We start from the raw sequence: 72,089 nt of genomic DNA on the forward strand, positions 1-72,089 counted from the left end.
TAGTACTACAGCCATAATTGGTGGTAGAAGGGGAAACTATTCAGCCAACCTGTGGGTTGTCAAGTAATGTCACCTTAATCTGCTAATGTTGTTGGCTATAAATCTAATTAGATATGAGTACACCTTATGCTACCTTTGCTGTTCAATGTGTTATGTTAGAAATTAACCTGAAATGTGTACAAGACTTACTGAGTGCCCTCTAAAGACTTTTGCAGTGGTTACCTATGCACTATGAGAGTTTCAGCAAAAAACATTCTAATCAGTATTTCCATAATAAGCTGCTAGGTGACAAATATACTTGGAAGGTATTAGCACGATAGACCATGTCCCAAATCAAGAAAATATGAATGGCTCAGCAGCTTGACTGTGACTCATAGTGAGACAACAAATCAAACTCCTCTTAGAACAAGAACAAAAAATCGAAAAAATAATTATTGTGTATTTTTCTTACCTACAATGACATCGATAAAGTTGTCTCCATTTTGACAGGTGCTTCCACTGAGAAAGTGACCACATGCCGGTTGCGTAGACACCTGTGCTCTTGTTTGGATATCAGGCCAAATACTGCTGTCTGTTGACTGGTTAGAGGATAACAGGAGGGAAGATGTGCTACTGCTAATATTGACTGGTTCCATTGAAGAGATTAAGCCTGTGGTTATTGCACCAGAAGATCTTCTTTCCGAATCAGTCGTGGCAGACACATCCAAAGTGGACTGAGTAGACACTTCAGAGTCAGAGGGGGCACTTTTTGAAAAAGACACAGTAGCAGTCATTTCCCTTCTAGCACCCGTGGGTGGTATAGTTGATCTTTCAGTTCCTGATGATGGATTAGGTGTGCCTTGTGATATGCTGATGCTGTTTGGTGAAAAAGTAGCGGAGAATTGAGTAGATGAAATAGAGGATGTTTGCAATACAGGCACAGGACTCTCATTGAGCGGTGACACTTGAACATTGGTGGTGAAGGGTGAAAATGTTAAGGCCTTGGTATCTGAAACAGATATGTAAGACTGAGTTGCTGATATCTCAGCAGATGTTTCTTGCATGAGTGTAATTGTGGATGGTGATCGATGTGGTGTCGCAGTACCAGTATAAGGTGTTGCTGTTTGTGTAGTAAACTCTTGTGTGGTGCTGAGGTCTGGATAAGAGATGCTCTCTGTTACCCCTGATTTTTCAGACTTGGGGGACACTGTTGCTTTTGTGGGTAAATGACTGCTTCCAGAAGGGTTGCTCGGAGAAACAGTGAATGAAGACTCAGATGTTAGTCTTGTTTCATGTAAAACAGAGGTTGCTTTAATTGTAGAAGATGTGGACAGTCCTGTTAATGGAACTTCCGTAAAATTAGCTGGTTGACCTTTTGTAAATGTAACATCTGTTGTTGATGAAATGGGCTCTGTTAATCTGCTGATGTCAGCAGATGGAGAGGTCACTTCTGAAAGCGGCACATCAGTTGAATGTCCATCGGGTGTAATAGATGTTTCAAACTCTGATGTTGCAATCCATTGGCAATTTGGAGACTTTGTTTGGCTGAAGGTGAGAGTGTTTACTTGTGAGGCAGATAGGGAAGACCCAAGTGTAGGCTGCTCATCAGAAATTGATTCTCCAGTGCTTAAAGAAGGTGACACTGTAAAGGAAGGTGATATTCTCTCAGTAGAATAGCTCTCAACTGGTGTTGTCACTTGAACAGTAATATTAGTCTCTTGTTCATTAGAAGATGTTGATGCTGTTGTTGATGACAGTTCGGGTACACTTGATTCAATGGATGTAATGCTTTTAGAAACAGTGCTAGTAAAGAGTCCGGATGTGGGTTCATCTGTAACCCTTGTTTCAGATGAGATACCGTCATGTGACATAGAAGCATTTGAACTTGAGATGGGAAGTGTGGATTTTACTATGGATATTGACTCTGTCAAAGTACCTGTTTGAAGTGATGTGGTGGGAAATACTTTAGTGGGGCTCCCAATGTCAGGGGCTTTACTAGCAGGGTATGTCATTATGTTAATGGATGGTTCATTTGGAAGTGACATAGTCATTTGAGTGGAAATGGTGTCTTCTACATTGGTTATGGATGAAGTTAGGCCAGAAAGGGTGTTGACTGAGGTGAGCTCTAACTGGGAGTCTGACATACTTGAAAAGGCATTTCTCGTGAAGGATACTTCTGGTAGGGAAGTTGGTGAAGAGTCAGTTGAAAGAGCAGACTCTGCAATGTGTGATGCTTGGGGAATGCTGGGTGATGGTGCTGTTGTGCTTTCCATTCTGCTGTCTGAAATGGGACGAGTGGCAACATCTAAGATTCCTGAAACTCCAATTCTAGAAGAAATGGGTGATTCAGGGAAAGTTGAGACTAGTGTAGATGCTTTGGGTGGCTCTTTTGGGGTAAGGTTTGTCAGTGAACTACTTTGGGTTGAAGGGATGTTTAACAACAAAGGAGAAGAAAAGGAGTCTGAAAACAGTGTTGTAGACATGGAGGTCAGATCCTCTGTTAAAAGCTCTTCTGGGAGTGATGTAGTAGAATAAGATACTTTGACTGCTTTCTTGGTTGTTGTCGCTGACGTGAGCTCTGACACACTTTTTGTTAATTTGCTTATTTCTTTGGTCAAAGAGGGCTGTGGTGACAAAGCACTTGCCGAATATTCAGGTATTGAAATAAAGGATGTGTCAAATAGTGGTGATAAAGTCTCACTGACAGATGACATATATGGATTGGGTGTTGTTGCAGTGCTCCTTTCTGATGATTCTGTTGCTATTACTGATATTGAAGGTGCTATTGGGGATGTTTTTGTTGCTGTCCCTACTGATGTATCAGGTAATATGTTCTGAACAAAGGTCAGTTCAGCGTTTGATGTAACTTCAGTGGATTTGCTCATTTCTGAAGCAGAGAAACTAAATGCAGATGATTGAAGTGTGCTTGATGTTGTAGTTTCTGTGTCAGAAGCTGTACTTTTAGGATTAAAGCTAGTAGACATGCTTAATGGTGATAGAGGGATAGAATATGTTGAAACTGTTGTGGAATAAGGGGCCTGTTCTGGAGATAAAAACACTTCTTGGGAATTTGCTTGACTTGTGCTAGTTGGAAATATTTCTGCAGATTTTTGTTCGGAAAAGTGTGTTATAATAGAGGGAAGAGGTGTAGATGGCAGATGTTGTGAAACTGACGTAGAGATAGGACTACTAATGATCTCTAAACTGGTAGCAGGACGGTTCATAGAAGAGGTGGTGGCAAATGATGTCGGTTCTGACTCTCTTTCTGTAACTTTGGAGATATTTGTGGTCAAAGTGGTCACATCTGACAAAGGTATTGCTGAATGGTCAATAATGTCATTAGTGGGTGTTTTAAGTGGTAATGTAATGCTCCCACCGAAGGTTGAAACGGCTGAATGACCAAAGGTAGGTGCAGGTACAGAGGCACTACTTTCTGGTGCAGATGCTAAAGGTGGAGTAAATGACTGTTGTACATAAATAGTTTCCAGTGTCACAGGGGATGAGGAGCGAGATGGTGATATTGTCTGTGAAGCAGAGACATTGTTGGGTGTAGCTTGCGTATTAGAATCAAGTTCAGATACAGGTGATGTGTCTTGTCTGGCACTTGAAGATTCAGTGATTCTGGCTCTTGTGACCACTGCGGGTGAGATTTTGCTTTCATAATAATTGCTGAAGGGAACGACTGTTGAAGTATCAGAGCTTTTTGTTTCTGAAGAAATTTGTGCTTCAGTGAAAGCTGAGATTTTAATGACTGTTGCAGATAGCTCTGTATACTGGATTGCTGTAAATGCACTTGTTTTATTTGTGGTAATAGGAAACAATCTGGTTGAATAAACAGATTCTGGGAGATGTGTTGTAGAAGCAGAGGTGCTTTGTGTTGTTGAAGGCTCCTTTGGAACTGATGTAACATAATGTGATGTTATGGCCTCTGAGCTATTGCGTATAGGAGTTTCCGTGGACGGTTTCATTGTTGTAGTGAGCTCTGAATGGCTTTCTATTAGTCTGTTAAATTCTGAGGTTGATGAGGATATTGCTGAGTGGGAAACTGTTGAATGTCCCATCATTGAAGCAGAGGATGTCTTAAATAGTGCTGAAGAAACTGCACTGATTGATGGCACATCTGTCTGGCTAGATGTCAAACTGCTGCTTTCTCCTGAAAACGTTGTTAGTACTGATACTGAAGGTTCACTCAAGGGTGTTTCTGAAGTATGATGGAACGATTCTTTGTGAGAAGATGCTAGTTCAGTTGTTGCTGCAAGTTCAGTGGATGTGCTAATCTCTGGTGAAGAGGTTAAGAACATCTTTGGATTTCTTGATGAGTCAGGGAAACTTGATGCAGTGGTTTCTGTGCCTGGAATAATGCTTTCAGAAGCCACACTGGTAGAAAAGCCTGAAGTGGATGCAATGGATGTTCCTCTTACTGGTGGGACACCTGTAGAAGATCCCGAGTGCATTGAAACTGTTCTGGAAAAGCTGCTTTGCTCTCTGGATGGAATCGCCTTTACTGAACTTGTTTGGTTTGTGATGGCAGGAAACGATTCAGTGGAAAACATTTCTTCATAAATGCTTCTGGTAAGAGCAGTTGGATTAGCAGATGAATGTTGTGACACAAATGTAGTGACTGAAGTACTGAGAATGTGTGTATTACTAACAGGATGTGTTGGAGAAGAAGTTTCAGTCACTGAGGTGGATTCCACCTGCTTTGCTGTATTGCTGGTAATTTCTGGTGAGAGAAAACCTGTTTCTGATAAGGCGGTTGTTGAAAATTCAATCATTGATCGACCTGAAGTTCTAAGTGGTAATGCAGTGCTGTCAATGACCATTGAAACATTTTGATGTGTCAAGGTGGATGCAGATGGTAAGGCACTACTTTCTGCTGCAGATGTGAAAGCCAGGGTTGCAGGTAATTCAGTAGAAATATTTTTGTGTGGTAGCGGGAATGGTAAAGGAGATGCTGACATTGTCTGTGAAGCCGAAGATTCTGTGTGTGTATCAGGTGGAGTAATTGAGCTGAGTTCTGGTAGAAGTGAGGTGACCGATTTGTTCTCTGTAGTTGTTTCAACAGAACTGAATGGAATAGTGGTTAAGGGCATAGTTCTACTTTTAGTAGAACTACTTTCAGAAACCGAAAATACAGATTCAAGTGAACCTCTTGTTTCAAATGAAATAGGTGTCTTAGTAGATGTTAATATTTTAAAAGGTACTTTAGATGATTCTAGTGACTCCATTTCTGTCACTAAATTTATCCGAATAGTGGTGATAGGTGAAGATGTTATTGGAAACATTTCTTCTGAGAGCTGTGTTGTTAACACTGAAGTCTCTAGAACTGTTGATGGTTCTTCAGTGACTGATGTAGTGAGATATGAAGCATTAGCCTCAGAATTGGTTAATGGTTGTGTTTCAGTAGATGTCGCTTTCGTGCTAATTTCTGGTGTCTTAGAAAAAACGCTGGTTGAAAATCCAATTGTGGATTCTGAGAAATTGTTGGTTTCTATGGAAGTAGGCGATTCAGTTGAGAATGTTATTGCTGTTGTGTATGGCTTGGTTGATTGAACTTCTGTCATTGAACCTGTGTGGCTGGTTAGACCAAGTGTAGGGGAAGTCGAATTAATGGGTTCTAAGAGCTGTGTTGTGAAAAAGGAAGTCAGAGGAGCTGTTAAAGGATCTTCTGTGACTGGTATACTCAGAGAAGATGTGGGTCTTGCACTGCTAGCAGTAGGAGTTTTAGTAGATAATCCTTTCATTGAAGAATGCTGTGGGGAGGTTTCTGTTAATCTGATTATTTCTGTTCTTAAAGAGGGAGGTACTGATGGAGAAACCGTAAAGTGTTGTGTCTTTGAAAGAGAATGTGTCTTGAATTGTTCTGTAGCTATCACACTAACTGATGATAGTTCTGGTTGGGCTGATGTAAACATCTTGGTGTCCGTTGCAGATATGGAGGAATTGGTAGAGATTGTTTCTTGAGTAGTTGGAAATGTTGGTAATATATATGTGGATGATAAACTTTGTGTAGTGTAAGAGGGTGTGGCCACTTGAGTGGAGAGGCTAATCTCTCCTGTTGAGAACACTATTCCTGTGTTTGCTGATGAAGCTAACATTCCAGGTGTGGTAGAATGTGTTTTTAAATTCATGGTATCTGAAACAAAACTGGTAGAGAAGACTAATGAGGGTTTCGTTGGTGTTCCTGACTCACGGGAGCTGCTTGTGGGACCTTCTACAGAATATGACAGAACTGTTTTGGAAGCTGTTCTTTGCTCTGTGGACAGAAACTCAGCCATTGAACTACGTTTGTGGATGGTAGATTTAGTGACAGAAATAGAGTCAGAAACTTGTGAAGTAAAATAGGTAGAGGGTGAGGGCTGTGCTTCAAGAACTGTAGGTATACTGTTGCTAATGAGGTCACTTGAGTTAAATAGAGGAACAGGAGTAGTGGCTTCAGTTGCCGGCATTAGTTGTGTCTGTCTTTCTGAAAAGCTTGTTAAAGTAGTCAAGGAAATTGGTTCTGATGTAGGAAGTTTTGACAATTCAGCTACTGTTGAAATGCCAGATGTTATGACTGATGTTCTAGGACTTATGTTGAAGTTTGAAACGTCTGATGAAGTCAGTGTGTTTACAGATGTGAAAGCAGAAGTTACAGGTGGATCTGCCAAAATGGTTTCTGTCATCAGTGTGGGCGACAGTGTTGACTGAGGAGACAACAGTGTCAATAAAGAAGAAGACTGAGTGGGTGTAGCTTGGCTCTCTGAGACAAGCTTGTGTGTAGATGGAAAAAAAATCTCATTTGAACCTGTAGATTCAAAGATACTCGATGATGTGGCTGAAATAGGTAATGTTCTGCTGTCAGACACCAACCTGGTGGAAATGCCAATTGGAGATTCACTAGAATTGCTGGTATCCAAATCTGTGGGTAGTTTAGCTGAGGTTCTTGTAAATGTTGGTGATGCCTCTTCTGAGTGGGCTGCTGTCACTGGACTTGTTTGATTGGTGAGAATGGGCAAATAATGAGTTGAATATATAGGTTGCTGTGTTGTATGGTAGGAGCCTAGTGGATCTGTTGAAGACTCTTCTGTGACAGATGTACTCAAAAATGAAGCTGTGTGTCCTGAGCCAATAACGGAAGGAATTCCAGGGGATATTTCTTTCTTTGAAGAGTGCTCTGGAAACATTTCAGTTACTTCTGTTTTGGAAGAGGGAGCTACTGATAGAGGAATGATAGAATAGTTCATTTTTGACAAAGAAGTAGCCTTGAATTGCCCTGTAGATATCTCATGGACAGATGGCAAGTCTGGTTGGTCATATGTATAAGTGTTACCATCTGATGCATATTTGGATATTTCTGGCACTGAGGATTCAGTTGAGATTGTTCTTTGAGTAGTTCGAAATGTTGGTGATGCATATGGAGATGAAGTGCTTTGAGGAGAGCCAGTGGGCATTGCCACTTCAGAGAATGGGCTAAACGCTGATGGAGAGATCAAAGTTTCTGTTTTTGCTGATGAATCCAATACACTAAATGAAGTGGGCTGTGTTCTTAATGTAATGGTTTCTGAAATTAAACTGGTGGATAAGTAAGATGACGATTTTGTTGATATTTCTGTCTCAGAGTAGGTGCCTATTAGAGCACCGGGATATGATATAACTGTTTTTGAAGATGTGCTTCGCCCTGTGGATGGAAACTCAGCCATATAACTAGTTTTTAGTGTGGTATTGGGAATAAGTTTAGCGGCAGAATTAGGTTCAGAGGCTTGTGATTTTAAATTGGTTAGGGCTTTCGGTGAGGACTCACGTTGAAGAGCTGTAGTTACTCTGTTACTCATGATTTCTGTGATGGAAAGTGGAGGAACTGAACTAGGGACCTCTGTCACTGAGGGTATGTGTGACTGGCTTTCTGAACTGCTGCTAACCATGCTCAGGGAAAATGTTACAGGTGTGAAAACTGTTGGCAATTCAACCACTGTTGAAATTGAGGAAGGTAAGATTGATGTTGTAGGACTTATGGTGAAGTTTGGAACCTCTGATTGAGTCTGTTTGTATGCAGATGTGAAAATTGATGTTGGAGATGGTTCTGCAGTAATTGCTTCTGGTGTTAGTGTGGGTGAGGATGTTGACTGAGGAGATGACGGTGCTAGTAAAGTAGAGGACTGTGTAGGCGTAGGTTTGATTTCTGAGGCAAGTTCAGGTGTAGATGAAACAATGTTCTTAGTTCTACCATTGTATTCAGAGCTACTAGATGGTGTGGTAGAAATCGTTGATATTCTGTTTTCAGACACCAAACTGGTGGAAAGGCCAATTGTGGATTTACTAGAAATGCCGGTTTCCAAATCTGTGGGTAGTTCAGCTGAGGGTCTTGTAAATGTTGGCGATGGCTCTTTTGATGGGACTGCTATCTCTAAATGTGTTTGTGTGGCAAGAGTGGGGAAAGAGGGAGCTGAATCAATGGGTTCTAAGAGCTGTGTTGTATAAAAAGAGCCAAGTGGAGCTGTTGAAGGCTCTTCTGTGACTGATGTACTCAAAAAGGGAGTTGTGAGTCCTGAGCCAGTAATGGAAGGATTTTCAGGAGATATTTTTTTCTTTGAAATGCGCTCTGGTAGACTTTCAGTTAATTGGCTCACTTCTGTTTTGGAAGAGGGAGATACTGATAAAGGAACTGTAGAATGTTTCATCATTGACGAATAAGAGGTCTTGAACAGTCCTGTATATATCTCAGTGACCGATGGCAGGTCTGGTTGGACAGATGTATAAGTGTTACTATCTGTTGTAGATTTGAAATGATCTGGCACTGAGGATTTAGTTGAGATTGCTTCTTCAGTAGTTGAAAATGTTGGTGATGCATATAAAGATGAGGTCCTTTGAAGAGTCCCAGGGGGCATTGTCACATGAGAGAATGGGCTATACACAGATGAAGAGATCACCGTTTCTGCTGATGAATCCAATCTACCAAATGAAGTGGGCTGTGTTCTTAACGTTACGGTTTCTGAAATGAAACTTGTGGATAAGTCTGATGGGGATTTTGTTGATATTTCTGTCTCAGAAGAGCTCTCTATTGGAGTGCCGGGATATGATGTAACTATTTGTGAAGATATGCTTTGACCCGTGGATAGAAGCTCATCCATAGTACTAGTTTTTAGTGTGGTACTGGAATTTGGTTCAGCCGCAGAAATAGGTTCAGAGGCGTGTGATTTAAAATAGGTTAGGGCTGTCGGTGAGGGTTTACTTTGAAGACCTGTAGTTACTTCTTTACTAATGATTTCTGTAATGAGAAGTGTAGGATCTGAACTAGGGACCTCAGTTCCTGAGGGTATGTATGACTGGCTTTCTGAACTGCTGATAACTGTGCTCAAGGAAAGTGTTTCAGGGTTGAAAACTGTTGGCAATTCAACCACTGTTGAAATGGAGGAAGTTAAGGTTGATGTTGTAGGACTTATGGTGAAGTTTGGAACCTCTGATTGAGTCTGTTTGTATGCAGATGTGAAAATAGATGTTGGAGATGGTTCTGCAGTAATTGCTTCTGGTGTTAGTGTGGGTGAGGATGTTGACTGAGGAGATGACCGTGCTAGTAAAGTAGAGGACTGTGTGGGCGTAGGTTTGCTTTCTGAGGCAACTTTAGGTGTAGATGAAACAATGTTCTCAGTTCTACCATTGTATTCAAAGCTACTAGATGGTGTGGCAGAAGTCTTTGATATTCTGCTTTCAGACACCAAACTGGTGGAAAGGCCAATTGTGGATTTACTATAAGTGCTGGTTTCCAAATCTGTGGGTAGTTCAGCTGAGGGTTTTGTAAATGTTGGCGATGGCTCTTTTGATTGGAATGCTGTCACTGAATGTGCTTGTGTGGCAAGAGTGGGGAAAGAGTGAGTTGAATCAATGGGTTCTAAGAGCTGTGATGTATAAAAAGAGCCTAGTGGAGCTGTTGAAGGCTCTTTTGTGACTGATGTACTAAAAAAGGGAGCTGTGAGTCCTGAACCAGTAATGGAAGGAAGTCCAGGAGATATTTCTTTCTTTGAAATGCGCTCTGGAAGACTTTCAGTTAATTGGCTCACTTCTGTTTTGGAAGAGGGAACTACTGATAAAGGAACTGTAGAATGTTTCATCATTAACGAATAAGAGGTCTTGAACAGTCCTGTATATATCTCACTGACCGATGGCAGGTCTGGTTGGACCGATGTATAAGTGTTACTGTCTGTTGCGGATTTGAATGGATCTGACACTGAGGATTTAGTTGAGATTGCTCCTTGAGTAGTTGAAAATGTTGGTGATGAATATGGAGATGATGTGCTTTGAAGAGTCCCAGGGGGCATTGTCACATGAGAAAATGGGCTATACACTGATGAAGAGATCACAGTTTCTGCTGATGAATCCAATCTACCAAATGAAGTGGGATGTGTTCTTAACGTAATGGTTTCTGGAATGAAACTTGTGGATGAGTCCGATGAGGATTTTGTTGATATTTCCGTCTCAGCAGAGGTCCCTATTGAAGTGCTGGGATATGATGTAACTATTTTTGAAAATGTGCTTTGACCCGTGGATTGAAACTCAGCTATAGAACTAGTTTTTAGTGTAGTATAGGGATTTGGTTCAGCCGCAGAAATAAGTTCAGAGGCGTGTGATTTAAAATAGATTAGGGCTGTCGGTGAGGGCTTAGTTTGAAGACCTGTTGTTTCTTCTTTACTAATTATTTCTGTAATGAGAAGTGTAGGACCTGAACTAGGGACCTCAGTTCCTGAGGGTATGTATGACTGGCTTTCTGAACTGCTGCTAACTGTGCTCAAGGAAAGTGTTTCAGGTGTGAAAACTGTTGGCAATTCAACCACTGTTGAAATGGAGGACTTTAAGATTGATGTTGTAGGACTTATGGTGAAGTTTGGAACCTCTGATTGAGTCTGTTTGTATGCAGATGTGAAAATAGATGTTGGAGATGGTTCTGCAGTAATTGCTTCTGGTGTTAGTGTGGGTGAGGATGTTGACTGAGGAGATGACGGTGCTAGTAAAGTAGAGGACTGTGTGGGCGTAGGTTTGCTTTCTGAGGCAAGTTCAGGTGTAGATGAAACAATGTTCTCGGTTCTACCATTGTATTCAGAGCTACTAGATGGTGTGGCAGAAGTCGTTGATATTCTGCTTTCAGACACCAAACTGGTGGAAAGGCCAATTGTGGATTTATTAGAAATGCCGGTTTCCAAATCTGTGGGTAGTTCAGCTGAGGGTCCTGTAAATGTTGGCGATGGCTCTTTTGATTGGACTGCTGTCACTGAATGTGTTTGTGTGGCGAAAGTGGGGAAAGAGTGGGTTACATCAATGGGATCTAAGAGCTGTGTTGTGTGAAAAGAGCCTAGTGAAGCTGTTAAAGGCTCTTCTGTGACTGATGTACTCAAAAAGGGAGCTGTGAGTCCTGAGCCAGTAATGGAAGGAATTTCAGGAGATATTTCTTTCTTTGAAGAGCGCTCTGGTAGACTTTCAGTTAATTGGCTCACTTCTGTTTTAGAAGAGGGAGCTACTGATAAGGGCACTGTAGAATGTTTAATCCCTGACGAATAAGAGGTCTCTAACAGTCCTGTATGTATCTCACTGACCGATGGCAGGTCTGGTTGGACAGATGTATAAGTATTACTATCTGTTGCAGATTTCCAATGATCTGGTACTGAGGATTTACTTGAGATTGCTTCCTCAGTAGTTGAAAATGTTGGTGATGAATATGGAGATGATGTGCTTTGAAGAGTCCCAGGGGGCATTGTTACATGAGAGACTGGGCTATACGCTGATAAAGAGATCACAGTTTCTGCTGATGAATCCAAAATACCAAATGAAGTGGGCTGTGTTCTTAACATAATAGTTTCTGAAAGGAAACTTGTGGATAAGTCTGATGGGGATTTTGTTGATATTTCTGTCTCAAAAGAGCTCTCTATTGGAGTGCCGGGATATGATGTAACTATTTGTGAAGATATGCTTTGACCCGTGGATAGAAACTCATCCATAGAACTAGTTTTTAGTGTAGTATAGGGATTTGGTTCAGCCGCAGAAATAAGTTCAGAGGCGTGTGATTTAAAATAGGTTAGGGCTGTCGGTGAGGGCTTACTTTGAAGACCTGTAGTTACTTCTTTACTAATTTTTTCTGTAATGAGAAGTGTAGGACCTGAATTAGGGACCTCAGTTCCTGATGGTATGTATGACTGGCTTTCTGAACTGCTGCTAACTGTGCTCAAGGAAAGTGTTTCAGGTGTGAAAACTGTTGACAATTCAACCACTGTTGAAATGGAGGACTTTAAGATTGATGTTGTAGGACTTATGGTGAAGTTAGGAACTTCTGATTGAGTCTGTTTGTATGCAGATGTGAAAATAGATGTTGGAGATGGTTCTGCAGTAATTGCTTCTGGTGTTAGTGTGGGTGAGGATGTTGACTGAGGAGATGACGGTGCTAGTAAAGTAGAGGACTGTGTGGGCGTAGGTTTGCTTTCTGAGGCAAGTTCAGGTGTAGATGAAACAATGTTCTCAGTTCTACCATTGTATTCAGAGCTACTAGATGGTGTGGTAGAAGTCGTTGATATTCTGCTTTCAGACACCAAACTGGTGGAAAGGCCAATTGTGGATTTACTAGAAATGCCGGTTTCCAAATCTGTGGGTAGTTCAGCTGAGGGTCTTGTAAATGTTGGCAATGGCTCTTTTGATTGGACTGCTGGCACTGAATGTGTTTGTGTGGCGAAAGTGGGGAAAGAGTGGGTTGCATCAATGGGATCTAAGAGCTGTGTTGTGTGAAAAGAGCCTAGTGAAGCTGTTAAAGGCTCTTCTGTGACTGATGTACTCAAAAAGGGAGCTGTGAGTCCTGAGCCAGTAATGGAAGGAATTTCAGGAGATATTTCTTTCTTTGAAGAGCGCTCTGGTAGAATTTCAGTTAATTGGCTCACTTCTGTTTTAGAAGAGGGAGCTACTGATAAAGGGACTGTAGAATGTTTCATCCCTGACGAATAAGAGGTCTCTAACAGTCCTGTATGTATCTCACTGACCGATGGCAGGTCTGGTTGGACAGATGTAAAAGTATTACTATCTGTTGCAGATTTCAAATGATCTGGTACTGAGGATTTACTTGAGATTTCTTCCTCAGTAGTTGAAAATGTTGGTGATGAATATGGAGATGATGTGCTTTGAAGAGTCCCAGGGGGCATTGTTACATGAGAGACTGGGCTATACGCTGATAAAGAGATCACAGTTTCTGCTGATGAATCCAAAATACCAAATGAAGTGGGCTGTGTTCTTAACGTAATAGTTTCTGAAAGGAAACTTGTGGATAAGTCTGATGGGGATTTTGTTGATATTTCTGTCTCAGACGAGCTCTCTATTGGAGTGCCAGGATATGATGTAACTATTTGTGAAGATATGCTTTGACCCGTGGATAGAAATGGATCCATAGAACTTGTTTTTAGTGTAGTATAGGGATTTGGTTCAGCCGCAGAAATAGGTTCAGAGGCGTGTGATTTAAAATAGGTTAGGGCTGTCGGTGAGGGTTTACTTTGAAGACCTGTAGTTACTTCTTTACTAATTCTTTCTGTAATGAGAAGTGTAGGACCTGAACTAGGGACCTCAGTTCCTGAGGGTATGTATGACTGGCTTTCGGAACTGCTGCTAACTGTGCTCAAGGAAAGTGTTTCAGGTGTGAAAACTGTTGGCAATTCAACCACTGTTGAAATGGAGGACTTTAAGATTGATGTTGTAGGACTTATGGTGAAGTTTGGAACCTCTGATTGAGTCTGTTTGTATGCAGATGTGAAAATAGATGTTGGAGATGGTTCTGCAGTAATTGCTTCTGGTGTTAGTGTGGGTGAGGATGATGACTGAGGAGATGACTGTGCTAGTAAAGTAGAGGACTGTGTGGGCGTAGGTTTGCTTTCTGAGGCAAGTTCAGGTGTAGATGAAACAATGTTCTCAGTTCTACCATTGTATTCAGAGCTACTAGATGGTGTGGTAGAAGTCGTTGATATTTTGCTTTCAGACACCAAACTGGTGGAAAGGCCAATTGTGGATTTACTAGAAATGCCGGTTTCCAAATCTGTGGGTAGTTCAGCTGAGGGTCTTGTAAATGTTGGCGATGGCTCTTTTGATTGGACTGCTGTCACTGAATGTGTTTGTGTGGCGAAAGTGGGGAAAGAGTGGGTTGCATCAATGGGATCTAAGAGCTGTGTTGTGTGAAAAGAGCCTAGTGAAGCTGTTAAAGGCTCTTCTGTGACTGATGTACTCAAAAAGGGAGCTGTGAGTCCTGAGCCAGTAATGGAAGGAATTTCAGGAGATATTTCTTTCTTTGAAGAGCGCTCTGGTAGACTTTCAGTTAATTGGCTCACTTCTGTTTTAGAAGAGGGAGCTACTGATAAAGGGACTGTAGAATGTTTCATCCCTGACGAATAAGAGGTCTCTAACAGTCCTGTATATATCTCACTGACCGATGGCAGGTCTGGTTGGACAGATGTATAAGTGTTACTATCTGTTGCAGATTTCAAATGATCTGGTACTGAGGATTTACTTGAGATTGCTTCCTCAGTAGTTGAAAATGTTGGTAATGAATATGGAGATGATTTGCTTTGAAGAGTCCCATGGGGCATTGTTACATGAGAGACTGGGCTATACGCTGATGAAGAGATCACAGTTTCTGCTGATGAATCCAAAGTACCAAATGAAGTGGGCTGTGTTCTTAATGTAATGGTTTCTGAAAGGAAACTTGTGGATAAGTCTGATGGGGATTTTGTTGATATTTCTGTCTCAGAAGAGCTCTCTATTGGAGTGCCGGGATATGATGTAACTATTTGTGAAGATATGCTTTGACCCGGAGATAGAAACTCATCCATAGAACTTGTTTTTAGTGTGGTATTGGGAATTGGTTCAGTGGCAGAAATAAGTTCAGAGTCTGGTGATTTAAAATCGGTTAGGGCGGTCGGTGTGGGCTTACTTTGAAGACCTGTAGCTACTTCTTTACGAGTGATTTCTGTAATGAGAAGTGTACGAACTGAACTTGGGACCTCAGTGCCTGAGGGTATGTTTGTCTGGCTTTGTGAACTGCTGCTAACCGTGCTGAGGGAAAATATTTCAGGTGTGAAAACTGTTGGCAATTCAACCACTGTTGAAATGGAAGAAGTTAAGATTGATGTTGTAGGACTTATGGTGAAGTTTGGAACCTCTGATAAAGTCTGTTTGTATGCAGTTGTAAACATAGAGTTTGGTAATGGTTCTGCAGTAATTGTTTCTGGGGTTAGTTTTGGTGAAGATGTTGACTGAGGAGATGACGGTGCTAGTAAAGCTGAGGACTGTGTGGGCGTTGGTTTGCTTTCTGAGGCAAGTTCAGGTGTAGATGAAACAATGTTCTCAGTTGTACCAGTGAATTCAGAGCTACTAGGTGGTGTGGCAAAAGTTATTGATATTCTGCTTTCAGACACTAAACTGGTGGAAATGCCAATTGTGGATTTACTATAAGTGCTGGTTTCCAAATCTTTGGGTAGTTCGGCTGAGGGTCTTATAAATGTTGGCGATGGCTCTTTTGATTGGACTGCTTTCACTGAATGTGTTTGCATGGCAAAAGTGGGGAAAGAGTGGGTTGAATCAATGGGTTCTATTAGCTGTGTTGTGTAAAAAGAGTCTAGTGGAGCGGTTGAAGGCTCTTCTGTGACTGATGTACTAAAAGACAAACCTGTGAGTCCTGAGACAGTAACTTGAGGAATTTCAGTACTTATTTCTTTCTTTGAAGGGCGCTCGGGCAGACTTTCAGTTAACTGGCTCATTTCTGTTTTAGAAGAGGGAGCTACCGATAGAGGAACTGTAGAGTGTTCTATCACCAAGGAAGATGTCATGAACTGTCCCATTGAGATGTCACTAACCAATGACTGGCCTGTTTTACCAGATGTCGAAGCGTTGCTATCTACTGCAGATTTTGTTGGTTTTGACACTGAATATTCATTTGCGATTGTTCCTTGCATAGTCTGAAATATTGGTGATTGATACTGTCGTGAGGTGCTCTGTGTCGCATCAGTGGGTATTGTCACTCGCGAGATAGGGCTTAACTCTGATATTGCAAACACTGTTTCGGTACTTGCTGATGAATCTAATGTACCAGATGCACTAAACTGTGTTCTCAAAGTCATGCTCTCTGAATTTAAACTTGTGGGGAAATCTGATATGAAATTAGTTGCTTTTCCTTCCTTAGCGAAGGTGTCTGTTGGAGATGCAGAATACCACGGGGCTCTTTGGGAAGATGTTTTTTGCTCCGAAGAATCAGACCTAGAACTAGTTTTGTGTGTGGTAATGGGAAATAACTCTGTGGCTGAAATAGCTTCAGAGACCTGAGAAGTAAAATAGATCAACGTTGGAGAGGAGGGTTCTATTTGAGAAGTTGTAGTTATCTGTTGACTAATGATTTCTATTGCGGTAAATGGAGTAAATGAAGTAAAGGCTTCAGTTGAAGGAATAAAATATGGCTGACCTTCTGGATTGCTGCTAATTGTGGCTAAGGAAGACAATTCTGGTGTAGGAGCTGATGACTCTTTAGGTGCAGTTGAAATAGAAGTTTCTTTAATCATAGGTTTAGAGGTTTGACTAAAGACCGAAGCATTTGAATGGGTCTGTGTGTATGCAGATGTGAAGAAAGGAGTAATAGATAGCTCACTAGAACTATCACTTTGTGTCTGTGAGGCAGTGGATTCCTCAGGTGTAACTTGAGTGGAAATAATATCGACCAATGTTATGCCTTCTTGAGCAGATGTGTGACTGCTGATTTCTGAGGCAGTAGTGGAATATTCAATTAAGATATTCCCTTGGGTAGCTGTAGCATGTGATGATGTATGGGAAGTTGTTATTGTCTTCTGTTTGGCAGTAGGTGATGCTACTTTAGAGGATGTGATGTGCTCTAGCATAGAGGCATGATCTGTTTCTGTGAATGATGTGGAGTTTATGATGCCCGATTCAGTGGTTTCTGTGTCTAAATATTTACTTTCAGATAGAAAGCTGGTAGATACGCCTAAAATTGATTCAGTTGCCATTGCTGTCTTGGAGGAAGCACCTGATGGAAATACAGAAAATGTTGAGAGTGTTTCGTCAGTTGAAGTTTGCTCAGTAGATTGAGATGTTTTAGTAGAATGTATATAGCTAGCTGTGGCAGGAAGTGATTTAGTGGAAGAAATACTTTTATTGATATCTGTTGCAGAGAATGTTATGGTGCTGGCTGCTGTCTCCCTTGAAGGAGATGCAACTACTGGTGTACTAGTGATTTCTAAACTGGTAGTGCTAAGATTTTGACTAGAAGCTCCAGTCAGAGAGGTTAACTCTGACTTTTTCTCTGAAAAGCTGATGATTTTTGTTGTTGATGAAAACAATTCTGGTGTACTACCAGAAGCTGCTATGGTCTGTGAGCGGGAGCTTCTAAGAGGAATTGTGTCAGTAGATATTACTCTTGTTGAAGAGGTCTCTGGCTGCCTCATTGATTTGGTCATTTCTGTACTGGACGAGGAAAGTTCTGATAGATTTGTTGGCTCTTCAGTAAATGAAATGGAGGAAGATGTGAACTGTTGTCTAGTATTCTCCTTGACTGATAGTAACTCTGGTTGTAGAGATGTCAAAGTGCTGCTTTCTGATGATGGCGTTGAGGGTACCGGCAATATAGATGTAATGGATATTGTGTCTTGAGTGGGTGTAAATGAGGATGCATCAAGGGATTTTTCACTTCGAGCAGTGGTCACTTTAGTAGAGGTACTCACTTTAGTGGCTGTGCTGAACTCTGGTGAAGAGGAAAATACATTTTGTGGCATGCTAGATGCAGTACTTTCAGTGCTTGAAATTCTAGTTTCAGACGCAAAGCTGGTGATAAACCCTGACTTGGATTCAGGTGAAGGTCCAGTATATGAAGAAAGCGTTTTGGAGAATGTGTCTTTACCCATGGATGTGAGCTCAGAATGTCTTTGACTTGGAGTGATGGTATGTAATTGACTGGGAAAAAATGTTTCCGATACTTCCACAGTAAAAGTACTCAGGGCTGTGGTCATGAGCTCTCTTGAAAGAGATGTAGTGATGGTAGTGTCAATGGTTTCGGAGGTGGTAAAAGGAAGCACAGATGTAGAGGCTTCATTTACTGAAGTTAAGTCTGACTGCTTATCTGTGAGGCTGTTGCTTTTGGTCAAGGAAAATACTTGTGGAGTAGGAACTGTTAAAAATTCAGCTGTCGAAAGAGATGTTAAAGTGGAAGATGCAGAACTCATATTGAAAGATGAAACGCCTGGATGAGTCATTGTGTATGCAGAAGTCACGAGGCTGCCTTCAGAAACTTTAAAAACTGGAGTTACAGATGACTCACTAAATAGAGTTTCATTGGTCTGTGTGAATGAGGAGGATGTCTGAGGTGGAGATGTTGCCAGTGAAGCAGTGGATTCAGGGGGTGTACTTTCGGCACTGGAAGCAGCTGTAGATAAAGTATCTTTCATAGAGTTGGACTGTGAATGGCTGCCGGCTGAGCTGAGAATTTCTGTGGTTGAAGAAGACTCTTCTGGCATTGGATATGTTGACAGGTCAGTTGCTGAAATGGCAGATGTAAATCTGGCTGCAAAAACATCACTGACCATTGGTTTTTCGTCATAGGTAAATGCAGATGGATGTCTGCTTCCTAATTTGGATGTAGAAGGTACAGGCTGAGTAGTTCCAGATGAGATTGTTTCTTTTAGAATTGTAAACATGGATGTTTGTTCTGTAATCGTTTTTGATAGTTCTGTTATTGTTAATTCGGTTACATCTGTCACTCGTGTTGCTTGTATTGTAGTGGAATCATTAATTTCACAATTTGCGCCACTGTATCCCTGGTAACATCTGTAAAAAAATATTATTTTAGAACTTTCATTAAAGTGAAATGTTAACTGTATTGAGAAGTTTCAATATCTATCTATCTATCTATCTATCTATCTATCTATCTATCTATCTATCTATCTATCTATCTATCTATCTATCTATCTATCTATCTATCTATCTATCTATCTATCTATCTATCTATCCATCTATCTATCTATCCGTCTCTGTCTGCCTGTCTATCTATCTACCTATTTATCCATCCATCTGTACATATTTCTATATATACATATATTTTTAAATATATACACACCCACCACATGCACACGCGCACACACACACACACACACACACACACACACACACACAGACACACACACACATCTTAATTTGGATTTATATTCAAATCCATAAAAGAGACACAGATTGTATACTAAAAGTGGCATATATCATCCACAGATATAAAATAAACCATATGAAATGTATTAAGTATTTAAAATGTTACAGTCAGTATTCAAGGACTGGTCAAGAAATAGTGCAAATTGCATATTCCAATTTTTTAAAATAATTCCAAAGGGTTATTTATATACATTTACAGTCAGATTTTCCTATTAAAAACTGACAAAAACATTTTAGCACTATTTAAATACAGCAATAATAAAATATAAATTGGCCATGCCGCTTCCTGAGAATTGACTTATCTATATAGCCTTTTTCAGTTGTCTTCGTAGAGTAAACTGTCTCAATGAGATAGTGATTTTTGCCTGTAAAGAGCCATTTTAATATATACAAGGTTTGTACAACATGTCTGCATATTACAGAGATTTAATAAAATGTGAGGGCCTCCTGATGGTAAATAACACCTTGTGATAGGAAAAGGGGCCGTAGAATAGAAGATCTAATAATATCACAGTACAATTTACAAAATAACATAAAATGAGTCGTTGACTGTATTGCCTTTACGTCACATGGGCATCTCGGTAAGTTCCGGGTCAACAGATCTGTTTTTGGAAAGACCACTAAATGGTGAATCAATTCTAGGCGTAATCTAGTCAACAAAAATCTGTCATAGGTTTTTCTCTCGCCTACCAGGTAGCCTTGTATCCCCTGATCGTGTTGGCCCATACAGTACCTATTTATTGTGGGTTTGATTTTTGAGTTCTCTACACATATTCCTTTTACCCACTGGGATTGATTTGATTTCCTTTTTACTGAATTGCAAGATACCATGAGGTTCTGAAGGGTTTACGTTTTCCCCTAGTTAGTGCAATAGGGTATTTATGTACTGAAGCCAAGGTATTTTAAAAAACGGTCCATGCCCAAGCAATCCTTAATGATCTCCCTGGTGAACTTAGTACCTTGCTTTCACCAGATACCATGCCAATTCATTTATGTATTACAATGCATAAAGTCCTCTAGATACTCAATGTCCAGTTCTTTATGTGCTGCAAAAGCAGAAATCGAACTTGGCACTTAAAAAAAGTCTGCGAAGAAAAATGTTTTCTTGGACCTGCAACTGTGAGCTATTTTCCTTGCCCCATATCGGAGAACTGTAAAAAGCTACTGAGAGGCATTTGCTTCTGTACAATTTATATATATTGTAAATGGTAGGCGTCTCAGTGGACAATCCATAATGTTACTAGAGTGCAGTTATGCCTTGCAGACGACCAAAGTATGCACAAACAGTAGCTCTCGCCCCACAGTACAATTTTTAACTGCCATAAAGGCGAAGGTTTTCCTGACCATACCATCGGACTACCCAATGTTTGGAAAACAGACTCCAAAGTACGATTATGTTTGTCTTTAATGTTTGTACTAGTCTAATATTTATGTCACTTTACACTGGTGGAGTTTAATTGTTTGAAAAAGGTAGTTTCTTGCCAAAATGCATCACAAAATCCACATTTACTTGGTATCTTTGAGTGAGGGCGACTTTCATTTTTGAAAGACACGTGAACTATTTGACGAGAGGGTCCCCTCCTGCCCGACACCAACACAGAAATGGTAGAGCTCTCCCGCCGTACACGGACATGTTAATATATACACATATGCCCTGCAAAGCACTGTGTTGTCATAAATGATGTCATCTCACTCATCATCAGTGATGTTATCAGTTTGATCAGTGTGATATCATCATTGATGTTATCAATGATGACACTGATGTGAAGTCATAAATAGTGCATGGCAAGTGCGCAAGTTATAGTTACTTCAGTTAACTATAACCTGTGAATTGCACTGTTTTTTTGTAACATTTAAACTGTTACTTTTAAACTGACATTTTCACCGAACTATAACCACTTTAACCTTTGTTTTTTTTCAGTAAGTTGCTACGGGTGTTTAAAAAAATGTAAAGTAAGATATTATTACCATACCTAACTATAACGTCACATCAATCTTTTGAGTGAATTTCCAGAGTTTTTTAAATCTAAAGTAATATTTTAATACCATATGTAACTATGCCAACCCCTTGTCATGCAGGGCTGGGGATTGGAAACAGGACCAACCTCCTGCAGGTGGTCAGCCTTCGCCATGTACAGGTGCAGCATAGAGCTGGGCAAGGGCCTGCGCCAGGGGCAGCTGCTTCCCAAGAGCATTGGTGCCACATCTCCCCACTTGTGATTGATGTTAGTATAAAAGACGACAATTTTGCCATGCGTGAAAATGTTCTTAATTTCTGCTCCTTGTGAGTTCCTGAAAGGACTTTCCGTTTCAGTGTTTCTCTCCAAGTAACACTGCACATGCGCTGAGCGCACATAACTGCCAACCACCCATCGTCTATTGTGGAGTTACAAATAGGAGGTATGCGCAGGTTCCTTTTCCCCTCCTCTGATACTCCCTTTTCTCTCACACCACAGGATGGGGGTCAATTTGTGACCACTGTAATGCTGACTTAAAACGAGGGCTAGTACTTTCTAAATATCCTCTTCCCCTGCACGTGGTTTTCAGCTCGTGCCTCCAAACTACGTCATAACATTCTAGCCTGCAGTGCAGTGGAAGAGTTAACGACTGTAAGGTGAGATGTGTTTGTTTGTGTGCATTTGTGAGGCATGGCTAGGTAGGAACAGCAAGGAAATAATTATTTTTTCTATTTTATTGCATTGCGTGCGAAAAGATTCACAATGCTACTGACAAGGTTCTACATGTGCCAGGCAAGCTTGCTTACTTGCTGGCCATACTGTGTGTGTTATATTTTAGGTGATATTGCCCATGCCAAGCGTTCTGTGTGTGCTTGAGGGACGATGGGCCAGGTGTACAAAGGTTTTTTGCGTGCGCAAATGGGTTTTACACCCGTTTGCGTCTACAAAACACCTGTGGCCAATGTACTAATCCGATTTTGTGAGTCGCAAAGTAATTTGAGACTCGCAAAATAGGATTAGCGACTCTCAATTAGGAAGGGGCGTTTCCAAGGACGTTCCTTTCTGATAGCGACTCCTTAAGCTATGTAAAAATGTTTTGTGACAGCAATTGTGGTCGAAAAAACCCCGCAGTTTACAACCCTTCTCAGAAGGGTGGCAAAGCACCCAGGGGACTCCTTCCCATTTGTGAATGCATGCGCAAATATTTTTTAAGGGCAGGCAGTGGTCCCAGGGACCATTGCCTGCCCTTAAAAAATAAAACTGAACAATTTAATTTTTAGTTTTTTAAACGGGCTGCATTTAAAGAATAAGAAAAACTGCTTTATTTAAAAGCAGTCCCAGACACAGCGGTCTGCTGACCCCAGCAGGCCACCATCCCTGGGAGTGCCAGCCATTCCCAATGGGGTCGCAAATTGCGACAGCCTCATTAATATGCATGAGGCATGCAATTTGCGACCCCATTTGGAATTGCAAACAGTGTCTCAGACACTGTTGCGCAACATAATTAGTGAGTCGCAAATGCAACGCACTTTGTGACTCGCTAATTGTGGGTCTTACATTTGGCCCCTAGTTCTGTGTAACTAAGGGCCAAATTTATGACCCTAAATTGCATGCGCAAACGGGTTTGAGACCTGTTTGCGCGTGCAAAATAGCCCAGGGCCATGTACAATTCCTAAATAGCGAGTCGCAATTCGGACGGGAGGAGGGTTATCTCTTATGCCCTACAGTAACTATCACTCATTCCCTCGCCATGCACTCCTAAATATCCAGATATTACATCACTGTCCGTGACATATTTATGGGTGCTTTTATTGCACAAACTCACAAAATCCAGTGCTTTTAAAACCAACATTTCGCCGGGGACCATCCAATTTAGAAAATGTTTCATGGTTCGCTGGTGCCCTGTCAAATATGGACTTCAATTTCATAAAAATAGCCCCCAAACCACCCTTCTGATTCCCGACTAGCCAATCATGGTAATGGCAGTCTTGCACCCAGCGATAGGAACCCTAGGATAGGAAGACATTAAAAGAATATGGGTGCAGCATTTTTTCATACAAATTAGGTGTCATCTCTGTTACCAAAAGACAGGTACCATAAACCAGCATTCACTTGCAAATACTTGCAGTTGAGTTCTAGATTTCCAAAATGCATTGGACCCAGTTTGTTGCCTCTAGGCACCCAGAAACCATAGAAAGCCCACAGGTGTCTGGTAACCCCAGGCTCAGGACATCCAAGGAAACAGAGCTGGTGGTCAAGGCTTTGGCAGAGATAAGTTCCTGTGTGGGGAAACTGGAGGGAATGGCCATGTTTTGGAAAATAAGGTTTAAAAATCTGACAAGCGTCATGTTCAGAGTGTTCTGCTGCCAGCCATTCAGGGCAAGGGAGATCTGGCTTACACCTATAGATTCCTTAGTTTGTATTGAATTAGAAAACATATAGTTTGTTATGCTTTCCATGTAGTCCTGAGTGTGATATGTGTAATCAAATGAACAGTGCACCATAAAAAAGGGATTCTTCCACAATTTCGTTATCTTTCCTAACATTAATTGATTTTGCAGACTACATTCCCTAGGAAAACCCACTCATTTGGTATTGTCGGACTCCACACATACAGGGCAACACTTTATTTGTATGCATTTTGGGATTTATGTTTGTAAATTTAAGAACTGCAACAAAACATAGATAAAGTGTTTTTAAAATGAAAATGTTCCATATTTTTGATTACACCTATTCAGGTTGCAATTAGATATTGATGCAGAGTTTGAACCAAAACATAGAACTGAATATGCCCCAAAAAACATTTAGTTTGTAAGGGTGCACAAAGAAACAAAGAATTACATGTGCTTGAACTACATAATGCTATTTTTTTTTAAAAGGCTCCAGCACAGAGTTGTGCAAACACTTCAACAGTGAAAGGAAGAAAGCAATTTACTCCTGCCAGATGGCAAAATGTCGCAAAAGATGGTGAAACCCATCAATTTTCAATATCTATAGCAAACTCATCTGTAGGTATTGGGAATCAAAAAGGGGAAAGCTTCCCCAGCAGCATTCATTTAAATATCAATAGACAGGGTCACAATAAGTTGTGGTCAGACGTGAACTAGTCTACTGGGGCATTGGAGGGGTTCCCAACAATCTTCTTCCTCTGAACTACTGGCATACCTGGGTTGCAGTTAGTCACATGCTAACACTTGACTAAATGTTTCAGGTTTACTAGGCTTTCTGCTGTAGTGTCCATTGCCTCATGTCCTCATAGGCCAACTAAAGATCCAGACCGATCACCAGGGGGCGCATTTATCAGACTTTCATGCAGCGCAACACAGCAAACCACCATGCTGCACTGCGCTGTGTGAAAAGGAAAGGGCAGGAATGCGCCGTATTTAACATTATACGGCACATTCATGTCCTTTCCTTGTGCTGGTGCACAATGTGTTGCCCAGCGCCAACGACCGCCCCTCGCACTGCGGTGCAAGGGTGTCTGCATTGTAAGCAGGATTGTTTTTGTGCAGGAAGGGACACCTTCCCGCAAAATTCAATCCTCTGAGGCATTTTCCTCCTTCAGCACACCTAGAAAGAGGAATAAACATGGAGAAATAACTATATTTCTCCTTGTTACGCCTCACTTGGGGAGGCTGAGCATTTTGACGCATTACCAGGTCTACCACTAATGGTAAATCTGGGAATGGCCAAAATCCACGGATGGATGCATGGGAACTTCTCCCTGGGGCAGAGCAATGCGATGCAGTAATTTGTGCTGCATAGTGTTACTCTAGATTTATCAAGTCATGCAGTGCCAGGCAAGGTGGCCTTGCATGGCTTGGTAAATCAGACTTAGTTGTTGCATTGCCCTTGTGCCCCCTTGCGTGGCGCAAAGGCAGCGCAACGGCGGCGCAACACAATGATAAATATGGCCCTAGATTTCCATACATAAAGCTGAATTACAGGTTATTAATTGCCTCCGTTTACCACCTAGGTTCCACCAATTGGCATGCGGTTGAACTACATGCTATACAAACTTCATATTCATATTCATATTCTCCCATTCTATGACATCATGTAATGTGGCAAATGCAGGCGGCGCACACACAAGCTGTTTTTCTTACTTGCAGACTGGTCCTGAGATGATGTTGTAGCATGTACCGTGCTGGTTACAGAAAGCATCATTGTCTGCACAGAACCCAACACAGGTACAGTTTTCTTTGTTGCACGTCACAGTGTAGTTTGCAAACTCCAAGCTGCAGGTTATGTACTCTTTCATCTGGCTAACCTCTGCAAAGTACAAGTGAGACACAGTTAATTTAGATGAAGATTGAGCATTGTAAAACGTATCCACAAATATTCTTTTTATTAAAGTTATGTGCAGCTTTCCTTCAAGCCAATGCTAACCATGTGCAAAATTACAAAAATGCACAAAAATGCATTAGGGCATGTGTGCGCTTTACATGTGCACGTTTATTTTTTGTGGGGTGCTTGAGGGGGATCCTTAGGTCCCCTGTCACTTTTGGCTTTGTATTAGCTAATTTGCTATTACCAATTAGGCAATCGCAAATTAGCTAAATCAAATCCATTCGCACCTATGGGCCTATAGGCCCATAGGAACGAATGGAGAAGTATTGACTAATAGCGCTATTTGATAATATTAAGGAATTGCTAAATCTCTGGCAATTCCTTACATACATAGCATTTTGAGATTACCAAATAGCGATTCGGTAATCTCAAAATGCTTTTCTGATACATCTGACCCATAAAAACTTGACCAATTGTAACTTCACCAGTAAAAATCTCTGGTTGTCACACACCGAACGTAATCCTTTATTACATCTGACTGTTAATCACAAACAAACGAGTAAGACATTTGAAACTAACATTTCAGTTCAGTACATTCTTTTACAGTGTCTTTGCATCCACTTGTCGACTTCGAATCATGTTCAACTCAGGAACAAAATTGTGGACCTAAAAACAGCAGAAAATTGGGTAAATATCTCTCTCAATTGGGCAAGACATCCTGGCTGGTGTCTAACTGTTGTCGACCTAGGAAATATATGCTGCACGTAGTAAGTGGCTGGGTGGTGGTAAGAACCACTGCCCTAATCCCTCACTACAGTTCAAGGCAGGTTTTCTGACTCACAAAATCTTAATACTTCCCACAGGTGCAGGAGACCGATGGTACCGATCTCCAACCAGGACACCGCCAGATACATCCAGAAGCATTCGCTAACATGTGTACACTCATACGTGTAACAGAAGAGAACTAGAAATAAAAGGTAGCTGACATGTTTGGATCTTCGGGCATGACCTACATATGTTAGCATATTAATGTAACAATTCTCTTACCAACCCCTTGTCCCACCGTCTGTGACAGCTGCTACTCACAGCTTGTAATAATTGCGTTCCGAGAAGCTTGATTGGCTGTCCAAGTCCCAATAGTCTAATGAATGTGCTCACAGCCATTGGTGCTATGTAAATGGACTCCCAATTTGGGGGCAGATTTACAAGTTCTGGCGTATCTCTGAAAATCAGCAGGGATGCGCCAGAAAACTTGCGCCACGCAAAACTACCCGTGCGCCACCACGGATGCGCCGCATTTACAATGCGGCCTAGTCAACAACAGAGGTTCTGTCGGGTATAACCACACAATTACTTTGCTTTTACAATTGAATTAAGAAAAAGATGAATGTATCAATCAACAAGAGAATAATCAAAAGAAAAAGAAAATTGTATTTAAGAAGAACACATCAAAAACGCGGTCTTTCCACATTGACGAAAGGTGGCTGAGCGGCAGGATTTAATACTGCTTTGACGCGGTTACCGTGATGTGTTCCGGGTTTCAAACAACATCCCTTCTAAATTGAGTTTGACGGTTGCTCCACATTCGGCTGAGCGTAATAGCCAGCACTCGATATTTACTTTCAAGAATTCCATTGGATGAGTGATTCTGCTCCACATCGTGCCAATACAAGGCCTTCCTATACTAATTGTTAGGTTGCCATTGTGTATTTTTAGTCCTGATGAAGACCCGCATGACGATTTAAGATCGCATATATAGGGTTGAAACGTCGACAGCACCTAGGCCCAGTTCAAGACCTTGTTTTATAAAGAACTTGAGTAATTTCTGGAAACAGTGTCATTGGTTTTTTTCATACTGGCCTGTTTTACTGTGTATATATTTTTTCTACTCACTTTGTATATATTACGCACCAATTGTGTCACTTATGTCACTATGTCACTTATTCACAAATTCACTCTAATGTTCACAACTTGGCTGCCTTTTTTTGCTAAAAAGAATTATATGGGTGATAATATAAATGATGCAATTTATATATAAAGAATACCTACCTTGCCACCCAGCAAATCTGATTCTATCGTGGGTTGTGCATTGTCATTGTTTATCTCTTCATGTGTTCTTCTTAAATACAATTTTCTTTTTCCCGACAGAACCATTGTACTTTATATAATTTATACCCAGGTTCTGAGGGACACAGGGTCACCTCATTGTTTATGAAAACTAGTCAACAACAGGGCAACCAAATATACCTCAAGGAACTGGGTATGAACAATATCATCTACACATATGTACCTCAAGGATTTATTCATATACTTATTCAATTTTTACACAAGTCATAGATATGAGCAAAGAAATACATCACAGCAGGGACATATTCATAAACGCTGTATTTATAGCATGAATTTGAATCACATCAACTATCTAGCAACACTGTCACTACTAAAGCTAATTCTCACTTCACTTAGTAGTGTAACACCCCTTTGTATACATAACCATCTCTTAGTTCACGGATATTTCTCAATCAAAAACTTATCATAGTTTTGACCAATGTATACATGACATGTCACAGAATCTGACAAATATATACAAAACGGGTGTATGAAAGTCGACGTTTCGGTCTTTAATTGGCCATATAGATCCATAAAACCATCCTCAGGACACAGCGTTGCTTAGTTCCCAATATTTCTTTCTAAATATCAAATCGTGTTTCAATCCTGTCTACTTGAACAGGTCTCCGTATCAACACCAACACTTCGTGGAATCACTATGTTGCTTGGAATATCAGTCTCCCAACCAACGGCTCCGGTCACGTTTACAGTCCGTTTACAATGCGGCCTGCCGTGACGCACGGATAGGCAGATGCGCGTCGTATCTGCCAGCGTAAGGTTAGCGCAGTGCTAGAGTCATGTCGCGGGCACAACGCAACTCCAGCACTGTTCCAACCCGTCCTATCTCCAACATGCTGCGTCTCGTCTTACGCCTGCTTCAAGCAGGTGCAAGGTTTTGACTCAGCGGCGTTGGAAAAGTGACTGTGTGACATCTTGTAGATGTCACTCAGGCACTTTTCCGAGGCTTTCCTGCGACAGACCGCCCACACTGCGACGGTATGCTCACATTATACCTGACGCAGGGATAATGTGGCGTAGGGGTTTACGGCGTGACGCATCTCCCTAGATATGTCACGTTGTAAATCCGTTGCAGCATGGCGCTTGCTTTACGCCGCCGCTGCGTCACAGAAGTGACTCAGCTGCGGCGCAAATGCGTCGCAAGTGCCACGTAAATCTGCCCCTTGGTCTGCCTATTCCGTGGCAATGCGTCTTCTCAACCTATGACCTTATGTTTACAACACTTACTTGTTATGGGTGAATCCGAGTCCACTGAGGCTACCTCCACTGTGCCGTTGAATAGCCCGGTGAGGTTGCGCAAGGTCTCTGTGCTGTTAAAGATCCCTTCCACATTCAGCTCCAGGTTCGTATTTAGGTCATCAATGCCTGATTGATTATTCGTGTACTTGTACATCGCAGAAGTGTTCACAAGTATGCTGCCAGAGCTGTTGAAACATATTGAGTTGTAAATGATGATGCAAAGTGCAACCAATAATCTACTTTATAAATTACCAGTATTTTCCCCTTTTCAAAAACAAATCACACTTTATAAATTACTGTTATTTTCTGCTGTTAAGTGTGAAGCGATGTTCTGTAGTTGACACTGAAATGATAAATTCATCAAAAACAACTGCTGTTGCTGTGTGCACCTGCGCACAGGGGAAGAAAAAATGCCATGTTTTACAACACCACAAGTCTGCACCTGCACTGCAAAGAGCACACAGAGCACCTGCTGCTGATTCATATTTCTGCGTCAGTATCCTGGTGAGCTTGCCTGGAGAGCTGAGGGCCTGTTTTTGTCTTCAGGAAATGTATTAAATTATCCCAATATTTCTGAGTAAGTGCTTTATTTTCAGATAGTACTGCCCAGACACAGTGAGGACGGGTTGCCGCTTTCCGTTCCATAAGTACATGGGGCCTCATGTATGAGGTTTTGATGTAAGGCAGCGCCGCAAGGAATCTTGCAGCGCTGCCTTGCGTCAAAACAAAAGGGCAGGAATGCGCCGTATCTATAAGATACGGTCCATTCCTGCCCTTTTCCCCTGGCGCACAATGGGCTCAAAGCGTTGCGGGCTGATTGATTTTGTGCAGGAAGGTAATCAATCAATTTAGGCGATTTCCTCTTTCTATGCGTGCTGCAGGAAAAAACGAGTAGAAATGAAAACCTTTCTCCTCAGTGCGCCTGGGGTGGTGTTAGATTGTGACACATTCCCAAGTTTACGATTTCTGGTAAATCTGGGAATGCTTCAGATTCAGTGGGTGTTGCGTGGGAAAACCCAGAGAAACACCCATGGAACGCCCCTTTCACGCAGTGTTCTGCATGAAAGAGGCACATATTTACTAGGTCTTGAAAAGCCACGTAAAGTGTCTTTACTTGGCCTTGTAAATATGCCGGGGCACATTGCGCCACCGGAACATAAAAAAAGTGACGTTCTAGCGGCGCAAAAGTGTTCATAAATCTGGCCCGTAAGGAGGGCTAAGCTGACCTATTGTGTGCAATAAATTCAGGGACATATACCAGTTTCGAAATATACTAAGGCAGGGAGGTGTCAGTTTAACTCTCGCAAATTCTTCCGCCTGGTGCTCAATTACTGACTGTAAATGCACAACCATCCTATATTACCCTGGGCATCAGGGAAACGAAACCACAATTTCATACATTCCTTGCATTAGAGGTGATGACATCAGTGAGCACACAACAATAAGGTTTATTGAACCCTGTTATTGAATAGAGACCAGGAAATAGATTTTCGAAGGGTACATCTGAATTCAATACAAGTTTAAGCGCATTCCTAAGTAAATTAAGCAGTCATTCCCTCCTCATTTTCTTCCTCGTCCCATTCCCTACATCGTGAGCTTTTCCTCATGTATCCCCTTCCTGGGCAGTCTCCCAAGATGTTTTCTCTTTTTACTAAATCAGTCCAAAGCCCTTCCCATAAAACTCTCCCTTACTTAAAGCATTTTCAGTTTTCTTACTTGTGTAGCCCGTTCTAGTCTCCGGACATTAAGGAGTTTTCTATGGCACTCTTTCTCTTATTTTTGTTTTATTAATCTATGTTATGTTACTTGGTGTTTTATTGATCTATGGTATGTTATTTGGTTTTATAGAGCGCAGGTATACCTGAGGGTGTCTTGGAACTGCCTTGTTAAATAACCATTTAAGATGAAGTTTGTTTCCCAGTCAGTCTAAAAATTAAAAGAGTTATTGATTAAAAAAGCATGTTTTCCTAAACTGCAGGCGAATATTTAGTTCTTTCAATTCAAGAGGAAGGGAATTCCACAACTTAGCTGTGCCAGCCACGAAGCTCTTGTGTCCCCAATTACATGTATTAGCTTTGGGAACTACATTTTTTGAGGCCATGAGCATAGGGGTCTACCAAGTGGAGTTGCACCAAGGAAAGTTTTGAATGAGGTAATCTGGTCCCATATTGTGCAGCACCTTGAAGGCAATACACAAGGCTTTAAAGGCAATTCTCTATTTTATTGGTAACCTGTGTAGTCAGGGGCGGCTCTTCTCCTATGGCGGAGAAGCGTCCCCCCACTGCTTTCTCACAGTGCGAGAAGCAGAAACATAAAATGGTAATAACTTTTAGTTATTACCATTTTATGTTAGTGTTGCGGGTGGGCGGGGCTGCTGTGCTCTTTGAACAGCGCAGGGGAGGAGTGGTGTGCCCACTCCTGAGTGCACAATGACTGTTTGGTCGCCCTCTCGGACCGTCCAAACCAGACATGCGCACTCTGCCCTTCTCCATGCTGGCTGCAATGCAGCCTGCATGAAGAACATGCCCACCCACTAAGCCCTTGGCTGGGCGCCATCCTGACCAATCACAACACTGTAAAAGACAAATGAGGCAATTTGATTAAACTGGCTGTTAAAATGCAGTTGATTATCAAAGATTATACTTAAATTCCACAATTTGTCAGCTGGCTTTGGCAAGGCACCCATATAATGGGGCCACGAGCTACAGGACCAAAAGGATGTGATGTTTCCAAAAAGAAGAATCTCAGTTTTTCCTAAGTTAAGTTTCAAACAATTATTATTCATCAAATCTCCAATGCTTTTCATGCACTTATGGAAGTTGGTAGCTGCGTGATCCGGGTTGCCTGAAACCGAGACAACAAGTTGGGTGTCATCAGCATAGGATATAACTGAGAACCCAAAAGATTTTATAGGTTTGGTCAGTGGTGTAATATATACGTTAAAAAGAGTGGGGCTTAAAGAAGCACCCTGTGGAACACCACATGGAAGAGGGAAGGAATGAAATACAAAATCATCAATTGCTACATATTGCTCTCGTTCAGACAAAAAAAGGATGATGTGTTTTTACTGTCGATTCAATGCAGAGCTCGCTTCCTTCGGCTACTTTTGAAGTGTCGGGCTGTCTATGGGGACGGTGGCTTCAGAGTCGGGTGCATGCGAGAGAGGCCATATGGCTGTGCGGGCCAGTTTCGCTCTCTGTTCTGACGGGAGATGCCTTCTGGTTTGGCGGCATGAAACTGAGCCCTACTCTGTTAGCGCCTTCAGCGTCCATTTGCCTTTCCCTGGCATGCGCAAATAATGCAGTGCTGTTAATTTGGAAGTTGGTCTTCTCCCTAGGTAGACAAGGGGGGGGGGCCTTGGCTTTAATAGAGAGCATTTCAGGGAGTAGCAGCCCGTGGTATCAGCATTTGTGGTAGACTCTCTTTTCAAAAGAAACCTCATGTGGGGACATCAACCCAATTTGAAGGTAACCTATAATGTCTTTTTCCAGTTTTTTGGTTTACTTACCAAACTCTTCAGCATGCTGTTCTGCCAGGTCTGCATAAGAGATATGGCGGGGAGAGGGGTTTGACAACGATGATGTCCTCTTATCTCTTTGGCAAGGTGACTCTTCTATTTGACTGTTGTGATAAGGATAATACATATCAGTTTATTTTTTATTTGTGTTATATCTGGGTTATGTTTTCTTGATGTATAGTCACACGTCGTTGAATGTGGTGTTTTTTCCTAGGCATTCCTTAGTATCCTATAGTGAGGACCTTTCTCCTTTTATAGTGGGTTCTTCTTTCGGTAGGCCCATTGTGTGTTGGGCTGCTGAACGGTCAAAATGTGTAAACATTTGCAGGAACAGAAGCACCCGTCTCCTACTCGTTCTTCTAAGACAGACATCCTGCATGGTGTCAGGGGGCACAGATCTCGCTCTTCTCCATTGGCAAATTGGAAATACCAGGAAATGATGAAGTCGCTCCAAGAGGTATATGAACGTCCTAGGGGTATAGTGATATCCCCCAATAGTTCTCCACCTTCTGCGGATTTTTACATTTTCTGGGTGTCTTGCCCCTCGTCGTTCTTTTCTTGGGCTTCTCCAGATTATGATGAAGAGGATCTTGGATTTCCTGATAATTCTTCTGCTTCAAGAGGAAAATATATTCATGAGGAAGAAATGAAACCCATCATTGCTTAATTGTCTTCTAATCTGCAACTTCCGACAGATTCAGAGCAGCCTTCCACCAGTGGTGATTGGTTTTGTCTGTTTCAAAGACGTACAGTTCCTAAACTCCCTGCTATCCAGAGTTTATTTAGAAGGCAATGGAGAGACACTGATAGGGTTACTGGTCATAGATTTCTAGGCAGACTGTATCCTTTGGTTTGGGGTAATATTAAGCTTCCCCAGAGTGTTTCTGTTGATCCCCTGTTGAGCAACTTTGTGGGTCATAATGCTCTTTTCAATGAGGATGTGGTCGTCTCTGATGCTGTCGACAAGAAAGCAGAGGAATCTGTGAAAAGAGCATACGCTGGCCTGAGTCTTACTATGAGGTCGTAAGTTTATTCTGTGCACACTTCCCGATCATTGGTCAAGTAGTTTCAGTCTCTATCCTCTGCTATTCAAGCAAGGGGGGGAGAGATTGTTCTCAATTACTAGCAGGTATGGAAGTCCAAACAAAGTTTTTCTTGGATATTGTTTTTGATAGCCTCAAAGCTTCTGCAATTGCTTCAGTTGTGTTGTGGCTGCAAGACATGATTTACATTTGAGAGTTTGGAAAGTGTATTCTTCTCAAAAAATTTGTCTTCTGAGGGAATAAGTTATTTGGGGTGGAATTAAAGGAAGTTCTGCAAACATCCTTCAAAAACCAGAGGAATACGTAGCCCTTCAGGTTCGACAGAGAGACTGACAAGAAAGAGAAGGGCTTTGGCAAATTCGGGGGTAAAAGGCCTAATTTTAATAACAGGTGGAGATTTCAGCCTGAATCTCAGAATTCCAATTCCTCTCGTCAACCTTCTAGTTCCAAGGGCAATCCCTCTGAGCATTCCTGAATTATGCAAGGTATCCGGTTGGGGGTCGCCTTTTCTTTTTTCAGGCCTATTGGGCATCCAGAGTGACTGAAAAATTAGTCCTGCAGGTAATCTCAGAGGGATACAGCATAACCCTTTCTCCTGGTCCTCACCTTTCTTGATTCCTTCCTACTCATCTCCAGGGGAACAGCACAAAGAGGCAAGTCTTGCTGGCCAGTGTGCTTTCCCTATTCAGGAAAAAGGCAATGATTCATGTCCTGATGAGCCAATGGGCTCTGGGTTGGTATTCTCGAGTTTTCCTGGTACAGAAGCCATAAGGGGAATACAGTACGATAAAGGTACTGAACACATTCATCTCTATGGCTCATTTCAAAATGTGTTGCATTCAACAAATCATCCCACTTATTTCTCAGGGGGTTTTGTGACCAAAACTGATTTATATGTCCGTGTAGCTCCTGCAAGTCAACAGTTTCTCAGATTCTATGTGGGGAATGACCATGGGCAGTTTGTGTCCGTCCCTTTGGGATAAAGACGGCTTCAAGAGTTTTCACAAAAGTTCTTGCTCCACTGATGGCTTTCATTTACAACAGGGGGATTAGGATTTATCCTTGCCTAGATGATCTACTGATTGAGTCCCATTCGTATGCCATAACAATGCAACATACGAAGGAAGTTTGCAGAGAACTGGGGAACTTTGGGTTTCTGGTCAACAGGAGCATGTCAGTTATGGTACCTTCACAAGCTATGGAGTACATTGGATACAGATGTGAGGAAGGTCTTTCTTCCAACTGCACGGAAGATGAAGTTACCCACTCATCTGAATCTCTACCTGAGGCGGCAGTCATCTCCGGTGGGGGAATGGCTTTGAGTTCAGGGAAACATGGGGCCATATTTATGGCCAAGTCACGCAGAGCAATGCAGCAAGTCACCTTGCTGCGCTGCACAGCATGACAGTGAAAGGGTAAAAATGCACCGTATTTATGTCAATATGGCACAATCCTACCTTTTCCTCATTACTGGCGCCCTTTTGGCTGCCTAGCGCCAAAACAAACACCCTTGCACCATGGCACTAGGGTGCTTGCATTACAGATAGGATTGGTATTGTGCAGGAAGGGTCACTTCCCTACATGAAAATAATCCTCTGAGGCTTTTTGCTCTTTGTATGGGTGCTGCATAATGCAGCACCCATACAAAGATGAAAAAAAGAGGAGAAATAAACATATATCTCTTTGTTATGCCTCACCTGGGGAGGTGTAGGTTTTTGGTGCATCCCTTGGTCTACCACTTCTGGTAAATTTGGGAATGTATCAAAATCCATAGATGTTGCATGGGAACACCCAAGCAATGCCCATGGCAAGGCCTCCCTGGCACTGAGTAAGGCATAACAGCGATTTGCGCTGTGCTGCATTACTCTAGATTTGTGAAGCCACTCAGAGCCATACATGATGGCCTTGCATGGCTTCATAAATCTCATTTTTAATTTGCGTCGCTCTTGCACTACTTTGCGTTGTGCAATAGCAACGGAAAGGGACATGTAAATATGCCCCATGATAACTATTGTGTTGTTTCTGTATCTTAGTCTTGAGCTATTTTCCTCGATAAAGAAGTTTGTGTTGATTTTTTTCTTTTAGTGTTCATGATGGAACAGTGTTCATAATCCTGTAAGCCCGCGTTCACCTGGGTCAGATAGTCCTTCACATCCTCCAACATTGATCCCCAGCTTCAGAGGACTACGAGATGCTCATTTCGGTAACCTCAGTGGTCAGAGGTCATCTGACACTTAGTGGATGGATTCAGCTGCTCCCGTTCATCGAACGCCCTTTGCTCTCTCAGACACCCTGATGTGAACTACGGATGCCAGCAGACAACGGTTGGGAGCAGCTCTACGGGGCTTAACTGCTCAGGAATTTTGGTCTGCCAGGGAGTCCAATCATTGAACTGGAGAAAGTTGGTGGCGGTGCAAAGATCTCTTTGAGTCTTTCTTCCATAGTTGAAAGGTTCAGCCTTGGCAATCAGGAAGGACAATCTAATTTCAAAAGCTTATATAAACTGTCCATCTGGAATGGGATGTCATACCCTGAACCAGTTAGCCTTACAGATAATGTCTTAGGCATAGGTAAACCTGCCTTCTGTAGGAGCAGTGCACATCCAGGGGTGTCAGAACATACATGTGAACAGACTGAGCCATATATTTCCCAGGTTACAGTCCTTGGGGTGAAAGGCAACAGAAATGTCATCATGCCTCCTTTGTCTGAATCAATGAGAAACAGACAGGCGTCCATCAACCACTTGAAAAAGCATTATGTGAGGTTCCTCTACAGCAGACACTAAGGAAGATTCAGAGTAGAACCTCTAAGCCTCTCCCTACTCTGAATGAAATACCTTCTAATGAAAACAGTAACATTACTAGCTTGAGGTTCCAGCCAAGGATATTTGTGCATACTACGTCTCCTATTCTATGCAGTGCATTAAGTTCCACAGTCAAATCTGATTTGCCATCAGTACAGTTTCTAAAGTTTTTACACAATTCCATGGTTTATTATAAACTACCAGATGACGCAACATGACTTGAGATGTTGCCTATTCGAGAGCCAACTAATTAAGAAAATAACTCTGAACTTTGTACAGAGGACTTTTCATCATGCTCTACAGTCACTTCACGCACAAGATTGCTTCATGCTTATCATTGGTTTCGTAATAGAAACTTGATTTCACCTTCGTCCTATAACTAGATTGCTTTGGGAACTTTTCTTTTCAATATTTACCTAGTAGCTATGATCGTTGTTCTACTGCTAATGAATGGACACTTCATCCCCTTAAGAACAATTGCACTACCTGTGTATTTGGGGAACCAAACTGTGGCAAATTCGAGACCTTATTTCAAGCATGCATAATACCTAAAGAAATTATTTTTCTCAACAAAACTATCCAGCAGACTACCTGTCTGGGATTTTGTACTGTGAAAGACCTAACGAAACCTTAAATACCAAAAGTCAATTCAACCTTGTTCAATAATTTGCATATGCAAATGAGTCTGTCAGACTCAGATAGGAATGAAATGATCCAAAACGGAACTTATAACTCTATTCAGTTCCCTACCTTACGGCCATATGATTCAGACACCTGCATGCTTTGTTTTCTTTCCAACACTCCTGGACCGAAAGCTAATCGTCCAGATCCACATTATAACACGCAAACACCTGTAAGAGTCACTACAGATAGTGTACGTAAACTATGCCAACCATGATTAGAACATTCCAGTCTCTCAGCTGCGAAGGAACATTCTTCTTCAATTAAAGAATGCATGGATTTTTCTGATTTTCTCCTATGGCCACATACCACTAGAAACGAGAGATTCATGGCAACAGGTATATATGCCATCTATAATGAGCTAAACACACACTCAGAAACAGAAGCCATAGAAAGAATAAGGCAAATAGATCAGGAAAACTTTCAAACAGTTAGTTATTGACAATGGCATGCTCTAAGAGAGTGTGCTCATTAAATCACATTCTGTCGTCAGCCTTGGACCTCCTCAAAGGAGATTTAGGTCTGTAAGAACAAGGATAGGCTCAATTAAAGGCTATAATATAATTAAATTGGGCAATGCAAACACTTAGATCAGATTTTGTGCCTTGGCAACTTCTAAATGAAGCAGACATTTTTCCACTTTACAATTTATCATTAACACATAAAACAATGGCGAAAAAAGATTCCATGCATAAACTTTTGAGTATAGAACAAATGGAGTAAGCCCCAGTCTCATTTAGTGAAACATCACCTGTTAGAACTGGGGGTCTCTAGTTAGCTGAGGCAGTTGCCTTAGTCCAAATAGGGATCCTTGCTTCTGGTCGGGGGAAAGGAGGGACACCCTCTTTGATAACCCCTGCTGCCTGGCTAGTTTGGCACGAGCAGCCAGGCTTATCTTCAAGGCAATGTGTAAAGTATTTGCAACCACATTCCCAGTGACACAGTGATAACACCACAAATGGACATCTCACTGATGTGTGAAAATAGCGGTATCTTTATCAAGAAGAAAAATACGGTAAGACCAAAGGATAACAATCGAACATATGCGTAGTTGTAATATTACACTTTGCCGGTTATTAGGTCAACAAACACTTATAGGTTCTTGCGGTATTAATGAGCAATAAACGATGTTCAAATGCAGTCCTAATGCAATGCTATGGAGTTCGTAATGCAGTTCGTAATGCAAGAATAATGCAATCCTCAATGAAAGTAATCAGGCAGTTCTTAATGCAAGAATAATGCAATCCTCAATGCACGTACTCCGGCAGTTTGTCATACAAATATAACACACTCCTTAATGCAAGTAATAAGGCAGTTCGTAATATAAGAATAATTCAATCCTCAATGCACATAATCAGGCAGTTTGTAATGCAGGAATAATACAATCCCTAATGCAAGTTATACGGCAGTTCGTAATGCAGGAATAATACAATCCCTAATGCAAGTAATAAGGCAGTTCGGAATGCAGGAATAACACAATCCTCAATTCACAAAAAGATAAATAGTGAGTTCAGGCACACTAAACTTCACCTCTCCATCATGAGCCTATGGGAAGTTAGGCTGGAAACATATTACACAGTCTTCCCCATTCTGTCCTATATGCAAGATGGCCTTGCAACAGTGAAAAACGAAATGGAGAGTATTTCACTGTCAGGATATGGTACTCACCTCAGTACATGTCCTACCTTTCACAGACACTGCACACTGCCCAGGGGGTACCTTGGGTCTACCATAGGGGTGTCTGATGTGCAGGGAAAGGGAAGGGTGAGGCCTGGCAAGTGGGTGCACTTGTCAGGACAACATGGCAGTTAGCAAACTGAGCGAAGGCACTGCAGTGGCAGGCCTGAGTTCTCTTTTGAGGGCTACTTATGTGGGTGGCACAATTAGTGCTGCTGGCCCACTAATAGCGTTTGCATTACCAGCCCTGGCACACATAGTGTACTTTACTAGGGACTTTACTAGCAAGGCAAACATACCAATTATGGACAACCAATTACCATAACACTTTATACAGGGAGCACTTGCACTTTGACACTGATCAGCAGTGTCAAAGTGCCCAAAACATCTAAGTTGGCAACATTATGTCAGAAAAAGGTCTAGGGGGAAGGTAAAAAGTTTAGGGAACTTTAGCCAAAAATGACCAAGTCCAACTCCACCTGTCACCTGGTTAATACACGGCATCATTTTTCTACCAATTACAACGTTTGTTTTCATGACTGCCAAAAATATAAATCTGTAGGCTGGTTTGAAACCATGCACAATTCACAATTGTTCCATTCATGGAAGTTTCCTTTTTCTTGCATGTGCTTAAATGAAAATGAAGTTGCCCCTGTAAATATCAGTACAACTGATTGTATAATTCCCATTTATCACTCCCTTCTGCGTGACACCTATCGGTTCATGGAAAGTGAATGCTTTGATGCCAGGGTTAAGTCGTGTTTTATCGGTAATTCCCATTTTATTGATCTCCATATGCAATAAACGCTGAAATCATGGTTTGTATTTATTTTTAACAAATGTTAATTGCTGAGGGTTGAAATCTGGTATTTGATTATGGACTCAATAACAATACAGTGCTGTGGAAGAATCTTGTACACACCACCGCAACATGTCATCAGATATGTTCCTTAGCCTAGTATTGATATGGCAAACGTGTTTTGACGACTTTAATAAATTATTGTCAGTTTTGCTACCAGGAGCGGCCTGTGCAGGTAAGAGCGGTGGGGCTGTGGGACTGGGTGCGGAGGGATTTCGACAGACGACGATGAGGGAAAATTAATTATTTATTGAATTTCTTCTTGTGGTCATCTGTCGCAATCCCCCCACGATCAGGCCCCTCCACTCTTACTTGCGCAGGCCTCTCCTGTTTGCTACAAAAAGAAGTCCCTCTGACGTCTGCGGCTGAACTATATAACCTTCAGACAGCCAGAACTGCTTCAGACATTCACAAAGAGTGGGGCTTAAAGAAGCACCCTGTGGAACACCACATGGAAGAGGGAAGGAATGAAATACAAAATCATCAATTGCTACATATTGCTCTCGTTCAGACAAAAAGGATGATGTGTTTTTACTGTCGATTCAATGTAGAGCTCGCTTCCTTCGGCTACTTTTGAAGTCTCGGGCTGTCTACGGGGCGGTGGCTTCTGAGTCGGCTGCATGCGAGAGAGGCCATATGGCTGTGCGGGCCAGTTTCGCTCTTTGTTCTGACGGGAGATGCCTTCTGGTTTGGCGGCATGAAACTGAGCCCTACTCTGTTAGCGCCTTTAGCATCCATTTGCCTTTCCCTGGCATGCGCAAATAATGCAGTGCTGTTAATTTGGAAGTTGGTCTTCTCCCTAGGTAGACAAGGGGGAGCGGCCTTGGCTTTAAAATAGAGCATTTCAGGGAGTAGCAGCCCGTGGTATCAGCATTTGTGGTAGACTCTCTTTTCAAAAGAAACCTCATGTGGGGACATCAACCCAATTTGAAGGTAACCTATGATGTCTTTTTCCAGTTTTTTGCTTTACTTACCAAACTCTTCAGCGTGCTGTTCTGCCAGGTCTGCATAAGAGATATGGCGGGGAGAGGGGTTTGACAACGATGATGTCCTCTTATCTCTTTGGCAAGGTGTCTCTTCTATTTGACTGTTGTGATAAGGATAATACATATCAGTTTATTTCATTTGTGTTATATCTGGGTTATGTTTTCTTGATGTATAGTCACACGTCGTTGAATGTGGTGTTTTTTCCTAGGCATTCCTTAGTATCCTATAGTGAGGACCTTTCTCCTTTTATAGTGGGTTCTTCTTTCGGTAGGCCCATTGTGTGTTGGGCTGCTGAACGGTCAAAATGTGTAAACCTTTGCAGAAAAAGAAGCACCCGTCTCCTACTCGTTCTTCTAAGACAGACATCCTGCATGGTGTCAGGGGGCACAGATCTCGCTCTTCTCCATTGGCAAATTGGAAATAACAGGAAATGATGAAGTCGCTCCAAGAGGTATATGAGCGTCCTAGGGGTATAGTGATATCCCCCAATAGTTCTTCACCTTCTGCGGATTTATACATTTTCTGAGTGTCTTGCCCTTCGTCGTTCTTTTCTTGGGCTTCTCCAGATTATGATGAAGAGGATCTTGGATTTCCTGATAATTCTTCTGCTTCAAGAGGAAAATATATTCATAAGGAAGAAATGAAACCCATCATTGCTTAATTGTCTTCTAATCTGCAACTTCCGACAGATTCAGAGCAGCCTTCCACCAGTGGTGATTGGTTTTGTCTGTTTCAAAGACGTACAGTTCCTAAACTCCCTGCTATCCAGAGTTTATTTAGAAAGGCAATGGAGAGAAACTGATAGGGTTACTCTTCATAGATTTCTAGGCAGACTGTATCCTTTGGTTTGGGGTAATATTAAGCTTCCCCAGAGTGTTTCTGTTGATCCCCTGTTGAGCAACTTTGTGGGTCATAATGCTCTTTTAAATGAGGATGTGGTCGTCTCTGATGCTGTCGACAAGAAAGCAGAGGAATCTGTGAAAAGAGCATACGCTGGCCTGAGTCTTACTATGAGGTCGTAAGTTTATTCTGTGCACACTTCCCGATCATTGGTCAAGTAGTTTCAGTCTCTATCCTCTGCTATTCAAGCAAGGGGGGAGAGATTGTTCTCAATTACTAGCAGGTATGGAAGTCCAAACAAAGTTTTTCTTGGATATTGTTTTTGATAGCCTCAAAGCTTCTGCAATTGCTTCAGTTGTGTTGTGGCTGCAAGACATGATTTACATTTGAGAGTTTGGAAAGTGTATTCTTCTCAAAAGATTTGTCTTCTGAGGGAATAAGTTATTTGGGGTGGAATTAAAGGAAGTTCTGTAAACATCCTTCAAAAACCAGAGGAATACGTAGCCCTTCAAGTTCGACAGAGAGACTGACAAGAAAGAGAAGGGCTTTGGCAAATTCGGGGGTAAAAGGCCAATTTTAATAACAGTTGGAGATTTCAGCCTGAATCTCAGAATTCCAATTCCTCTCGTCAACCTTCTAGTTCCAAGGGCAATCCCTCTGAGCATTCCTGAATTATGCAAGGTATCCGGTTGGGGGTCGCCTTTTCTTTTTTCAGGCATATTGGGCATCCAGAGTGACTGAAAAATTAGTCCTGCAGGTAATCTCAGAGGGATACAGCATAACCCTTTCTCCTGGTCCTCACCTTTCTTGATTCATTCTTACTCATCTCCAGGGGAACAGCACAAAGAGGCAAGTCTTGCTGGCCAGTGTGCTTTCCCTATTCAGGAAAAAGGCAATGATTCATGTCCTGATGAGCCAATGGGCTCTGGGTTGGTATTCTCGAGTTTTCCTGGTACAGAAGCCATAAGGGGAATACAGTATGATAAAGGTACTGAACACATTCATCTCTATGGCTCATTTCAAAATGTGTTGCATTCAACAAATCATTCCACTTATTTCTCAGGGGATTTTGTGACCAAAACTGATTTATATGTCCGTGTAGCTCCTGCAAGTCAACAGTTTCTCAGATTCTATGTGGGGAATGACCATGGGCAGTTTATGTCCGTCCCTTTGGGATAAAGACGGCTTCAAGAGTTTTCACAAAAGTTCTTGCTCCACTGATGGCTTTCATTTACAACAGGGGGATAAGGATTTATCCTTGCCTAGATGATCTACTGATTGAGTTCCATTCGTATGCCATAACAATGCAACATACGAAGGAAGTTTGCAGAGAACTGGGGAACTTTGGGTTTCTGGTCAACAGGAGCAAGTCAGTTATGGTACCTTCACAAGCTATGGAGTACATTGGAAACAGATGTGAGGAAGGTCTTTCTTCCAACTGCACGGAAGATGAAGTTACCCACTCATCTGAATCTCCACCTGAGGCGGCAGTCATCTCCGGTGGGGGAATGGCTTTGAGTTCAGGGAAACATGGGGCCATATTTATGGCCAAGTCACGCAGAGCAATGCAGCAAGTCACCTTGCTGCGCTGCACAGCATGACAGTGAAAGGGTAAGAATGCACCGTATTTATGTCAATATGGCACAATCCTACCTGTTCCTCATTACTGGCGCCCTTTTGGCTGCCTAGCGCCAAAATAAACACCCTTGCACCATGGCACTAGGGTGCTTGCATTACAGATAGGATTGGTATTGTGCAGGAATGGTCACTTCCCTACATGAAAATAATCCTCTGAGGCTTTTTGCTCTTTTTATGGGTGCTGCATAATGCAGCACCCATTCAAAGAGGAAAAAATGAGGAGAAATAAACATATATCTCTTTGTTATGCCTCACCTAGGGAGGTGTAGGTTTTTGGTGCATCCCTTGGTCTACCACTTCTGGTAAATTTGGGAATGTATCAAAATCCATGGATGTTGCATGGGAACACCCACGCAATGCCCATGGTAAGGCCTCCCTGGCACTGAGTAAGGCATAACAGCGATTTGCGCTGTGCTGCATTACTCTAGATTTGTGAAGCCACTCAGAGCCATACATGATGGCCTTGCATGGCTTCATAAATCTCATTTTTAATTTCCGTCGCTCTTGCACTACTTTGCGTTGTGCAATAGCAACGAAAAGGGACATGTAAATATGCCCCATGATAACTATTGTGTTGTTTCTGTATCTTAGTCTTGAGCTATTTTCCTCGATAAAGAAGTTTGTGTTGATTTTTTTCTTTTAGTGTTCATGATGGAACAGTGTTCATAATCCTGTAAACCCGCGTTCACCTGGGTCAGATAATCCTACACATCCTCCAACATTGATCCCCAGCTTCAGAGGACTACGAGATGCTCATTTCGGTAACCTCAGTGGTCAGAGGTCATCTGACACTTAGTGGATGGATTCAGCTGCTCTCGTTCAGGGAACGCCCTTTGCTCTCTCAGACACCCTGATGTGAACTACGGATGCCAGCAGACAACGGTGGGGAGCAGCTCTACGGGGCTTAACTGCTCAGGAATTTTGGTCTGCCAGGGAGTCCAATCATTGAACTGGAGAAAGTTGGTGGCGGTGCAAAGATCTCTTTGAGTCTTTCTTCCATAGTTGAAAGGTTCAGCCTTGGCAATCAGGAAGGACAATCTAATTTCAAAAGCTTATATAAACTGTCCATCTGGAATGGGATGTCATACCCTGAACCAGTTAGCCTTACAGATAATGTCTTAGGCATAGGTAAACCTGCCTTCTGTAGGAGCAGTGCACATCCAGGGGTGTCAGAACATACATGTGAATAGACTGAGCCATATATTTCCCAGGTTACAGTCCTTGGGGTGAAAGGCAACAGAAATGTCATCATGCCTCCTTTGTCTGAATCAATGAGAAACAGACAGGTGTCCATCAACCACTTGAAAAAGCATTATGTGAGGTTCCTCTACAGCAGACACTAAGGAAGATTCAGAGTAGAACCTCTAAGCCTCTCCCTACTCTGAATGAAATACCTTCTAATGAAAACAGTAACATTACTAGCTTGAGGTTCCAGCCAAGGATATTTGTGCATACTACGTCTCCCATTCTATGCAGTGCATTAAGTTCCACAGTCAAATCTGATTTGCCATCAGTACAGTTTCTAAAGTTTTTACACAATTCCATGGTTTATTATAAACTACCAGATGACGCAACATGACTTGAGATGTTGCCTATTCGAGAGCCAACTAATTAAGAAAATAACTCTGAACTTTGTACAGAGGACTTTTCATCATGCTCTACAGTCACTTCACGCACAAGATTGCTTCATGCTTATCATTGGTTTCGTAATAGAAACTTGATTCCACCTTCGTCCTATAACTAGATTGCTTTGGGAACTTTTCTTTTCAATATTTACCTAGCAGCTATGATCGTTGTTCTACTGCTAATGAATGGACACTTCATCCCCTTAAGAACAATTGCACTACCTGTGTATTTTGGGAACCAAACTGTGGCAAATTCGAGACCTTATTTCAAGCATGCATAATACCTAAAGAAATTATTTTTCTCAACAAAACTATCCAGCAGACTACCTGTCTGGGATTTTGTACTGTGAAAGACCTAACGAAACCTTAAATACCAAAAGTCAATTTAACCTTGTTCAATAATTTGCATATGCAAATGAATCTGTCAGACTCAGATAGGAATGAAATGATCCAAAACGGAACTTATAACTCTATTCAGTTCCCTACCTTACGGCCATATGATTCAGACACCTGCATGCTTTGTTTTCTTTCCAACACTCCTGGACCGAAAGCTAATCGTCCAGATCCACATTATAACACGCAAACACCTGTAAGAGTCACTACAGATAGTGTACGTAAACTATGCCAACCATGATTAGAACATTCCAGTCTCTCAGCTGCGAAGGAACATTCTTCTTCAATTAAAGAATGCATGGATTTTTCTGATTTTCTCCTATGGCCACATACCACTAGAAACGAGAGATTCATGGCAACAGGTATATATGCCATCTATAATGAGCTAAACACACACTCAGAAACAGAAGCCATAGAAAGAATAAGGCAAATAGATCAGGAAAACTTTCAAACAGTTAGTTATTGACAATGGCATGCTCTAAGAGAGTGTGCTCATTAAATCACATTCTGTCGTCAGCCTTGGACCTCCTCAAAAGAGATTTAGGTCTGTAAGAACAAGGATAGGCTCAATTAAAGGCTATAATATAATTAAATTGGGCAATGCAAACACAGATCAGATTTTGTGCCTTGGCAACTTCTAAATGAAGCAGACATTTTTTCACTTTACAATGTATCATTAACACATAAAACAATGGCGAAAAAAGATTCCATGCATAAACTTTTGAGTATAGAACAAATGGAGTAAGCCCCAGTCTCATTTAGTGAAACACCACCTGTTAGAACTGGGGGTCTCTAGTTGGCTGAGGCAGTTGCCTTAGTCCAAATAGGGACCCTTGCTTCTGGTCGGGGGAAAGGAGGGACACCCTCTTTGATAATCCCTGCTGCCTGGCTAGTTTGGCACGAGCAGCCAGGCTTATCTTCAAGGCAATGTGTAAAGTATTTGCAACCACATTCCCAGTGACACAGTGATAACACCACAAATGGACATCTCACTGATGTGTGAAAATAGCGTTATCTTTATCAAGAAGAAAAATACGGTAAGACCAAAGGATAACAATCGAACATATGCGTAGTTGTAATATTACACTTTGCCGGTTATTAGGCCAACAAACACTTATAGGTTCTTGCGGTATTAATGAGCAATTAACGATGTTCAAATGCAGTCCTAATGCAATGCTATGGAGTTCGTAATGCAGTTCGTAATGCAAGAATAATGCAATCCTCAATGAAAGTAATCAGGCAGTTCTTAATGCTCGAATAATGCAATCCTCAATGCACGTACTCTGGCAGTTTGTCATACAAATATAACGCACTCCTTAATGCAAGTAATAAGGCAGTTCGTAATACAAGAATAATTCAATCCTCAATGCACATAATCAGGCAGTTTGTAATGCAGGAATAATACAATCCCTAATGCAAGTTATACGGCAGTTCATAATGCAGGAATAATACAATCCCTAATGCAAGTAATAAGGCAGTTCGGAATGCAGGAATAACACAATCCTCAATTCACAAAAAGATGAATAGTGAGTTCAGGCACACTAAACTTCACCTCTCCATCTTAAGCCTATGGGAAGTTAGGCTGGAAACATATTACACAGCCTTCCCCTTTCTGTCCTATAGGCAAGATGGCCTTGCAACAGTGAAAAACGAAATGGAGAGTATTTCACTGTCAGGATATGGTACACACCTCAGTACATGTCCTACCTTTCACAGACACTGCACACTGCCCAGGGGGTACCTTGGGTCTACCATAGGGGTGTCTGATGTGCAGGGAAAGGGAAGGGTGAGGCCTGGCAAGTGGGTGCACTTGTCAGGACAACATGGCAGTTAGCAAACTGAGCGCAGGCACTGCAGTGGCAGGCCTGAGTTCTCTTTTGAGGGCTACTTATGTGGGTGGCACAATTAGTACTGCTGGCCCACTAATAGCGTTTGCATTACCAGCCCTGGCACACATAGTGCACTTTACTAGGGACTTTACTAGCAAGGCAAACATACCAATTATGGACAACCAATTACCATAACACTTTATACAGGGAGCACTTGCACTTTGACACTGATCAGCAGTGTCAAAGTGCCCGAAACATCTAAGTTGGCAACATTATGTCAGAAAAAGGTCTAGGGGGAAGGTAAAAAGTTTAGGGAACTGTAGCCAAAAATGACCAAGTCCAACTCCACCTGTCACCTGGTTAATACACGGCATCATTTTTCTACCAATTACAACGTTTGTTTTCATGACTGCCAAAAATATAAATCTGTAGGCTGGTTTGAAACCATGCACAATTCACAATTGTTCCATTCATGGAAGTTTCCTTTTTCTTGCATGTGCTTAAATGAAAATGAAGTTGCCCCTGTAAATATCAGTACAACTGATTGTATAATTCCCATTTATCACTCCCTTCTGCGTGACACCTATCGGTTCATGGAAAGTGAATGCTTTGATGCCAGGGTTAAGTCGTGTTTTATCGGTAATTCCCATTTTATTGATCTCCATATGCAATAAACGCTGAAATCATGGTTTGTATTTATTTTTAACAAATGTTAATTGCTGAGGGTTGAAATCTGGTATTTGATTATGGACTCAATAACAATACAGTGCTGTGGAAGAATCTTGTACCCACCACCGCAACATGTAATCAGATATGTTCCTTAGCCTAGTATTGATATGGCAAACGTGTTTTGACGACTTTAATAAATTATTGTCAGTTTTGCTACCAGGAGCGGCCTGTGCAGGTAAGAGCGGTGGGGCTGTGGAACTGGGTGGGGAGGGATTTCGACAGATGACGATGAGGGAAAATTAATTATTTATTGAATTTCCTCTTGTGGTCATCAGTCGCAATCCCCCCACCATCAGGCCCCTCCACTCTTACTTGCACAGGCCTCTCCTGTTTGCTACAAAAAGAAGTCCCTTTGACGTCTGTGGCTGAACTATATAACCTTCAGACAGCCAGAACTGCTTCAGACATTCAGAGGCTGCTACACATGCAATACCTGACACACTTTGCTGATATTGCGCAAATGATATTCTACTAATCTTTGACAACTAGTTTTGTGCATCTTTTTAAAACCATTGGATATGGCTTGGTGGCTGGATTTAAAGAAGTATTGAGACTGATACCATAGTTTTTTCACTCTTTATTCTCCAATCTTTTCGGAGGATTCTAGACTAGGCAACTGGTAACCTGATGTGGTGTTGTCATCTTTCTCACGTTCTGATTAGGCAATCAACATTATGGAGTACACGTATACAGCTGAACACGAATGCAGAATAACTCTAGCATGTCATCTGAGACATGCTTTGCTTTCCGAACTCAGCAAAAACTGGATGCTGTCCTTTCGCAAAATGGACAATGCCCGAGTGAATTCTGTATTCTGGTGGATAAACTGTCCAACGAAAATCATTTTGGACCTACATCTGGCACTGGCCTCAGCGTCTTATCTTCATATGAACTCGATGCTGCAACCACTACAAGAGCATCAGAGATAATGCCAAGCAATGCATCTGTCCCTTCTACAGGATTATGGCTATGATAGGTCAATTTCACCAGTGGCACTTTTAAACGCAGCACTTGATGAGTGACTTGATTCACTGTTAATGTTTGAGTCTCCAAAAGAAAAACTTCCAACATTCCTGAGTGCCTCAGATGAGTAATCAACTGCTGGTCCATTAAACGTGCGGGCTAATGACAACAAGTGTGCATTGTCTGGTTTCTTCAATGACCACACGTATGCTGCATGTGTACCCAATAACGTTGATATGCCTTCTGACAAAGATTAAGATCAAATATGTGAAATGGCCAGAGACATGTATCTGATTTTTGTATACCACAAAGACTGCCATGAAACACAGAGACTTTTTTTAATGACCAATTTAATTTTTTTTTAGCTACAATATTTTCAATTGGTCAATTTCATATCATAACTGGTATGTTTAATTGCCAACATGCATCTCTCTTTAGGTGAATACTTTCGTTTATATGCTTTTATAGGGTGTGTTTATATATATGCATGCATTTGCGAAGTTTTATGAATTGCTTGAAACATGCAAGGCTTATGGAAAATATTCATGCTTCACTCATTGCATTATTCTTCGCTGTGTTATATAATCCTGTATATATTATATAAGTTCCTTTTTATTTGTGATATAACGCAGTGTTTGCATAAGGTTTTGGATATAGAATTTATTTCTTAATATATTGAGAGCATGGATTTTCCTTTACACTAGATAATTCCCTACACGTTAAAAAGCCCCTATGACATCACAATTCAGATGTACAAGCCAGGGTTGGCATAAAATCCATAAGGCCTGGCTTCATCTTCGGTAGTTACAAAATTCTCATGCGTTGGCTGACAACAGACAACGTCCCTCTGGGCGCGCCGTTAAAGCTTCACTGAAAGCGAATTAAAAGTTTGTAATAGAACGTTGAAGCAAACAAACGTTGATGCTTAGTTCAAAAATGTATTGACAACACTCTATGGGTAATCCATATGATTGTATACTGGAGACTTTCCCATGGAATAATGTTGCTGTATGAGCTTTGTCTCAAATGTTAAACATGATCCCAATGCATTTCGGGCCCATCTGGCCCTTCATCAGGGGGATCTAGATGACAAGAAAAAACATGTACATATAACTAAATGTTACAATGAGGGGTTTTACCATTTAACAAAAGACAAAAGGACACTGCCTGAAGAGTGAGATTCAGTGAAAAGCCCATGGTGTAGCGGTGCTTTAGACAGATAACCACCATGAACTGGTTCGTATAGAAATGTCACAAATTCATCATGTTGGTAAACAGCATGAAACGCAGTCAAAAATACAGAGAGCTGCTGACAACCCATTGAAAAGAACGAGAGTGTGTTAATCGAATGTTGATGCCAAATTGGTGAAACGCTGGGATCATTAAAAAGAAAAGTTCGTTGAAAAAACTTCGCCCTTAAGCGTGCTCCGTGACTTATTTGTTAAAGAAAAAGTGCCTACAGTGCCAAACTCTATAAAAGACACCCGTGTGATGTTTGAAATGTGGCTATGCTTAACCATTAACGGTGAGGCAAAAACCGGTGAGAGCCGAAAAGGGCACGTTGCGGAAAAAAAGAAGAAAAAAGAAAAAAGTGCTCCTGTTCAAACCATTCGAAAGGAACGTGTAAGTGGAAAAACGCCGGTTTTAATCGTGCTAACAAAGCAGCGCTTCATACCTGTTGAATGCAACGGTGTCAAACAACGATCCTGTGTCGGGTTTGTTGGTGCTCCAAAGGGCGTGCTCTTAAAGAGGATATCCGTGAAAACCAGAAGTGATGAGGAGATGTTAGACCGCGAGTGTGTGTTTCGGTGATTGCCAAATGCAGGTGCCATATTGCGAGTGGTGTAAGGTAAAAAAAGGAATGAGTAAAATTGACCAGGTTAATGAAACATGCTCCGTGTTTGAATAAAAGTGAATTATTCAGATAAAAAACAACAAAGAAAAGAAAAAAGAAAAAAACTGCGTTATGGTTATGCATGGATGATGAATGCATTTGTCAACTGCACATTGACTGGTGGTGTCGTTGTTCATAGATAGCAAGCAAATTCCAAGCGGTCATTGAGACCCTTTGGTTTCAAAGATTCCAATTTGTAAATCCAATGATTTTCACGTTGTAACAGGAACGTGTTATTGTCTCTGCCTACCCTTTTCACCACAGTCTCTAATATCATGAATTTCAGTTGTGCAATGTTGTGCTGTTTCTCAAGGAAGTGCATTGCTATAGTTGATTTAGAGTTGCTGGTACGTATGTTGCTCTTGTGTTCGTGTATGCGTGTCTTGATCTTCCTTTCGGTTTTTCCCACATATACGAGGCCACATGGGCATTTCAATAAGTAGATCACGTTGGTGGTGTCACAGGTGGCATTTACTTGTAATTTAATCGGGGTGCCCCTCATGGGATGTGCAATTTTGTTGCCCTTAATGAGGTTGTTACAGTTGCTGCAATTTAAACAGGGGATTGTCCCCCGAAATTCAGTGATGGGTGATTCAATGTTAGGTCGAATCAACTCTTGTATGTTTTTACTCCTGGTGTGTGCAAACATCGGTGAATTGCTGAAGATGCCATTGAAGTCTGTTTCAAGGGCCAGGACTGGCCAGTGTCTTTTGATGGATTGTTTAAATCTGTGACTCATGGTGGAGAAACGGGAGACCACCACCGTGCGATGTTGTTCTCTTCGTGTAGTTGGTTGTAGTAGCGTTTCACGTGATGTACTAGCCACTTTGGTGATTGCATTCTGTAAAATCTCATGAGGATAGCCACGGGTGGTGAATCGTCGTGCCATTGCCTGTGTTTGTATTTGTAGTTCTGAATGATCTGACACAATTCTTTTCACCCTGAGCAGTTGTGAGAATGGCAAGTGATTTTTCAATGATGGTGGATGGAAGCTTGTGTAGTGTAGAAGATTGTTGCGATCAGTTGGTTTCCTGAACATGGATGTGGTGAGTTGTTTATCTCGTATTGTCAACAGGACATCCAGGCATGTGATGGATGTGTCATGAAAGTTAAACGTGAATTGAATACGGTCGTTGATCAAGTTCAAATTGTCCAAAGCTGACTTGAGAGAATTTGACGTGCCAAACCATAATACAAAAATGTCATCTATATAACGTAAAAAAAGACGTGCATGTTTCTGCCAGGTGTCCAAACTTAAAATGAATTTTCTTTCAAATGCGTGCATGAAAAGATTCGCATAGGTCGGTGCGGCACAATTGCCCATCGAAGTGCCAGTTAGCTGCAAATAATAGTTGTCATTCCATCTAAAGTAACTCTGATAAAGTGTGAAGGTAAGAAGTTCCATCAGGAATATTTGAAAATCGTGATCCAATTCAGAATGAAGTAGTGTTTCTTCGATGGCTTCAATCCCCAGATCATGGGGAATCGAGGTGTAAAGCGACTTAACGTCAATGGTGCATAGCCAAACCTCTTCATCTTTAGGTAATGTGATCTGATTGATCTTGATCAAAAAGTCAGTGGTGTCCTTGACATACGTGTTCATTTGTAATACAAATTCCTGAAGATGGATGTCTAGGAGTTTGCCGATGGTTTCATGTATGCTACCCTTCGTGGAAACTATTTGGCGCATAGGAGGATTCTTGAGGTCCTTATGAATCTTGGGTAGCATGTGTAGGGTGGGTGTTCTGGGGTGCAAAGAGATCAAAAATGTCTTAGTCTTCTCATCTATGGTACCATTCTCCACGGCCTTGTTCACTATCCCTTGTAACAGGTTTTGGAATGTGGCAGTGGGATCCTGTGGCAGAATCATGTAAGTGTCTCTGTCGTTCACGTGTAGGTCTACTTGAGCCTGGTAAAAAGCCGTGTCCATTATGACTAGGGCGCAGCCCTTATCAGCTTTTTGACAAGTGATGTCACGATTGCCAGCCAGTTTATCTAATGTTGCTCGCGCCTTGTTAGTTAAGTTTTGAAGTTTGGATCGTTTCTTAAAATTGAAAGATTGTATGTCATTCTTCACCAGATTCTCGAAGGAGTCTAATGTTTTGTGGGAGATGGGTGCCTGATAGGTGCTCTTGGTACGAAGGTGTTTTAACAGATGGGTTTCGTTCTTGTTGGAAGATTGTACCACGTTCTCGAAGAAGTGTCGTAACCGAAGGTTGCGCATGAGCTTGAATAGACAAATGTCCAAATCCAATCTGTTCGTATGATAGGTAGGTACGAAAGAAGTTCCCTTTTGTAATGTGCGAGTTTCCATCTCTGTGATTTGGTACTTGGAAATGTTAATGACCAGTTGCTCAGAATTTGGGGTCTCTTCCCTTTGTTCCGTTGACCTATCAATCGTTCAGTCTTCGGGCTGGGTATGGTTGATGGGACGTCTTTTGCCCCTCCTGAGTCTTGTTGATGTTTTTGGCCTACCTCTAAAAAAGGTACATTGGTATCAGATTGGATCGGAATGGTACTCTCTGGTTGTATGGTTGTTGTAGGTTGAATGGTCGGTCGCCTTTCACCTTCTGAGGATGAGGTGTCTGTCTCAGTATTGGGGTTAAAAGGCCTGTTTTGACGTCGTCTTGCATAGACCTCCGCCCAAGAGTATACCTCCCCCATCTTGTAATCCATCGTGTCTCGTTTGTATTTGCGGATTTTCCTTTCACTGATTTCTTCAGTGTATCTATTGAGTTGTGTGTTGAGATCCTCCAAGATTTTTCCCCAGTCATCCGATGCGATCAAATCCTGAAGTTCTGTTCTGGTCTGTACAATATCCTTGTTGAGCTCTTCCAGGACTCTAGACAATTCTTCAATGATAAGTAAAATGAGGTCTAAGGAACATTTGTTCAGTATGGCATACCAGCGTTCCACAAATTTCGGGCTGTTTCTGCATAGGAGGGGTTTCAATGGTACTCGGAGGCCTCTTGGAATTCGCTGGGCTCGATGATATCTAATCAGGGTGCTAGCGTGAAGCCTTTGGTTGATCTCACGTTTGCTAAGATATAGAAGTTGACGTAAACTATTCTCTTTGTTTCTTTTGTTAATCAATGGCGTACTCTCCTCATTGATGAGTGCGTAAATCTTGGAGGCGTCGTCATCTGCGAATGCAAATGTGTCAGCCCGTAGGTCTGTCATACGTGCTATATCATCGTAAGCCATGTTGCTCAAGTTAAAGGGGTTGTGCTACAAACCAGTGGGTTAGAAAGAAGTTAATGTCCAAAAAGAATTTGGATCGTGCACAAACCTCAGGGTAATGAAGTTGAATATGTTGTCGGGTGCCACAGAGGTATCGCTCTCATAACCCAAGGAGTGTATGTAGTTACAAAATTCTCACGCGTCTGCTGACAACAGACAACGTCCCTCTGGGCACGCCGTTAAAGCTTCGCTGAAAGCGAATTAAAAGTTTGTAATAGAACGTTGAAGCAAACGAAGGTTGATGCTTAGTTCAAAAATGTATTGACAAAACTCTATGGGTAATCCATATGATTGTATACTGGAGACTTTCCCATGGAATAATGTTGCTGTATGAGCTTCGTCTCAAATGTTAAACATGAACTGGGTTGTCAGCAGTTCTCTGTATTTTTGACTGCGTTTCATGCTGTTTACCAACATGATGAATTTGTGAAATTTCTATACGAACCAGTTCATGGTGGTTATCTGTCTAAAGCACCGCTACACCATGGGCTTTTCACTGAATCTCACTCTTCAGGCAGTGTCCTTTTGTCTTTTGTTAAATGGTAAAACCCCTCATTGTAACATTTAGTTATATGTACATGTTTTTTCTTGTCATCTGGATTCCCCTGTTGAAGGGCCAGAAGGGCCCGAAATGCATTGGGATCATGTTTAACATTTGAGACGAAGCTCATACAGCAACATTATTCCATGGGAAAGTCTCCAGTATACAATCATATGGATTACCCATAGAGTTTTGTCAATACATTTTTGAACTAAGCATCAACCTTCGTTTGCTTCAACGTTCTATTACAAACTTTTAATTCGCTTTCAGCGAAGCTTTAACGGCGCGCCCAGAGGGACGTTGGCTGTTGTCAGCCAACGCATGAGAATTTTGTAACTACATACACTCCTTGGGTTATGAGAGTGATACCTCTGTGGCACCCGACAACATATTCAACTTCATTACCCTGAGGTTTATGCACGATCCAAATTCTTTTTGGACATTAACTACTTTCTAACCCACTGGTTCGTAGCACAGACCCTTTAACTTGAGCAACATGGCTTACGATGATATAGCACGTATGACAGACCTACGGGCTGACACATTTGCATTCGCAGATGACGACGCCTCCAAGATTTACGCACTCATCAATGAGGAGAGTACGCCATTGATTAACAAAAGAAACAAAGAGAATAGTTTACGTCAACTTCTATATCTTAGCAAACGTGAGATCAACCAAAGGCTCCACGCTAGCACCCTGATTAGATATCATCGAGCCCAGCGAATTCCAAGAGGCCTCCGAGTACCATTGAAACCCCTCCTATGCAGAAACAGCCCGAAATTTGTGGAACGCTGGTATGCCATACTGAACAAATGTTCCTTAGACCTCATTTTACTTATCATTGAAGAATTGTCTAGAGTCCTGGAAGAGCTCAACAAGGATATTGTACAGACCAGAACAGAACTTCAGGATTTGATCGCATCGGATGACTGGGGAAAAATCTTGGAGGATCTCAACACACAACTCAATAGATACACTGAAGAAATCAGTGAAAGGAAAATCCACAAATACAAACGAGACACGATGGATTACAAGATGGGGGAGGTATACTCTTGGGCGGAGGTCTATGCAAGACGACATCAAAACAGGCCTTTTAACCCCAATACTGAGACAGACACCTCATCCTCAGAAGGTGAAAGGCGACCGACCATTCAACCTACAACAACCATACAACCAGAGAGTACCATTCCGATCCAATCTGATACCAATGTACCTTTTTTAGAGGTAGGCCAAAAAGATCAACAAGACTCAGGAGGGGCAAAAGACGTCCCATCAATCATACCCAGCCCGAAGACTCAACCATCGATAGGTCGACGGAACAAAGGGAAGAGACCCTAAATTCTGAGCAACTGGTCATTAACATTTCCAAGTACCAAATCACAGAGATGGAAACTTGCACATTACAAAAGGGAACTTCTTTCGTACCTACCTATCATACGAACAGATTGGAAATGGACATTTGTCTATTCAAGCTCATGCGCAACCTTCGGTTACGACACTTCTTCGAGAACGTGGTACAATCTTCCAACAAGAACGAAACCCATCTGTTAAAACACATTCGTACCAAGAGCACCTATCAGGCACCCATCTCCCACAAAACATTAGACTCCTTCGAGAATCTGGTGAAGAATGACATACAATCTTTCAATTTTGAGAAACGATCCAAACTTCAAAACTTAACTAACAAGGAGCGAGCAACATTAGATAAACTGGCTGGCAATCGTGACATCACTTGTCAAAAAGATGACAAGGGCGGCGCCCTAGTCATAATGGACACGGCTTTTTACCAGGCTCAAGTAGACCTACACGTGAACGACAGAGACACTTATATGATTCTGCCACAGGATCCCACTGCCACATTCCAAAATCTGTTACAAGGGATAGTGAACAAGGCCGTGGAGAATGGTACCATAGATGAGAAGACTAAGAAATTTTTGATCTCCTTGCACCCCAGAACACCCACCCTACACATGCTACCCAAGATTCATAAGGACCTCAAGAATCCTCCTTTGCGCCCAATAGTCTCCATGAAGGGCAGCATACATGAAACCATCGGCAAATTCCTAGACATCTATCTTCAGGAATTTGTATTACAAATGAACACGTATGTCAAGGACACCACTGACTTTTTGATCAAGATCAATCAGATCACATTACCTAAAGATGAAGAGGTTTGGCTATGCACCATTGACGTTAAGTCGCTTTACACCTCGATTCCACATGATCTGGGGATTGAAGCCATGGAAGAAACACTACTTCATTCTGAATTGGATCACGATTTTCAAATATTCCTGATGGAACTTCTTACCTTCACACTGTATCAGAGTTACTTTAGATGGAATGACAACTATTATTTGCAGCTAACTGGCACTTCGATGGGCAATTGTGCCGCACCGACCTACGCAAATCTTTTCATGCACGCATTGGAAAGCAAATTCATTTTAAGTTTGGACACCTGGCAGAAACATACACGTCTTTTTTTACGTTATGTAGATGAAATTTTTGTATTATGGTTTAGCAAGTCAAATTCTCTCAAGTCAGCTTTGGACAATTTGAACTTGATCAACGACCGTATTCAATTCACGTTTAACTTTCATGACACATCCATCACATGCCTGGATGTCCTGTTGACAATACGAGATAAACAACTCACCACATCCATGTTCAGGAAACCAACTGATCGCAACAATCTTCTACACTACACAAGCTTCCATCCACCATCATTGAAAAATCACTTGCCATTCTCACAACTGCTCAGGGTGAAAAGAATTGTGTCAGATCATTCAGAACTACAAGTACAAACACAGGCAATGGCACGACGATTCACCACCCGTGGCTATCCTCATGAGATTTTACAGAATGCAATCACCAAAGTGGCTAGTACATCACGTGAAACGCTACTACAACCAACTACACGAAGATAACAACATCGCACGGTGGTGGTCTCCCGTTTCTCCACCATGAGTCACAGATTTAAACAATCCATCAAAAGACACTGGCCAGTCCTGGCCCTTGAAACAGACTTCAATGGCATCTTCAGCAATTCACCGATGTTTGCACACACCAGGAGTAAAAACATACAAGAGTTGATTCGACCTAACATTGAATCACCCATCACTGAATTTTCGGGGGACAATCCCCTGTTTAAATTGCAGCAACTGTAACAACATCATTAAGGGCAACAAAATTGCACATCCCATGAGGGGCACCCTGATTAAATTACAAGTAAATGCCACCTGTGACACCACCAACGTGATCTACTTATTGAAATGCCCATGTGGCCTCGTATATGTGGGAAAAACCGAAAGGAAGATCAAGACACGCATACACGAACACAAGAGCAACATACGTACCAGCAACTCTAAATCAACTATAGCAATGCACTTCCTTGAGAATCAGCACAACATTGCACAACTGAAATTCATGATATTAGAGACTGTGGTGAAAAGGGAAGGCAGAGACAATAACACGTTCCTGTTACAACGTGAAAATCATTGGATTTACAAATTGGAATCTTTGAAACCAAAGGGTCTCAATGACCGCTTGGAATTTGCTTGCTATCTATGAACAACGACACCACCAGTCAATTTGCAATTGACAAATGCATTCATCATCCATGCATAACCATAACGCAGTTTTTTTCTTTTTTCTTTTCTTTGTTGTTTTTTATCTGAATAATTCACTTTTATTCAAACACGGAGCATGTTTCATTAACCTGGTCATTTTTACTCATTCCTTTTTTTACCTTACACCACTGGCAATATGGCGCCTGCATTTGGCAATCACCGAAACACACACTTGCGGTCTAATATCTCCTAATCACTTCCGGTTTTCACGGATATCCTCTTTAAGAGCACGCCCTTTGGAGCACCAACAAATCCGACACAGGATCGTTGTTTGACACCGTTGCATTCAACAGGTATGAAGCGCTGCTTTGTTAGCGCGATTAAAACCGGCGTTTTTCCACTTACACGTTCCTTTCGAATAGTTTGAACCGGAGAACTTTTTTCTTTTTTCTTCTTTTTTTCCGCAACGTGTCCTTCAAGGCTCTCACTGTTTTTTGCCTCATCGATAATGGTTAAGCATAGCCACATTTCACACATCACACGGGTGTCTTTTATAGAGTTTGGCACTGTAGGCACTTTTTCTTTAACAAATAAGTCACGGAGCACGCTTAAGGGCGAAGTTTTTTCAACGAACTTTTCTTTTTAATGATCCCCGCGTTTCACCAATTTGGCATCAACATTCGATTAACACACTCTCGTTCTTTTCAGTGGGTTGTCAGCAGTTCTCTGTATTTTTGACTGCGTTTCATGCTGTTTACCAACATGATGAATTTGTGACATTTCTATACGAACCAGTTCATGGTGGTTATCTGTCTAAAGCACCGCTACACCATGGGCTTTTCACTGAATCTCACTCTTCAGGCAGTGTCCTTTTGTCTTTTGTTAAATGGTAAAACCCCTCATTGTAACATTTAGTTATATGTACATGTTTTTTCTTGTCATCTAGATCCCCCTGATGAAGGGCCAGATGGGCCCGAAATGCATTGGGATCATGTTTAACATTTGAGACGAAGCTCATACAGCAACATTATTCCATGGGAAAGTCTCCAGTATACAATCATATGGATTACCCATAGAGTTTTGTCAATACATTTTTGAACTAAGCATCAACCTTCGTTTGCTTCAACGTTCTATTACAAACTTTTAATTCGCTTTCAGCGAAGCTTTAACGGCGCGCCCAGAGGGACGTTGTCTGTTGTCAGCCAACGCATGAGAATTTTGTAACTACATACACTCCTTGGGTTATGAGAGTGATACCTCTGTGGCACCCGACAACATATTCAACTTCATTACCCTGAGGTTTGTGCACGATCCAAATTCTTTTTGGACATTAACTTCATCTTCGGTAGGCCAGACTCCAGTATAGGCAAACCGAATCTCCGTCCTTTGTATTTCTGCAGAATTGTAGCCATGTCTGCCGTTGTCGCAGATGCCGTTTGACCTTACCCTTCTGAGAACTGTGAAAGTGTCAAGTCATTCAGACAATGACATAGATAAAACACCTGATACGGCATTGGTCTTGGACAAGTGTCTTATTATCACAATGTCAAGTCCAAATAAGAGCAAATACAGATGAAAAGTTAAAACATTGTAGTCTGAATTGATGTCTATTTACCTTACATGATCATCAGTATATGTCTAAGACAAACACCATGATGCAAATAATTTATGTCAGAAATTCCTGAACTTATGTCAGAAATTCCAACCTTTGATAATAGATAGTATAAACGGACTGCACTTGACCACTTGTCAGGAGAGGTCTTTCGCCCAGATTATCGTACATGACACTGCCTGAGACGGTCTTGACTGTTACCATCACAAGATGCTACATCGCACCTGAAGTGGATAACGAGCTGAGTCCAGGAGAAAAGGCACTGCTCAGCATGTGTTTTCCTTTCGCAAGGAACACTGCCTTCTCGCCACACTGATAACCGCAGCTTTAGCTGTCAACAATGTAGATAGTGCTTTGGTTTTCCCTAAGAAAGTCTGGAGTGCAGCTTCTACTTTCCATGCTTTCATAATGTAGTACAAAGAAGTAGGTTTTAAGGTGATAAAGGGCATTTAATAGGTTCAATAGATCGTCCAGTTTTTCCACAATACCAGTTGTCTTTTGTTTAAGGGCCACCTGTCAGAAGGCCCATTAACCCTGCTTCCATCTTCATGGTAAATGTACATAAACTAATGCAAAAGTCAATCTAAGAAGAAGAAGAATCCCTAAAAAACAAGGCAATACATTGGATCTGTCATGTAAAGGGTTGTCAATCTATCATTCGTGATGACATCATTAGTGTAATACGGATGACTGTTTCACATTGTCTATACGATCATCTCAAACTAACTTTAATGTCTAAACTTTTGGTTGACAATCTTGAAGCTCTAGATATTAGAACTTGCCCGCCATCACAGTTGAAAATTCAATTCAAGTATTAAGAAGTGGAACCATTTTGCAAATGGTTCCTGGAAGGGGCCATCTTATCCCTCTTTCTCACCTAGTGACAGAGATAGCCTTGTTAACTCTTTTACTAACTCTCCACTCAGGATGGTGGACTGACAACCAAACATTAGTAATCCAGGTAGAAATGATGTTGACTGCTTGGCAACTCCAGAATCAGACCGAGATCCTATCAGACAAGGAGCTCCCTCTGCGGTACATTGAAATGCCGTTATTGGCACACATTCAAATAATTCCCTTTTAGTATCTGAAATCTTGCCCTTAACATCACACTCTTTGTCTCTAAGACCCAATGATCGTCTTATGAGTCCTTCAGATGCTGATGGCCAAAATGTAGGTGGCCCACCTATTAACACACTTTTTCTCAACAAAGCTAAATAGGTCCCGGCTAATCAATGCATTCCTAGAAGGTTTTCTGGGGCTAATAATGGGCTTCTTCTTCTGTCTTGGAATGTTGCTGGCTTGAAATCTATAACCATTCTTCCTGACTGGAACGTTTTCATCGAGCAGCATGACGTCTGTTTGTTCCAAGTAACCTGGAGTGTGGAAATTAGGTTATCTGAACTATTCCATTCCTGCTATTTGTGGACCAGATGGTCGGCCCTCTGAGGGTCTTACCATATGGGTTAGAATGTCTTTGGATTGCAGAATCCAATTGCTCAATACTGACTCACCAGATATTTTGGCCTCGTGGCTGGAAGTAAGAAGCCATTGGACATCAATATATTTAATATATATTCCAGAGGTTTTAGGGGTGACCTAAGCACTCATACTATCACAGCCCTGGAGGAACACCTCTCAGCCTGCACTCTTAACCCAGGTTTGATTCTCAGGGTTGATTTTAATACCACATATGGGCCCTTAGATAATGACGACTTTAGCGACACAAGCAAAGAAAGATGAGGTATGGGGTTTATCACAGCTTGATCTTCCCCCAGTATTGAGATGGACGGAGGCTGCTTTGCAACTGAAAGCGTTAACTTTAAACTTCGGCTTGAGAGCTGCCAATGATAGAACCTGCTCTGATAGACAGGGTATTGACACATATAACAACGCTCTCTATTCTAGTCGAATCGACTATATCCTCCTAGACCTACGTCTCTGGTCATACCTCATTGATATGTCTGTTATAAACAGGAATGAGAGCAACCACAATCCATTGAGTCTCTCCCTGAATTCTCTTTTCCCTAAACTAAGAACGGATTGCTCGTCATTAGCTTTAACCAATAATGTGATACCATCGACTGATATGTGACGGCTCAAATGGTCACAGGTGGTTGAGTCCCCATTGGTCTTAGATCAAATTAGTATGGATCTAAAGGACTGAGCCTTGTTGTGTCCTCTGTTGTATTTTGCCCATTTTTGCTGCCCTTTTCCAGGTCCTGCTTCCCCCCGCGGATCCTGTCACCCTGCCGGTTACCGCTCCCGCCTGCCAGCTGCTTTCCCTCCCCATCCCCTACCTAATGGTGGACGACTCAGCTGCCCTCCACCCACTCAACCCTGGAAGGAACAACAACTGCCAGCTGTCGATGCCGAACACCACCCACAGCCACTTTTCCTGCCAACACTGCCCACACAACTTCACCATCCTCCAAACCCCCATGGACCCCGTCCTCCCGCTGGACGCTAGCACATCCGAAGCTCTGAGGTGCATCCTCCTCAACGAACGCTCCCTGCACAGGCATGCAGTAGAGATCTGGGACCTCCTCAACACCCTCTCGCCAGATGCCGCCTTCCTCACGTAAACCTGGACCAACTCCACCTCCGCCCCCGACATCGCTACCACCTTCCCTGATGGATACAAGAGCCAGAGAAAGGACCGCCCCAACCACCCAGGAGGAGGACTCGTCATCATACACAAGAACACCCTCCGACTCACCACTTCCAGCACAAACCACTCCTTGTCCCCCACGGAACACCTCCACTTCCAGATCCAGACCAGCCCCAGAACAACCCTACGTGACACCTTCGCCTGTAGACCTCCTGGACCACGAACCGCGTTCAGCACTACGATCACTGACCTCATCACACCGCACGCCATCGCCTCCATGGACTACATACTGCTCGGAGACCTGAACTTTCACCTCGACAACCTCAGCGACCCCAACTCCACCACTCTCCTGGACAACCTCACCAACATCGGACTGAAACAGTTCGTCACCACCCCTACCCACAAGGTAGGACACACCCTCAACCCCATCTTTGCAGGAGGGAACAACATCCACTTCAACCATACCACGCACCCCCCGGATGTACCACCACTGCGTACACTTCTCTTTCGACAAAACCACCGCTCGCAAACCCACACCACGCCCCCACCAAGGAACTGGAGCAAGGTCACCGAGGAGTACCTCAACTCCACCCTCTACCACGATCCCCCTCCCACCCCGACTGACCCCAACTCTGCAGCCAATGAACTACACAGATGGCTCACCAACTGCGCAGACAAGGTCGCTCCCATCCGCAACTCCGACAGACAGCGCCCCATGAAAGCCTCCTGGTTCACCACAGACCACCGAGAATCTAGCCGCACGTGCAGACGTCTCGAGAAATCATGGTGAAACAACAAAACCCCGGAAGCACGGAACGCCATGACAGAATACCACCAACGCATCAGATCCACCAAAAAGGACATTCATCCTGCCCGCCACACATCTTCCACAGAGCCACCGCTGCCATAGCACCGAGCTATGACGCACCATCAATGCCGCCTTTGAATCCGGGACATTCCCCGATGACTGGAAACGCGCAGAAGTTAAGCTCCTCCTCAAGAAGCCCGCAGACTCGGCAGACCTAAAAAACTACAGACGCATCTCTCTCCTCCCCTTCACGGCAAAAGTCACAGAGAAGATCGTAAACATCCAGCTCGTGAACTTTATTGAAGCCACAGATGACATCCGCACTCTCCTCAACCAGGGCCACACGGCAGCCATCATCCTACTAGACCTCTCCGCAGCCTTTGACACTGTCTACCACTGCACTCTCACCACCAGACTCCATACATACAGGGACTCGACTGGATCCGATATTTCCGATATTTCCTCACCGGCCGAACCCAAAGAATAAGACTCCCGCCTTTCTTCTCCGAACCCACAGAGATTAACTGTGGAGTACCCCAAGGATCATCGCTCAGCTCCATGCTCTTCAACATCTACATGGCCCCCCTCGCCGCCTCCGTCAGACAGCACGGACTTAGCATAGTATCCTACGCCGACGACACTCAGCTCATCCTCTCCCTCACGAAGGAACCCGACACCACCAGACACAGCTTCCAAGAAGGAATGAAGAAAGTTGCATCCTGGATGTCCAGCAGCTGACTGAAGCTCAACTCTGAGAAGAAAGAAGTCCTTACACCCACCCACTCAGCATGGGACAACTTCTGGTGGCCCACCGCCCTCGGCAACCCACCCACTCCCACGCCCGGAACTTCGGCATCATACTCCACTCCTCCCTCACCATGACCTGAAAGATCAACGCTGTCTCCTCCACGTGCTCCTCCACAAGACTTTCAAGTGGATCCCCCCTGACTCCAGAAAGACCGTCACCCATGCACTCATAACAAGCAGACTGGACTACGGACACTCCCTCTGAGCCGGAATCAACAATTCCCTGCACTGTAAACTCCAGACCATCCAGAACACTGTGGCCAGACTCATCCTCGGCATCCCACGGCATGAACACATCACCCAGCACCTCCACTGGCTCTCTGTCGAGAAAAGAGCAACCTTCAAGCTACTCACTCATGCTTACAAATCCCTACACAACACCGGACCCTAATACCTCAACGATAGAGGGGCATATGAACAAGGGCTTTATCTCCACTTTTTTGGCTTTAAAAGCCAAAGAAGCGGAGATAAAAATATCGCCCTTATCAACAGGGTGCTAACATGCAAAATCGCATGTTAGCACCCTTTTTCACTACGCTTCCCTTTGCATCTCTAATGAGATGCAAAGTGGATGTTCCAGAGCAAAATAATAGGAGAAATGTCGCTAAGCGACATTTTTCCTATTATCAAGCTTCACGCTAACCCTGTTAGAGACAAAAAAAGCAGCGCTAACCACGGTTAATGCTGCTTTTTTACGTCTGCTAATTTTCAGACTTAGCCATGTAATCCAATGGGAGGTGGATTACATGGCTAAGTCCACCATGGGCTATCAACAAGGATATCCCTATCCTTGTAGTTTTATCGCTGCATTACCAGCGATAACCTCCCAAAATGCCGCTATCGCTGGATTTTTTATCGCCTACGCGGTTAGCGTTCTTAATAACGCGATAACCAGGCGATATTATCCAGCGATAGAGGAGGTTAAATAAATTAACGCTAAGCGCCCTTAGCGTTAATTTTCCCTGTTCCTTGTTAATATGCCCCAGAGTCTCCTTCCACGAATCCAAGAGAAACCTCTGCTCCGCCGATCTCGCCCTTGCTGAAATCCCATGCATTCGCAGAGCCAGAGCAGGCGGAACAGCCTACTCCTACATAGTGGCAAAGACTTGGAACGAGCTCCCGCTCAACATAAGATGTTCCCCCACTGCACACCTTCAGAAAGAACCTCAAGACCTGGCTCTTCGACTGAATCGGAGCTGTAGCGCGCTTCACAAATCCCTGATTGATTGATTGATTGACCCCGATCCCAGATTCATGGAAGGGAGTAGAGATCATCCCAATATATAAAAAGGGGGATAGATCCGTGCCTTCAAATTATAGACCGATTAGTTTGATCGACTTATACAAAGATGTTTGCTTGGTTGAACTTAAGCAAAATCAAGACATGGATGAAGGAAAAGGCCATTATTTCCCCTTTTCAGGCGGGTTTCAGGAAGAAGGTGTCTACAATTGATCAAATCTTCCGCTTTATTTTAATTTATTGGAAAGTTGTGACGGAAGAACATTATATGTTGCCTTCGTCAACCTAAAGTCCGCCTTCGATTTGGTCCCACGTGACTAGCTCTGGCAAGTCTTGAACAGCCTAGGCCTACCTGACAAACTCTTGTTACTCCTGATTTGTCTCCACAAGGGGGATTTTGCGCAGGTCTGCTGGGGTTCTCAAGGACAGGTGCCAGACCAATTCCCTATTACAGAGGGTGTTCAGCAGGTGTGTGTGCTAGCACCCACTTTGTTTTGGATTTATCTCAACGATGTTGTTTCTTACCTGTGCTCCACACATGCTGATGCTCCATCTCAGGTGGGCATCAAGACACGATTCTTCTTTTCGCGGATGACACCCTATTGATTTCCAAAACCCTTAGTGGTCTGTAATTTGCTTTAGATTGCTTCTCAGAATTTTGCTCCCTTCGAAGATTGGAAATCAATTGCGGCGCAAAGACTAAGATAATGTTTTTTAATAAGCATAGATCTTTTGAAGGGAATCTTGAGTTAGGGGGCAAGCCACTTCATAGTGTAAAAATGTTTAGCTATTTGGGAGTGACCATCCCCCTGAATCTTTCATGGAAACCTTAGCTAGATTTGCTAACTCTTAAGCACAGGCAAATACCAGGAGCCATATTTAGAGAGTACAATGGCTCCTTAACGAAACACATTGCCCGACGTTGCAAATTTATGATGCCAAAGATATTGGTGTCTGTGTTTATGGTTCAGAGCTATGAGGTCTGTCTGACCTCTCCTCTCTGACTAGATCAGAAAATTGCTTTCTGAAGAAATTGGTCAATTTACTGCAAAGCACTCCGCTTAAACCTCTGATGTTGGACATGGGTCAATGATCGTTGGCAGATAGAGCCAAATTGCGGCCCTTGTTATTTTGGAGGAGGTTGTGGTTTCAGCCTGAGCTGGCACACTTTGGTGACGCATTAAGAGATGTGATGACTGCAGACAAGTTTTATAAAATACCATGGCTGGGACAGGTCCGCAAGTTGCTTGCAGCCATTGGTCTTGGGGACTATTGGCTCAATCCACTTTTAAGCCGCCCTGACACCAAGGCTGTTGAAAACCCATTATTGGCAGCGGGTAGAAGAAAATGCAATTAGATCAAGCATTGGTCACCCTCTGATTGGAGGCTTCTAAGATTTTAAATTTACATTTTATCTGGAACCATATTGGGATTTAATAACTGTACCCCTAGATAGGAAATTATCTTTCCAACTTAGGTTGGGTACACTGCCCCTAAAAACTTTTACTGCAAGATGGGCCCCTGATAAAAATGACGTTTGTCCAGTGTGCACTGCTGCCTCAACATCTGTTTGCCACATATTCTTTGCCTGCTCTGGATATGACGGCATTCAACGATCATGGATTAAACCGATATGCAGGCTGTTGGGGACTCGCAGTAGCCAAACAGCCCTCAGCATACTTAGATCAGAACCAAACCAGGCATCTGTATGTGCTGTTGCCAAGTATCTGGGCAAAATGTGGATTATTCGCTCAAAGGCAATACTAAGGGCTGCTTGATTACATTGACATCCTTTGTACTGCTCAAGCAGTCATCACATCATCTGTCCATATTTACTTATTGTGAATAAATAAATGGTGATCACCCTTACAACTCCACATATGCCACTTGAACTGTAAAAGAACTTGTTTTATTATGTTGTATTTCTTCTGATCTCTGTATGTAAATAGAGGATCAGGCTGTTAAATCGACCTCTTAACAAATCTTTATTTATTTAGTGATGATATTTTGTAATGCATGGTTTTATTCTATTCTATACTGCTTTATTATGCTCAATATAAGGTTACATTTGTATGAGTACTCCTGTATTTAATATATGCTTTTATGACTAGTATTGTTGAATAAAGCATTGATTGAATTGAATTGACATTTTAACTATGTTAGAAATGTTCATCTTATTCTTCTTGTTCACATCATGCATTCTTGCTATTTTTATGATATTCTGTTTGGTCCTTTTAGATGTGCTGAGAAAGAGGTTAACCCTGTTGGAAATACTTATTATTCTTTGTGCCATTTGTGTGTTTGTGATATTGTGAGGAACTAAATAGTTTTTTTTCGTTACCACAGTGCCCCAGATCCTGGTTTAGGGATTGTTAGTAACCCAAAAGCAATGATTACTCTTCAACAATGTATTGGGTGTGTTTCTGTGGGGCTACAATTACCTGTCTTTCACATTAAGTGTTGGTTTATTGAACCATTTTCACCTGTGTCACTCATGGGTGGGAAAGCAAACCTTGTAGAGCTACGCCAGAGTTGTAGTTTACGCAACACCATAACATCAGCCAGGAGACTGGGAGAATTGGGTTCTCTTCACTGCCACTATCCTCATTTGAAGATGTTTGAGGATGGGATGGTTCTGTCTTTGGAATCTAATTTTTTTTCCTAAAATTAACTCTCTATTTCATAGAAATCAGGAAATAGTACTGCCTTCCCTCTTGGATATGAATTCCGCTGACCCTACTATTGCTTTTCTGGATGTAGTAAGGGCTCTTAAGATTTATCTGAAAAGGTCTTCTCCCTTTAGCAAAATTAATATGGAAAGATTAGCAAATTTGAAAACATTCGTAAATGTTTGTATTTTCTGGCCTAACTGTGATTATAAGGTTTTAAGTGACGTATGGCACAATACCTCATGCCTGATTATGGTGAATGCAGACATATGCACTAAGGAGCTGCGCTGTTTAATACCTTCTACGAAGAGAACCAAACCATTGAAAAAGAAAAATGCAGAACTTAGCAATTAAAACAAAGGATCAATTGTTAAATCTGTTAGCGATTTTCCTGGCCCCACCCCTTTAGCCGCGCTCGGCTCCCTACAGCTGCAGGCATAAAATCCTAATTAGAAATAGAAATGCCTAGTAGTACTAGCAGTAGTAGAAGACAGCAATGACAATAAATTGCCTATAAATTCTGAGGAGCCATGATTCAAAGCAGTCAGCCCGCAAAAGCCCCAACTGTGCCACTCACACCAAAGCACAACGAATGACAGACACAATGAACTACAATTGAGTAGTGTAAAGCAGAACTTGATTACAAATTACTCAGAAGTGCAAGATCGTGCAGAAAAGCAACATGTTTCTGAAAATAGTGTCAGTAATAAGCATAGCTTATCCCCTGTTTGCAGGCATCGAACTCATGCTGCCGCTGGGTGCAAGTTTAAAAAAGTGCGAGGGAGCAAAATATCTACAAGGCACTGCCTCAAATCTAAATGCAGGATCCAAGTTGGTGAAAACAACCCAGCATGCTTTTATTGTTAGAAAAAACAAAGAATGTGGAAGATGCGTAAGTTGGAATGCAACCAAAGTAAAAAAAGGCAAAAAATGGTCCTGCAACAGGCACGGGTAAAGACACAGCCCCTCAGGAAAGCTGCCTTTTACTACAAAGTAAGGACCATAAAGCTATTGCTATGTCGGCTTTGAGGTCAGAAAAGTTGAAAGAACCATATCACCAAACGGAATGAAGGTACTCAATAGAAACAGCATCCCCACCCATGATCAGGTTTAAAGTATGTCATGGATATCTCAGAATTACAACCACAAGACCCAAACTTAAGTGTAAATGCGAAAATATTTTAAGAGCCATCATCAGCATAAGTTCAAATATCTCTTCATTCTAATGAGAATACTTCAGCAGAAACGGTCACAGATAGCAAGATGCACTTAGCAGCAATAGATGTAGACTTGGACCCAATAGTAAACTCTCAGATCAGCAAGGTGTCCCTCACCGCCAACAGTTGCATTCCTGAGGAAGGCTTTATCCAGCCAAAATAAGAAAAGAAATATAGGATACAGTAGTTGTAAGTATGCTGGGTCAAACTCTTTTGGAAATGAAAGATATTATGTTGTCACAACAATCCTCAGCAATCAATCTAATAAATTACAAAATAAATGAGAAAATGCACATTTTCCTCTGTAGAGTGGATGAGTTAGAAAAACATGTCTCCAAATTGGAGATTCAAACATTGAAATGAAATCACAGTGGTCATCGTTAGCCAAACAATGCATTGGATGGAATCGCCTCAAGACAGCCTAGAAAACAGGTCTGGAAGAAATAATCTGTGCTTTAAGGTCATACCTGAACATAAGGGCACCGACTCATCTATGATAAGAATTATTGAGAAACTGACGAAGGAATATATTTTTCCCGATTTTAGCACAGATCTTTCAGTCATTTGAGCACATAGTTCCTTTCAGTGCTCCACAGAAGGAAATGAGACCCTGCAATGTGTTCCTCTGCTTTATAGATTTTAGTATTAACAAAACCATACTGAGAAAATCAATACAACAAAATGCATTCCAATGTTTGAAATTAATATGATCTTAATAAATATGCAGACATAAGTAAGTGATAATTAATGTAAGTGAATGTAAGTTAGCATGAGTGTGTGAATGCAAGTGAGTGAGAGTGTGTATGAATGAGTCAGGATGATAATAAATGTGACTGTATGATACTGAGAGGGAATGAGAGTAAGAGTTAATATGATGAATGAGTGCTAGCGATAGAGTGAGAATGGTATGAGGGAGTGAGAGTGAGTGAGTGAATAAATCTAGGTGAGCATGAGTGAGAATATATGTTTGTGAGTGACAGAAGCGAGTGGATGAGAGTGAGAATAAGTGAGAGTGAGCGCAAATGAGTGAGAGTGAGTGAGAATGAATGAGGGAGGAAGTGTGAGGGAGTGTGCGTGCAGATGAGTACTTGTGAGTGAGTGAATGTGAGTGAGCATGAGTGAAAGTGTGTGTGGGTTTTACACTTGCTTGGCTGCCACTGGTTCATTGAAGGTAAATCTTGCCATATGGGGTACCAGTAGCAAAATGCTGGTGCTGGCATAAGCCAAAGGGGGCAACCTTTGGCAAAATGCTGATGCTGGCATAATGGAGGTAATTGTTGACATATTAAATACTTATGGCAAAATGCTGATGCTGGCGTACTGGACGGGATTCTTGGTATTAGGAAGGAGGGCAGGTATCCATGGCAAAATGCTGGCCCTGACATTCTAGAGGAAATTTCTGACAAGGGTCACAAATGGCATATGGATTGCATCAATTACAGAATTCTCGCATTGGCATATTGTAAGTAGTTCTTGCCATAAAGGGGCACCAAAGGTCCCAAGGGGGCACACATGATAAAATGCTGAGCAATAGAGGCAATTATTGACTTATGGGTAGCAGCCACTGTTCATTTTTTTATTTTAAAGGAGTTAACTCTTGGAGAACATTAGGCTACTTTAACGTGATACACCATGAACATATTTAAACATGTAATGAGTGTTATTCTAGAGCCTTTGGCTTTTGAGTACATTTATGTGAAAATGGTGCTTCAAAATGTATTATTTGACCCCATTTTTTCAAACATTTCACAGAGGGAGAAACCTCTTGACCCTCCTAAGAAGAAATTGGGCTCCCTTGATTTGTGAGCTAGAATTCGAGGCTATTCTTAGGCCCCAGCCCTCTGAAAGTTAATTATATCCCCCTCTTGAGCCCAGTTTGGTTGGGGCCTTTGTGCTATTGAAAATTTGCCATTCGCAGATTACTGACCTTATTTACATATTAAATGGGGGCTTCAAAGGAATGCGCTGTATTCTGGTCTAACAATGGACCTCACATTTTCAATGGGCAAAGTGGTTGGTCATTAGCACGTGCAGTCCCCGAGTGCAGCAGGAATTTAAAGCCTCACCTCCACTATTTCTGGAGATGTTCCCTTCCCCTTCTCACTCAGGAAAGGAATTTACTCCTGCCTTAATCAGGAATAAATCTCTAACAATTTCTTGCCTGGGTATGGTTCAGAGTGTAGTATGCGAATACCCACAAACCCCTGAGTATAAATATCAGAAACCCTGGAATGCCCAGCACATTGAAGGGAGACCAGCCATGTGTTAGGATGGTATTGTAATTGCATTTATATAGCGCTTACTACCCCCGACGAGGCGTGGCAAGTCAGATTAACACCATATGTCTTTGTGGATTGTGTCCATGATGTCTCTGATAGGTGAGTACTAATGCGACGGACTAATTAGAATATAGGAATTCCGTAATAAAGAAAATGGCCAATACCTGAGCCCGTGAAAGGTCATCCCGCTGTAATATTCAGGAAAAGCGCTCCGGTAAAACACGGCCAGCTGAAAAGTCCACAAAAGTTAGAGTTAGACAGAATTTTCATTGAACCATGGCGACAGATACACACAAAACACAAAATGAGCAAAAATGGATCTCTGATCTGCATCAGAGTTAGTGTGAAACGGATGGTGTTACTTGGTGGCTAAAATCTTTGAAAGTGGTTTTTTTTTATATCCAGGGTCACTGGAATTATGTGATTCTGCGGCGTTTTGTGAATAATTTACCGTGTTTGCAACATAATCTATCATCTACAGCATAATCCATCAATTTTAGCAAAACAAATTGTTTCATGTTTAAATGGATCAACATTTACTAAATAACGGCGAGTGTTCCTAAGCAGTAGAAGACCCCAAGCAAAGGTTGATTGGCCAACTTTAATGTGCTTATTAATGCATTTGGATGTTAAGTGATGCTAATGAGGCGAATCCTTTGCCAAGACAGTATTGACATTTCTAAAAATGGCAAAATTACGAGGTAATACTATTCCAAAGTTTGCAGCATTACGTTTGCTTTTTCTTGCCGCATAATTTAAACAACCTTCCACCTAATTTGGTCCTCCCCTGCAGCATAATTCCAATGGCCCGGATTCTATCCATACAGAATGTACTGTAGCTAGGTCTGCAAGCTTTGTGGTGCACACGTGCAAACAGACGTCTCCACACTATTGTTCTGGGGATAGCTTGGGCCCTGCGAGAGAAATTGGTACCCTAAGGCATGAAGTAAGACAAGAAAATACTGCTTCTTTGGAATTTGTGCCAGGTTACTACCCTGATGTTGGAACGTGAGGGGAGTGTGCTTCCCTAGCGAAGAGAGAGATGGACACACTGGGGTGAAATGAATCAGCGGACACTTGAAAGGGAAGGCAAAACCCGGCATGTTACAGACATATGGGAGACGCCAAGCACATAATGCACATAAGAATACCAGAGTGGAGAAACCAGTAGAAGTAGTAGATACGTTTATTTCGGGTAACATGTTTGTAAAACCAGATATAAAGTTTCAATAAAATGTC

The 72,089-nt window shown here is 42.1% G+C and overlaps 1 long non-coding RNA gene across 1 annotated transcript; it reads left to right on the forward strand.

Annotated features, from left to right (window-relative positions):
• The first annotated feature begins 18,345 nt into the window (after positions 1 to 18,345).
• Positions 18,346 to 39,318, forward strand: LOC146867908 (uncharacterized). The gene is made up of 2 exons (XR_014966161.1): positions 18,346 to 18,500; positions 35,427 to 39,318. It is a non-coding gene; the product is annotated as an uncharacterized LOC146867908 (long non-coding RNA).
• Positions 39,319 to 72,089: the final 32,771 nt, after the last annotated feature.

Source organism: Triturus cristatus, chromosome 1_2, assembly GCF_964204655.1.
Source record: "Triturus cristatus chromosome 1_2, aTriCri1.1, whole genome shotgun sequence".
NCBI classification, from domain to species: domain Eukaryota; kingdom Metazoa; phylum Chordata; class Amphibia; order Caudata; family Salamandridae; genus Triturus; species Triturus cristatus.